General features: G+C 37.5%; 3 protein-coding genes across 4 annotated transcripts in view; 1 reads left to right on the plus strand and 2 right to left on the minus strand.

Annotated features, from left to right (window-relative positions):
• The first annotated feature begins 18,955 nt into the window (after window positions 1-18,955).
• Window positions 18,956-45,594, plus strand: LOC130703048 (N-acetylneuraminate 9-O-acetyltransferase-like). Of its 2 annotated transcripts, XM_059495317.1 has the most exons (4): window positions 18,956-19,088; window positions 23,903-24,051; window positions 31,755-32,070; window positions 45,333-45,594. In XM_059495317.1, exons 1-4 carry the CDS (start codon window positions 19,047-19,049, stop codon window positions 45,339-45,341), a joined length of 516 nt encoding a protein of 171 aa, XP_059351300.1. In that variant the 5' UTR covers window positions 18,956-19,046; the 3' UTR covers window positions 45,342-45,594. The 2 variants fall into 2 exon arrangements, with proteins under 2 accessions (XP_059351300.1, XP_057380652.1); XM_057524669.2 differs by lacking the exons at window positions 18,956-19,088; window positions 23,903-24,051; window positions 31,755-32,070 and adding exons at window positions 43,165-43,342; window positions 43,399-43,609.
• An 11,639-nt stretch (window positions 45,595-57,233) lies between these two features.
• LOC130703049 (beta-1,4-N-acetylgalactosaminyltransferase bre-4-like) lies at window positions 57,234-58,155 on the minus strand. The gene is made up of 3 exons (XM_057524670.2): window positions 57,939-58,155; window positions 57,697-57,886; window positions 57,234-57,612 (listed from the first exon to the last, which is right to left on the minus strand). The coding sequence occupies exons 1-3, from the start codon at window positions 58,150-58,152 to the stop codon at window positions 57,234-57,236; spliced, it is 783 nt and encodes a 260-aa protein (XP_057380653.2). The 5' UTR covers window positions 58,153-58,155.
• A 12,844-nt stretch (window positions 58,156-70,999) lies between these two features.
• Window positions 71,000-72,089, minus strand: part of LOC130703050 (uncharacterized protein K02A2.6-like) — a 4,158-nt gene continuing 3,068 nt past the window's right edge. The window contains exon 1 of the mRNA XM_057524671.1: window positions 71,000-72,089. This exon is cut by the window's right edge and continues 3,068 nt beyond it. Coding sequence (XP_057380654.1) covers window positions 71,000-72,089 — 1,090 coding nt within the window.

A 72,089-nucleotide genomic window follows, 5' to 3' on the forward strand; every position in this document is an offset into this window, starting at 1 on the left:
TTATGTTTCTCTGCTTCCCTTACAAGTTCATCAAATTCTGTTAAAATAATACCATCCGCATTGGTAGGTAGGGGAGGTAGGGCGCAATTGGAACGCGCGGCAATTGCAACAAAAATTCTACCACTCTAAGTATGTAAGAGATTTAGTTTCAAAAATTTGAGCTAACTCGAATTAGGGCTGTACATTTTTAGAAAAAATTGGAGGCTTTAGACTCTAAAAATTTTTGAGTTATCCCAGAAAGCTGTTTTTTGACTGTCCACTTGTAGTTTTTGTCCAGACAATTTTTTCGTTTTCACACATAAAATGATGGAGGAAATCATTAAAAAAGGTCTTGAATCATTCGTCGTTCATTAAGCTATTAATTGACAACATTAGTTTTTTCCTAGCTAAATTTTATCCCCTATAAACATTAAAACTCCGTGATGACCCATGCTAGAGGCAATTGGAACACCTTGTACCAATTGCGACCCTTCCGTATGCGCGTATCCCTTACTGTTTGCTATTGCTATAGCCCATGCTATAGCATAGCCCGTGCTATAGCAAAGTAAATAATGCACATCAACACATATCGTCTGCTGGGTAGCTGACACTTATAGTCTACCACAATGTTTGTGTTTTTATTTACAGCGTTGTTTAAAGAAATTAAATTTTAAAAATTAAATTACCGACATTAACAACAATTATGATATAAGGCTGGACATGCCATATTCGATTATAAAAATTTGATCTTCATACTATTAATCGTTCTTTGGATTACTAACGGTGTTCTGAAGCTAATTCAGAAAACTACCAAAATTCATTAAATCATATTTAGTTACTACAGAAAGTTATAAAATATCTTAAAAAATAAAGACCAAAATTCTTTGTATTACTGTAAAAAAATCATCAAAATACGTATCCCAGATTCTGAGATATCGTCATTTTAGTTTTTTCATAAAACCGGGAACTCTCTTATGGGAAAACCCACGTTTCAATTGCCCAGACGCCCTGTTTCAATTGCCGAGTAGAATTGGCAATTGAAACATCTTGGGGTACCTCCAGTTTTTTATACATAGCAGATGTTCATCTTTGTCGAACCCATCCAAAAAAAATACTGTTATGTAGCTGACATAACTGGCTACAAATCTATATATTTTTTTAGTTTACGTGGACGATTTTTGTAACCGTACGGAACAAAAATATGTTTTGTGTTCCAACCACGCCCTACCTCCCCTACAATGAATTTACTTCTTTCAATTACGCGGTCTACCATTTGCTTGATTGGTAAGTATCCGGATCGCAAAATGTCACGGAATACACGATTGAAATTTTCAAAAGCAAAAGCAGATAGGCATTCAACTCCACAACTGTAATTTTGAGTATCTTCTGGAATGTGAATTGTTTCGTGTGTTGAAAATCTAACAGGAAAATTAAATTTTTTGTGGTGATCTGTTGCATATTTGTTGAAAATAGTGGATGCCATGACAATACCTTCTTGTGGGACAGGGTTTGGATTGTAACCACCAAGCAACATTCCTTTTTGCAAAAGCATTGCGTGATCAAAGAAGTTCTCCTTTAATATTCCAAGAAAAAACGGGAAACAGCAAATAATACAATATTTGTCTTAATTCGTGGTGTTTATATTTTGAAACGCTGCCAGTGAATGACCGAACAAAACGGTCAAAATCTAAGGGTTTGCAAGATTTGAAAATTAAAAGCCCTGAATCGATTCGAACTAATAGCGATGCACTCAACTTTCCCTCATTCGATACGTGAACCATACCTTCAAGAAGGCGCAAAAAACTTCCAGCCAGCAAGGTGTGCATGCTATCAATAACGAAACCAGTTACCATTGGGAAATCAATTTCAAGAAACGGACTAACATCAGCGATGTTTGGAATATGGTCGTCTTCGCAATCACTGTTTACGTGATATGTTAAAAAATCTTCATCATACCGTAATGGGGCATTAACTTTTCTCATCTGAATAGTTACCAAATTGTTTCTTTTTTTTCTCTTTCTTATGTTCTTGCCCTTTCTTCCATTGTTTAACTTTTTCTTCTGATGCTTCAATCTACAGCCCTTTTGAACAAACCTTTCACACGCATAATATCCAAAGTGCCCTTTTATTCGCTTCAAGTACGAGCGCATTGGCCCATCAGTTCGGACACATCGAAGTTCAACTGTAAACTGCCTTCCGGCAGTTTCTTTTTCATTTTGATTGTTGGGATGTAAGCGTTTCAATTCTGAAATAGTTTTTCGAAGAAATAGCCGAATGTTGGGTTTTGTTCTACCGTGATACATGCCAACCACAAACGGTTTAGAATTCAACAAGATTTTCACAACAGCATTAGGGGAACTTGTTTTTGCAACTGAATGTATCATGAAAAAAATCGGGATAAATTGTACTATTTCAGTGTTGTTAGCCAATTTTACTCTATCTATATTGGCGTCTACAACAAAGTGAGGGAGTTGGCAATAGGTTGGAGAAGTTTCATTACCTTCTTTAGCAGTGTGATGAGAAAACTGAATATTATCTTCGTTCGAATACATCTGTTGATCACCAATAGCATTTAGTTTTTCTTTTCGCTGTGAGAACTTATCCACAGCATCCTTCGAGCGTTTATTTAAGTCCATCGTTTCAATCTAAAACGAATATTTTATAACAAAAATTAGTTTTAATATAAATTTAAATCTGTATATGTAAGAAATGTGAAAACCTTTGACTTAATGCACGTTGGTAACATGCTTGGGTCTTTTTTATAAATGGAGAGGAATTGAAGTAGGTCGGAATACCTATGGTATACGCCAAGTGAATCTCCAGCTATACCCGCCTCGATACCCAAATGCACATATTTCCCACCACAATCAGGAACACCTCTGGTTTATACAAGGAAGAATGTTTTTCTGTCTTGTCTAATGATGGTTGATCTTGACGACATGTCATTTGTTGCTGCTGTGATGTAGCATTATTGGAAATCTCGTTATCAGCAACACTTACAAGATGTTCTGCTGACGCGATTGCTGATTCAGCGATGAATTTTGTGTGTGTCGTGTCTCTTTCACTTTCTAGGGGATAATCATCACTTATGCAGTAACTGACAAAATGTTTTGTCATAACCAAAAAAACGTGGCGCAAGGGGCCGGCAAACTTGAATAATTTGCCTCGGGATTGAAATGTTTCAATAGTTTCAGTAGCAAGGCTACGTGCGCCTGTTCGCAACCAGTAGAACACGCCTAATGCTGCAATATTACTTTTAAAGTAATTGAAGCCTTATGACATTTGCTTACAATAGAATGAAAAGTGGCGTATTCATCAACAGACACATCACCAACATTTTCTTCTTCTGATGTATACTCGCCAACAGAAGAAGTATTGTGGTCACTTGCAACATTCATATAATATGGAGTGTCACCCGAAGTACAGCTCTCCTACGACAAGAGAAAGTATGGAAAGAATAAACTACTGGATTTATAATGCAAATATTACCATTGTAACAACAAATAATTCATCATTTTTTCTTACTACTTGTTGTTCTTGTAAATTTGAGTTGAATTTTTGAAGATGATGTATGTCAAAGCTATTTCAATGGCTGCATTTTGGTTTATATATGAATTGCATATCTCATTCGATAGATTACTATTTGACACTAGATGTCCAGATTCATTAACAATTGTAGTAGGACCGGAGTGCACATTATTAACAACAAAATAGCACATTATATGCTTTTTTCTTATTCGTGCCTGTTAACAAAAATATGTTTAATGTATTTATACCTTATGAACTACATTGGTGTTGGGCAAAGCCTGACCGGTAATGTGAGGTATTCCTAAACTACGCAATACAATACGGCACTTGTGATCGTAAACAATATGTGATGCATCCGGAATGCCTTCAGTTTTCCATCGCTTTAGAATAGCAAGTGCATGGTTTTCCACTTTTCTTTTGCGTTTCACAGATACTGAATAATCACTCTTTCTAAGTTTGGATCCACCAGCCACTAAAATTCTATTCACAACGTCAGGTTGTAGCTCTACATTGAATTCATTCATTTTGTTGTTTAAAATTGATTATTTTTTGTATTCTGCTAGTACATTTAATGTTACAAAAAAAGCTTTCATAACCGTTGCCATGATTGTATATGAATACCAATAAACAGAAATTCGAAAAAAATTATATATAAAAAATATTAAATTTCATTTTGCCATATTAACGCCAATATGTGTAGCGTTACTTTTGCTTCTAAAGTCACACCTTATTTGAAAACAAACGATATAATTATAGTAAACACTGAAACAATATCTAATCGATACACAGGTTTTCCACAGAATAGTTTCATAGTTTAGCGAGATGACACTAGGTCATTCCACCATAACATATCAACCTGTTTTCTGAATAGCTGAGAAATGCTGCTGTTGTAATGATTTAAACTTACTTGAGGATTAAGTAACTTGTACAAGTAACTATTAATAAGTTATAACCGAACACCCTGAAATATTAAAAACTGTCTTACATACATGGTAACGCTTGTGAATGTGTGACAATGACACAAAGAACATCTCATGTTATCCATCCTTACATTTTCGTAGCAAGCATTCTAAATTTCAATTAATATTTATCTGTTTTCTAGTGTTACATTTGACATTAGCAGCAATGTCCAGTAAATTACCATCAAGGCCTCCATTACCAACAGGTCGCAAGAGAAAGCCAGGTGAAAGTTCAAATGCCAACGTTGAAAGAAACTCTCATGCAGCATTCCAAGTAACTTTAAGCAAACCATAGTTATCCTATTTCATTTTCTGTATTAATGATTTGTTTTTATAATTGTGTCAAAAGGTTGGACGTTTGCATAGCTTTTGGCTAGGGACTTACCAGCAAATTGGTAAAACGCAGGACCAAAGCGAACAAACCCATTCCACTATTCTAGAGAAGAAAAATTCAAACAATTTTTTGTTCACATTGGTTGCAACTAAAGAGCAAACTGAAGATTTCCAAAAGATCACAGTTAATGGTTCCACCAACTTGGATTTCATTGGATGGAAAATATTTATTGTAGGGGAGACTGGGGGAGCCGGGACAGTGGGTGAAGTGGGACAGCTGGAAGAAAAATAGTAATTATTAATTTAAAATTTCAAAAAAATTATATGTTATAGGTATTTATGTTTTCTATTTAGGGTAAAAGTTTTAAGCGAATGTGCAAAAAAATACAAAAGTTATTTAGAAAATAAAAAAACGGTATTTTTTTCCTTAAATTTTTCGCCGCCATTTAGTGTTTTTCTTCGCAATACTACAAGTAGTTAAAATTTTATACATACAATCATTTTGTATATCCATATCTCTATCGTTTGCAAAAAACAATTTTATTTTAGGACCATTATTTTGGGGCGAAATTGTATTTTTACCAATAGACTTTTTTTGGGGCTCGTTGGGACTGCTGAAATGGAACAGTAGTGGTTGGGGTTAAAGGCGGAGCTACGAAAATAGCGGTACACTAATTAGAAAAAAAATTACTTTTCTAACTAACTTTTCTAAAATAAAGAGTTCATTTTGTAGTATCCTGCTGATTTATTACAATCAGTTTAAATGTATTTTATAAGTATAAACTGAGGCTGTCCCACATCACACACCCTTGTGTCCCAATTCACCCAACTCCACAGGCTCCTCCCTAAAATTTTTCAAAACTTTAAAATTCTGTGGACGGCACATAATTTCATCTAAAAATCTGAAAAAAATCATGGCGGTAAAGGAAGAAGCAGGAAATATATTGGCACAATCAAAAAGAAAATCGAGTAATTTGTGTCGAAGATATGGCCGAAAAACAAAACGTGTCCCAACACACCCCAGTCTCCCCTACCCGGGTAATGACATACTGTTGATGGAAGAAGACCCTGTGAGTGGGATTTAAAGGTGTGTGTGAGACATCAATTCCCTACCAAAGATTGGTTTGAATATGACATTAAGCAAGTAATGTACCCAAACAATAGAACAGATATAACATTTTAGGTTTTTTACATTACAATTTTTATGTTATGTTTAATGATTAGCTCTTGTTTAGGCTTGATGTTTTATTGGAAATAGATTAGTTAACTTATTTCATTTCAATAGTTGTTTACTTGAAGGCGAAATCGGATTTAAAAGCATTGCTCAACGGTATTGCACCAGCAATTGTCAGATCCTGAAAGAGATAGAAGATGAACGAGAAAGGAGCCGATAAAGACGATGGTAACACTACAAGAAGTCTCTCATGCTGAAAAACGATTGAAACCTAATCAAGCTACCAACTCTAGCGAAACGGCCAATTGCGATGATGCAGTTTCGGGATGTAATGCCACTGATCAGGAAATCGAGAAGTTCCCACAGCTGTTGCACAATTCATCTAACATCCAGCAAGCCGTTGGTGATGGTGATCAGTTCATTCCTCCATCATTCATTACTGGTGGTAAGTCAAACATTTACAGCAATCTTTATCTATTACGATTTCATAAATTTATTTAACGAAGGAGATATGTCACAAAAACCCGAAGGTATTTTGTCATTAGATACGGAAGAAAGAATCCGTAACTCTTCATCTTCATCGAATAAAGGTATATATATTTTATTTACTATTATTTAATTTAGCAAAGAAGTATTGATATTCTTTTTAATATTCCTGAAGCTGTTGCGGATGTTTCATTCGCCAATTGAAATGTGAGTGCCCACACGGCACGATGGTCTCGTCAGTACCTCTGCAGAACTGCCTACTTTCCTCCTCAGTCTTCTCCATAACCATCCTAAATTCCTCTTAGAACCTTCTTTTTGGTCGCCTGGTAGCTGACTGACAGGCTCTTCAGTCCCTCTTACATCATCCTCAGCTAGTACCAAGAACCTCCCATGATGAAAAAAAATTGTGTGACATACGTCTTCGATAATACCCAGCGGCTTTATATAAGTTTTATAGGAATTGAATGTAATTAGCACATAAAATGAATATTAAACGACAACAGAATAATGAAAATTGTATATGCAATTTCAAAAACTTTAGCTTTTATTGGAATTGGGGTGGAATAGTGGTGAAATAGGACTGACTTTTAAAATACTTTAGGTCAGTCCTATTTTTCCAATTGGAACGATGAGTATCCAATCCGGTAGGCAATATATTGCGTAAAAGCGTCGGGTTACATGCATTTTCCTTTTTAAAATACCGGTGGTGTTTTCTCATCACTTAAATGGTTCACAAAAACCTTTTTTTCTTCTGCTATTTTAATTAGAATTACAGGAGAACATGAACTATATTGTATTTAATAGAGTTCATTTCACAAAATACTATTAGAGCAAAATCAGAAATATTTATTACTTATATTGCACTTTATGTGGTCATAAAAAACTTTTCCGATTACATAATTTTTTTACTATTTCATACTACTGTCGTTACCTAATTCTAAATTTCTAATTTTTTATTCTAATTTGAAATGGTAAACCCCAAAATTTACATTATCTAACAATTCTACTTGAGCCAAATGTTTCTGTGATACTTTAAAATTCACGAGTCTTACTTTCATGGAGGGATCTCCTAAAGCACTCCTGACCATACCACCAACAATTTCTTGAAGTGAAAATGTTGACATGTTTCTCCACAATTTTCCTGCCTCTTGTGGCCCTCCTGAGTAGGGGAGACCGGACCCATGTTGGACACTGTTCCAAGTTGGACAGTGCCGCGTAAAATAAAGTTATCAAAATAAAAATATAATAATTACATGATATGTTCAAAATAGGTTTTTATACATGGTGTAAAAATTTGATTCCCGTATCTGTATTATTTATTGAATATTTTAACAAAAAATAAAAATACAAAAAAGTTTGTATTTTTCTTCGTTCTTAATCGATGATTTTTTAAAGTGTAATTCTATAATTATACGTTAATAGATATTAGAGGTAAGTAGACCATAGTTTTCTTAATAATATTTCAAAAGAAAAATAATTTTCCTTATTCAACTTCATCATTTATTCTGCGAAAGTTGTTTTTTGGGGCCAATTTGTACAAACGGCAGGGGTGATGTTGGGCACCAAATAGGCGTGCATGAGATGGGCCAAGTCTAAGCGCAAAAATTTAAAATTTTGTAATTTAAGGAAACATTTAGAATATAACATGACTAAGACAAATCAGAGAAAAAAACTTGAAAAATTTCTGTTACCAAATTATCGATTCTGTCTTGGCTCCACCTCCTCCTATGTCTTCCTTATCAGTAAAATGAAATTTTTCAGGTATAATAAAAGTATTTTATTTCACGTCACATCCTATTAAAATTACATTTAAATTGTTCGCTAATTTAGTAGTTAATAGTATGAAAAAAATTAAAATTTTCATCCAACACAATCTACCTCTTTTGACCACGTCCAAAGTGGTACAGGTGTCCGTACAAAGTCACCCCGATTTCGTCGAAACTCACCGCAAAATAAAAACGGTAATAAATTCTAAACAGATTATATTACATCTCTGAAAAAAATTAAGGGGATAGCGGATACGTTATAGATTCAGTTTTAACAAATTTTATTTATTTCGCGTAAGTAGGATGGTACATAATGGGGTAAAACCGAAACTGTCCAAGATGGGTCCGGTCTCCCCTACTTCTCAACGGTATGATTGATGCGCTGGGGAGGCTAAGAGCCTTTTAGGAGGTTCCCAGGAAGGAGATGTGCCGTGTGAGTGTATCGAAAACTAACCTTGATGACGGAAGCAACGTTTCCTGCAGCTCAAGTTTATCTATTCACGAGTCTTCATTATTAAGTCTTGGTAAGCGTTAATGGTTTAATTTCTTTTTGAAAAATCCTAATTTTTTTACCCATGAAATCAATAGAAACAGATGTTCATCAACCAATGAGTTCTTCCCAGAGCAATTAGGCGTTTAATGATTACAATGCAGTTGTCAACTCTCGGAATACATTTAATGACCCTGGAAGTAGTACAGATACAAGGTACTCATACCCACCTACTGATTGCAGCAACTATTTAACGTCCGACGCTTCTCCATCAAACAACAACGGCTCTTCATACAACACTATTCAACCATGTTGCTGTAAGATACAACTTTCTTTATCTCGCTGTAATTCTTTTGTTTATGACCACGAATTACTTTACAAACATTTTTTCAATCTGCAGGTGGTGAAGTTGCTCATCGATTAACTCATTTGGAAACGTTAGTTTAAAATTTTTTTGATATGGTTTCAAGCAATGATAGCAACAATCCTCACAAAGGGAACACAACTGCCAATAACTACCACTGCAGTGTTGTGGAAAAAAAATCAACAGATTCCATGTGAGAGCCTCGATGCTCTACTTACTTTAGAGGACGCTTTCATTGACATTGACATTGTCAGTCAGTGCGGTTCATTACCTTTGCCATAGCATGAACGAACTAAAAATGAGAAACCAAACCCAAAATGGCTTTGTCAGTTTATCATTTTCCAAGCTCGTATCCAAACAACTTTGCGAGGAAATGCAGTGGTAAACGGGGGAAAGAGGAAAGGATCCACGCCCTGGAATAAATGGAATGACTAACATTCTAGCAGTAATTGGAGGTATTTTTTCGTTATTTTCAATCTATTTCAAACTGGCTTATAAACTATTTTTCTCCTTTTAGTGGCCGTCAAAATGAAACTAAAGGAAAAACAACATTCCCCTATTGAGATATCCCATCTTGTCGAGTTGTTACAAATAGCAAGAAAGAAACTGGCATATGAATACCGCCAAGAAAACCAATTAACGGACGAGGATTCCAAATCAACTATTTTCCAAAAAATTGCAGAAGAAAAAGCGGAAGTGGAAAGAAGTGGGACTCCAAAAGATATTCCAGACTGTCTAAAGAAATAAAAAGATAAATACGTCTACTCAAATTTAAAAATCCGTATTAATCATCTTGATGAAGCCATTCAAACATTTCGGATACCATCAATAGGATCAACCACTGCAGCCTAAGTAAACTTTATAAGGTTTGGTTGCTTTTCTTGGTTTCAACCTTTTTCGATAAGCATTTTACAAAAACGTGGAAATTTTTAATAAAATGTCTCCTTGTTTAAACATCATTTAGTGTTTCACTATTTAATACAACTTTTTCTGAAATTTGGTATAGTATCTTATTTTTATACTGATTTGGTTGGTTAGGTTAGGTATAATTACATTGCATACGTAATACGTACGCATTTTCTTTGCCTTTCATAAACCGTATTTAAACGGTACCGTCGTACTGCAATCAAACAGGAAAACACGTTTAAAATGAGTACAAGAAACCCTTTCAGAACTAGTACTAATGTCGTCTTACAAAAACTAGTCTAGAAACCGTTAAATCTGCGTATTTATTAGCAGATAATTAGCGTCGGAAATCTGCGTCTGATTCGCAAACGTAGTCGAAGACTCAGATGAAACGCATCTCCAGCCGGTTTTTACTTGCTAGGAAAAACAAAAAAAAAAGAAACTAAATTAATGCGCCTTCGCCGATTCAGCATTCCTTAGCACATCTGGATCGATCAGTATATCACCATCAAACTTGACCAGCCCAATTTAAAAAAGGTATAGGAATAATAGTAAATTTTCATTAATGATTCCAAGAAAAAAAGTTTGAAATGTTGTTCCAATCGCTTTGTCGTAGTAGCCAGTGGCGACGAATAAGCTGTCGAAACAGCAGACGAAGGGAAACTAACAAATTGAGTCGATAGGCGTATAAACTTAGCCTGTCTTTTTTTGGGTCGGTTTTGATGCCACCAATCAGGTCCGTCATATCTTAAGGGTAACAGAACGATATTAGCCGATTTCTTTGCGCAATTATTCAACAAAACTCACGTTGGATAAGAAACTTGGAACAAGTTGATCAGCACGCAATTCTTCAAGCGTTTGAGTTAAGCTGAATATCTCCGTAACTTTTTCTTCCGCAAACTTTCTCCAGTGCATTCAATTGTTCTTCAAGTTCCATGATTTGTCCATTACGAATTTTTCGCTCTTCTTTTTCATTTTCTAGTTGAAAAACCTTCTTCTTTAAATCGTGGTTCTCCTTTAAGATGTAAAAAAATAATTATTTCAATATATGCCATTTTAGATACAGTATTGTTGCATAGCGATCTGTACCAGTCGGCGCTTAACGCTAATTGCATCATCCGTTTGTAATGATAAGCTGGTAATTTGATCGCCATTACAATTTTCATCTAGAACTCCTGTATTAGACATTTTTTCTGCTTGATTAAAATGCAGTTGGCGACAACTTTGATGAGTTTTATTACTAGGATCATCCTTCCGAGCAGTTGGGCGGACACACAAAAGCACCGTTTTAGTAGAAATACTAGCATGGTTATTGCCAGTATTCGTAGATGTCGTAGGGGAGAGCGGACCCAAACTGGACATATGTAAGATTGGACAGCCGCACTAACTAGGAAGGATATTTAAGAAACTAAATTTTAAAAATACCGCGTTATGTGAAATTTCATTCCACCACTTAGGCATATATTTTAAGAAATATGTTAAAAGTATTCGTTTAGTTATCGCAACAATTAAAAATACAGCTACTTTTTCGCTCGAAAACAACTTCATTAAAAAGCTGTGGTAATAATAAAAAATTAGTTCTTTCCTCTTCACTTCCCCGGTTTATTTTAATTTTTAGTATTAGTAGCTTTAGATTTATAAGCGATTTAAAAAATGACCTTCTGCTTGGAGATGGTGGACAGTTGTGGGAGTAATATCGGACACAAAAGATATTTTTGGGGCGAGGCCTAGGCTGCTTTGTTTCCGAAGAGAATCGTAAACATAGGCTGAAACCTGAGAATCCAAAAGTGTTGTCTGCTATCTCCTTTTGAATGAAAACCGATAAAAAATAAGTACTTGATACTTAACAAGCCCTTCCTATTTTCATTTTTTTCAAGCTACTTTGTCCATTCCACCCACGCCCTCCAACCAATCATTGATGGATTTCGATTAAATTTAGTTAACGATATATTTAAAACATACATAAATAGTTTATTGAAATCCGAACGCCATACTTTTTTTTAAGTTGGTATCTTTAATATCGCAATTTTTAAAGACCATTTCTAATGTGGTACACCGGATGTCCAGCTTTCCTCCCTTAAATTTTTTTTATATATTTTTGTTTTCAAGAAATGTGTTTACGACTAAACTACTAAATCAATTTGAATAAAAAAATTGTGAACATAAATTTAAGCACATTTTACAATATAATACCATTCAAATCGCTAAACTTCTTTTATTTATTATGTGCAATGTTTTCTTGTGCCTTTCTAGGCACCACACACGAGTAAACACATCCAGATTAATAAAAGAACTGGTCAAGGAAGAAGTTGTACGTTAGTGCCCACTGCCTACAACAGTGGTGCCGCGTCCCCAAAACAAGCTTTGGAGTCTCTCAAACTAGCTTCGAAACATTTTGGCCCTTCGAACTGGAGATCACCAGAAAGCTTGGACCATTTCTGTCAGCAGCCCGTAGCTGGTTGTCATTGAATACACTGGGTCTCCGTACTTGTCTTATCCTTCAATCTGTGCCGTCTCTCCTTGCTCTTTCTACGGCGGTCACGTTCAATTCATCGATGAAGCAGAGGAGGGTGGTTTCACATCAAATCACTACCACCGTCAATCCAATCGACAGTCTTATTTGTATCTATGGTTCACAAGGAGCCATCTCAGGTTTGCTTCGAAACATTAACAGTCTTCTGTCAAGAGCAGGTCAACTTCACATAAAGTTGATATCGGTGAAAAATCAGGCCGAAAGTGATCGGCAAGACAGCATGCACCTCAGATTTTTCCAACAAACTGTTGAGGCCGTAGAGAGGGCAGAGGGGCAGTTGGCTGCCAGAGTCAGAGAAAGTCCTTCAAAAGTTGCAGGAGTCGCAACGCGCCGAATCCAATCGGACGCGTTGTCTGATGATGCCCAGCAGGTAGAGGAGCGTAGAGTCGCCAGACAGAGAGTCGAAGTGGCGCAGCGTCAAGCTGAGAAGCTCGTAGTCAGGCTGAATAAGCTTACAGTCGGGCAGAAGTCGCCCGCATCGCCGCTGAAGAAGCACAACAGGCCCTTCAACAGTTGAACGCTGAAGAGGATCGTTTTAGCTCCGTCAGCCAACAAGCTCTTCTTTATACTTCATTCGCGACCAACTGCATTCAACGACAACGTCATCTTAATCCGCCGAGGCAACATGTAGCGCCAGATGACTGGATCGAGCAGTATGCTACCGGAATTTGATGCCCGCCATCAGCGGTAATTCAAGTTCATCAGTGAAGGCGGATCTCGAGCCGTACACTGGAAGGGCTTGAGACTGGTTCGAATGGATCGATCTTTTCCGTGCCCTTGTTCATGATACGGGGAAATCATCAGGCGAAAAGTTAGCTCTCTTCAAACGTCACCTCAGAGGGGATTGATCAGACCTAGTGCATGGACTTGGAGGAGAAGAAGCAGCCTATGTAGAGGCGTTAGTTCGTCTCAAACAGTCTTCTGGACGCCGAGACGTTATGAGAGCCTCACACCTTCAGGCGATCGAACGGTTAGAGCTCAGAAATGACCCGGCTGCCTTCAAATGTTTGGCGGAGAAGATCCAGGCCCATTAATTCGATCTGAGCAGGATTGGAGGAAACTCCGTGCCAGATCTGATACAGAGAATTTGCCCTAGGCTCCAGCTTTCCGACCGACTAGCATAGAACAACGGAAGACGGGAAGGTGTGGAGATGAGAATCCTTAACAGTTTCGGGTCCTGGCTCAGTAGCAGATCGGCGGTATCCCAGAATGCCTATAGCATTGCAGCCGACCTACTTCCTGTCTTTCCTGCGAAGCCCACCAATCGTCCCAAAGCTCGCAGTCACCATCCTCAGCCATTCGAACTTCAGAGAGATTCTCGCCCGCTAAGAACGCCGTCCGTTTTGCTTCAAATGTCAAAGCGATCACAAACTAGAAAATTGTGGTGAATTTAAGTCTTTGGCGGTGGGAGAAAGAATGGCTTTCTGTGCAAAACACCGGTTGTGTTTTGGGTGTTTTGGAACGAAGCAATCCACCTGGTTCTGCCTGAAGAAGGCTTGCAGGCATCCAGAATGCAGCTTTACCACCACAGCCTTCTCCACGACCCAGCAAAAGTAGCTAATAACGCGTCACCAGAGGCATCTAGATTAGCAACGGTGCAAACTAGAAATCCGAAGCAACGAGTAGCAATGGGAATAATGCGGCTTAAGGTTTTGGATTGCCATGGAGACGTAGTATGGGCCAACGTTTTTGTAGACGAGGGCAGCGACTCCACTCTGATGAGAAAGGGGTCCGCCAATATCCTGAAGACTGGTGGTGTTCGTCAGATCCTGACGGTGGATGGTGCGGGAAGTGTGGTGAATCAGTACTCGTCACAACGTATCAAGTTCCCGATCCAGGAACTGAGTCCAAGCTAGTGGGCCTATCAGCAGATGACCGGCAAACTGTCGCCATTCTGGAATCTGCGACGAGAAGACTAGGGCAAGGATATGAAGCTCCTATCACCTGAAAAACAGGAGAACCAAAGCTGGTCTGCAACCGACAGATGGCGCAATAACGTCTCAGACTGCTGAGACGCTTTAGCAGAGATCCCAAATTCGATTCCGACTACCTAGCTGCTTTACTGAAGACGATGCACAAGGGTTACACGTCTATTCTATCCGAAGAGGATGCTGCTTCGATGAAGTATTTTCTGGTTCATCACGGAATGTATAAGGGCCCAAAGCTGCGGGTAGTTTTTGATGCAGCCGCGCCGTTTCACGGAAAGTATCTAAACGACGCAATCCTCAGCGGTCCAGCTCTCCAACCTTCTCCTCCCTCTGTGTTGATCCAGTTTAGGGAAGGCGCGGTGGCATGGGCTTCTGACGTTGAAGCGATGTCTAGTCGGTTCCGACTTAAGGTCTCTTCAAAGGTTCTCAATTCAAACTTTTTTTGTTTATTGTGGCAGGACTTTCAGTCCGCAAAAAGTATTGTGTGTCGGATGGATAGGCTGCCTTTCGGTGCGACATGTTCGCTCTTTATTGCTATCCACACCACTCGTCGATCCGTTATAGATTCGAAGGTGGGACAAGAAGCCGTCGACGCTGTTAATAAAAGGATGTACGTCGACGACTATTTAGGATCCGCCGAATCAGTTGCTGAAGCGGTGAACGAAGCTAAACCTGTTAAAAAGGCTTTGGCTACAGCCGATTTGCACTTCCAAGACTGGATCTCTAACTCAGCTGAGTTTGTCCGAGAGATGCATGACGGTAAATAGCTGACTTTAGAAAGGGCGTCGGATTTTCTATTGACAGACAGTCGGAGTGAAAAGGTGCTTGGAGTCGTGTGGAACGTGCAAGATTACACGTTGGGATTCCGAGTTAGCAATCTGGAGGACAAGGATTATACTCGCGTGAGCATCACAAGTAAAGTTGCGTCCATCTTTGACCACCTAGAGATCGCCACACTATTTATAGTAAAGGCGAAGATACGGCTCAGAGAACTTGGAGTTAGAGGTCTGAAGTGATGTGATCCTGCAGACGAAAATGATCGTGTTTGGTGGGAAGCCTGGTTTCTGTCGATGCGGGAGCTCACCGATGTCTCCCCGTTGTTTGTTCCCCGAGCAATCTGAGATCGAGAATTTTCAACTGCACGTGTTCGGTGACGCTTCAGAAGAGGCGTATGCTACGGTTGTGTACCTCTGCAATACCTATCGTTCCGGCCGGAGCCAGGTCCAAATTGTAAAAGCCAGCAGCAAGCTAGCGCCTACGAAGACGCTGTCTGTGCCGAAGCTAGAGTTGAATGCAGCTCTACTTAGTGCACGGGTTGCCGCGGCCACCCAGAGCTGTCTTCGGTTTCTGATCCAATGAAGATTCTTCTGGACGGACAGTAGTACCGTACGCTACTGGATTCGAGCCACGGTGTCCTTCTACCAGATCTTCGTCTCCAACAGGATCGGACTCTGACAGAAACTGAAGAGTGGCGTTTTATTTCTGGGCGTATTAATCCTGTGGATATAGCTACGAGGTCTGCCATTGGGTAAGAAGAATTTCTTAAATGTTGGCGAGACGGCCCCCGATTTCTCCTTAATTATAAGTCAGATTGGCCTCAGATTTACCATGGATGGCCTCCACCACACTTAGCAGTATCACCTCTAAACAGCCACCGAGCCATTTGACTGGGCAGAATTTTGCTTGGACAAGTCCAATCTTTCTTCTTTTTTAAGGATGGAAGACGACGCCATGATGTTGGTTAAGCGGTGTCAGACGGAATTTTCTTCCAACGAGATTCAGCATCTTTAACGAGGAAGGACACTCCCGCCGTCCTCACATCTTTTGGCCCTGGAGTCCATTTCTTGGAGATGATGTCTTGCTGAGGTTGGATTGAGTTGAGAATAAAAATAATTCCAGAAGTTAACTTACTGAACGGTAAGACACGTCATGTAGCGTAGTTTGCAGCAGAATGCCTGAGAAATACACGACAATAGGGAAAATGATAATAAGAAAGAAGAATTGGCGCAGAGAAAGAAGATTCTGAAATTGCAACAGACGTTGCCAGAATTGATAAATACGGAATGACATTTTTGCGCCGTAACAGCAAATATTCCGCAGCATATGCATTCTTTTTGCTTATGTGTTTTCAAGATGTTCATATCGTTTTGGACTGACAAGAAACATTAGGTGAAAAAATGGTATACAGGCCATTACCTCGCCATTTTCAACTACAGATAAATGGAAAACAACCACTTCTTTTGACAAAATAGAAATATTACATACCGAGTAACGCAATGTAGCCTTTCTGCGTGAGCTTTACAATCAAAGCTTTCCCTGTCCCTTTAGAAGAAGATACGACCGTAATCAGTGCAGCCAATGTTTGTGGAATTTTCCACCTATTAGGGATTGCAAATGTCTTGCAGGCGGCTTTGCCCTGCTTTGAGGGATCAGTGTGAATTAATTATTTTTTTTAAATTGCATGATGCAAACTTCATATTTTCTACAAATATAAAAATAATTAGATTTCCACTTTGGCATGTGTAAATTTCAAAGACGATGGGACGAGGTGAAGGGGTTGGGAGAAAAGGGGTAGAATTAGCAGAAAATACTTATTTTATTGTTCTGAATTATATCGAACGATTATATTTTATATCGATTATATTTTAAATGGAACTGAATTTGTTTGTTAATATTTTAGGTTATATTTACACAAGAAATAAAAAGTTTTAACGTTTTTTTAAGAAATTTAACTTAATTATTTTTAAGGGGGCTTTTTGGATGACATGGCCCTTTACGTGGTCTACAAGGCCAACAAAAACAAGCTTGAAAAAAAGGAGATTTTAAGCTTACACTTCATTTTGGGTTAAATATACCGGTATGTAAACAAACTTCATACGTACCTGATGGGTGAGAAGTGAGACTGCGATCGTAAGGGTTTTCGTTTCTAGTTTACTCTACCATAAAATATTCAGTAACGATTTTTAGAACTTAATTTGTTTAGTACTGTAGTTAGACAATATTAACTACACCACTTAAGTGTGAAATTCAATAAAAAATCTTCTTTGATATAACCTACAAAACTATAATTTGTAGTTTGATCAAATAATTGCAATATAAATATAAATGCAATATCAAATAACCCAAAATAAACAGAGCATAATTTTTTTTAATACCTTAATAAAAGACCGTCAAATATGAATAAAACAGTACATAGTATAGAACACCGTGACAAAAAAATTGATGTGCAGAAAAAAAGTTAAGTAAATATAGGCAGAAGGCAAGAATGTAGGGAAAAAAGGAATCAATAAGGTATCTCAAGGTCTACCATAGCTGATATCATGCGCCAACATACAATAGGTGAGAGTGGGGTGAGCCGGGACAGTGGGTGAAGTGGGACAGCTGGAAGAAAAATACTACATATTGATTTAAAATTTCATAAAAATTATATAGTATTTGTATACATCTTCCCTATTAAGGTTAAAAATAAAACGAATACGTAAAAAAATACAGAAGTTATTTAGAAAATAAAAAAAATGGCATTTTTTTCGTTAAACTTTTCGCCGCTATTTAGTGTTTTTCTAGGCAATAAGACAAGTAGTTAATATTGTATATATACAAGCATTTTGTTTATCCATTTCTCTATCGTTAGCAAAAAAATTTCTTTTAGGACATTATTTTGTGGCGATACTGTATTTTTGCCCAAAGCCTTTTTTGGGGGGTGGTTGGGACAGCAGTGGGTGGGGTTGAAGGCGGAGCTCCAAAATGCGGGAAAACGAAAAAAATATAGTACTATACTAATTAGTAAAAAAAAACTAACCTGTTACTAAATTTATTGTTGTAAACACATTTTCTTTAACGTATTTAACGTTACTTACGTCACCTAAGATTTTTTTTCACAGATCTTAGCAACCAATAATCGATTTTAGTTATCGATATCCTAAGCCCGGCCCCTTCATTTTTTCACTATCTGTGTATAAGGCATTTCTTATGCTATAATGAAAATTATTCCTTTACATCTGAATAACAATTAAAACTTTTCTCAAATAAAGAGTTTATTTAGTAGTACCCTACTTATTTATTACAATTTTGTAAATGTATTTTATAATTATAAGCTGAGGCTGTCCCACATCACGCAGCCTGATGTTCCAATTCACCCAACACCACAGGCTCCTCCCTCAAATTTTTCTAAACTTTAAAAATATGTAGAAGGTCCATAATTTCTTCTGAAAATCTGGAAAAAAATATGGAGGTAAATGAAGAAGCTGGAAATATATTAACACAATTAAAAAGAAAATCGAGTATTCATGTCGAAATTATCGCCACAAAACAAAACGTGTCCCAATTCACCCCATTCTCCCTAAAAAGGCGAGCTTTTTAGCTACACGTAAAAAAAACTTTCAGCCGCGACTGTCTCAGCTCTCTCTCCCGTGATTCAACCTCTTTCCTCTAACAATTGAACCGTTGATATTTGGATATGAAAATACCAAATATAAAAGGCTACTATACATTCTAAGCGTGGATTTGGGTACCACTTGACCTATTGCGATTTTGGTACTATAATATCAACTGTGGTTTCAGGTTTCAGTGCTTAGGAGCTTTGCTTGCTTTTGCGCAAAATATGCACGTCTCAACAGGGCATTCGAATTCTATTTTGCTTCCCGTAAGTAAAAAAAAATTATTTTAACCATTTTTTCATTATTATTCTGATTAATTTTTATGTTTATCGTATTAGTTATGTGACGCCTGATTTCAGTGATCGATCGAATCATACTAAATTTAAATTTCTTTCATACGGAATAAAAATCACGATTCCAGCAGAATTAAAAATCAGATTTACTTTAACCCTTTTGTTTCTAAAATCAAAATCAAGTATCAAATCAGGTTCAAAAATCAAAATCAAAGACAAATCCTGATTTTGCGCACCTTCGTCACGGTTGACGAAGTATTTCTCCGATTAGCTTTTTTCTGAACGGGGAACGCGATTGGAGCCAATCGGGGCTGATTTCTACGACCGAACGATTTTCGTTTTTGAAAATCACTGGTTGAAATTGATTCCAATCGCTTTGGTTATTATAGAAGTTTCACACAGCACAGTGCTCAGAATCTTTTCCCGTCGTATACGCAGTTTTCCACCGGAAAAGTAACGTTTACACAGAACCCTTACCGAAAGCAAGGTAATCATTTGATTTAAAATTGAATTAAAATTGTTGGGTGGTGTACTAGCATGTAAAATAACACATAATATTTCTCAAGAATTAATTAGAAAATGGGACATAGAAGCGGGTGGGCCCAGTTGGAACGCTAGGCTATTGAAACAAAAATTCTACCACTCGAAGTATCACAGAGATTTAGTTTTAAAAATTTGAGATATCACGAAATAGGGATGTTTATTTTTAGAAAAAATTTAAGGTCTTAGACTCAAAAAGTTTTCGAGTTATTCCAAAAAGGTTTTTTTTAAGCAACGTTATGTTACTTAAACTAATTAATTAGTAAAAATCCATTATTTTCATTAATAACAATTAGGATATATATCTTAACACACAATGTATGCTATTATAAAAGTTTAGCCTTCATACTAGCAACCGTTTTCCTATTTTAGTGACTTATTATGAAGCTAATTTAGAAAATTACCAAAATTCATAAAATAATATTTAGTTGCAACAGGAAGATCTAAAATATCTTTAAAAATGTAGAATAAGTTTTTTATATTGCAGTAAAATTTCATCGAAATACGTATCTCATATTCTGAGATATCGTCATTTTAGTTTCATCTTAAAAACGGGAGCTTCATTATGGGAAAACCCACGTTTCAACTGCTCAGACGACCTGTTGCAATTGCCCAAAAGGATTGGCAAATGAAACATTTGAAGGACCTCCAGTTTTTCACCCATAACAGCTGTTCAACTGTGCCGAACCCACCCCCTCCCCCCCCCCCAAAAAAAAAAAATTGTTACGTAGCTTAGATAACAGGCTACAAATCTATATATTTTTTTTACTTAGTTGGACAATTTTTCTATTTGTAGGGAACAAAAATTAGTTTTTTGTTCTAACCATCCCCTCTCTCCTCTACTTGTTTCCCTGGGACTTGCAGAGCTGGCATTATAAAAACTCCATCACCACCTCTTGCTGGGTTATCAACAAGAAAAACTTGTTGGTGGAGGGTTTAATGCCAATCCCGTTATTCCTAGGACAAAAAAGCATCTCTCATCTTCTGATTAGTTTTTGAGAAGGATTATAAGTTATTGCACCACCATAATTGTTAAACTCAATTTTAAATTAATTTATTACCTTACTCTCGGCATGGGTTCTGTGTTGACGTTCACCGTTAAGATGGGGGGGGGACTTCCGCATATGACTGGAAAATATTATGCAAAACTGCAGTGTGCAGTGAGAAGCCTCAAAAGAAAAAAAATGTTTAAGCTCATTGAAAAGCTTATGCAAATGATGATTCAAATAAAGTTGTATTCGGCTGATCACTGCTGATTTTACTTTGAAGACGTCAGCGGTTTTGATAGAAATAGGTGCTGCTCTTTCCCAATAAAAATGGTTGCATTTCTTCCGTGAAGTTTGGTAGCTGATTTACACTTACTAAAAATTGTATGGGATTTAAAAAAAAATAAAAGATTCAAACTCTAGTTAAAAGCAAAACCTTTATTTTTATTTGTTTAGAATTTTAAGTAGACCAATTATGAAAATAAAAATCAAAGCTTGGTTTTTTGCATTAATTTAAGTATTTTACGGTGGCAACCTTTTACTTACATTATCAGAGGAAGACGTACTGTCTAAAAAGTGATATATTTAAAAACCGGTAAACAAAATTTGTCTAGCGCGTTTTCTTTACATATTGCCAAAAAATAGCCGTCAATTTATTTGCGAATGGGTTAGTAGCTCATTCACCTAAATAATCTCTCCGAGGACCACTGTTATTGTTTTTCGGAGAAAGTAAGAAAAAAAAGCGTGTACACCCTTGGGCCTCAATTTTTCCCAAACCACAGAAACTCTCGTTATGCGGCCGCCCATTATTTTAAAAAATTTAATTCGCTATTTAAAAAATTACCAATCTTTGCGGTGTTTATAGCTCTAAAATTTTGTAGCCCATTGAGTTACTCGCTAGGGCTACGAAAATGTTTGATTAGGTGCAAAAAAATTTGTAGCTTATGCTACAAAGTTTCCTAAATACTGATTCAACATTAAATTTTAGGAATTTCAACATATGAAGAAATTCCGAATAATTTTTAAAATTAGAAAGTTAGACGAACCAAGCCTAGAATTTTTCAGGGTATTGTTTTTGTTTAGCCAATTGTATCCCAAACATCCGAATAAATGCATAAGATAAGCTTTATAATACCTACTTGTATGTATTACGTTATAATTTAAATTCTAAGAAATTTATCGAATCTCCTTTTCACATATTCATTTTCATTAATACTTTTTTAATTATACTAATTTAAATCAATTGAGAATTATGTATTTCACCAAATAAAGTTGCATGAATCATCGATGCCAAATCTTTTGAAAAATTTCTAAATATTTTTTTACCATCCAACGCTATTGAATCTATATTATGAATAGATATTTACGGTATAAATTAATCCAATGTGGCACAGCGACAAGGCACTTAAATATCGTTCGTAGTATCTGCAGTTCGAGCGCTATCGCTTTTAACTTTATAATTTTTTAAAACTCTAATACGTTTTGGGATGTGAACCTCCAAATTTTGGTAAATAAAAATCCTTTTAATTCTGTGCAACTTCGCACTGAGTTTAGGGGGCTTAAACGTATTATCTGTTAGAACACTATGAGGGTTTTTCACTCCAAAAATCGTTCTTATTTGTAATAGTGATCATGATTGCTTTTGTTCTTACTTCTATTCAATGACTTTCAAAGCCACTGCAATCAAATTTTAGGTTTCTGTAAGTATTAAGTTAACAGAATAAACAAAAATTTGTGAACTATTTAATATGTAGGTTTAAAAAATTAGTTTGGAATCTGCAAATAAATTCTTTTGCATCAAAAATTTTTTCCAAAACGCTTTGCATGCAAAAAATAAAAAATGGGCCTTCCAACTTGAGTTTAGTTTACTTACTTATAAGTTGAAAAATACAAGAAGCATTAATTATGATGAACTGGATTGGCACTATGAGATTTGTGAGAATGCAAGTTGAAGTAAAAAAAAATTTGTTTTTTTGCTTAGAACCACACTTACGCCACGGTTATGTTTTTACACATGAAATGAAATATTTCAAATTCTTTACAAATTTCCAGAAAAATATTCTATCAGACACTGTGTACCATCAATTTCAGTAAAACTTCAAGGTTTATTACAGAACAATAATAGTGGCACAGTTGAATTGATCTTAAGAAATGGCACTAAGGATTTAGGGTTCACCTTTGCAAATATATGTGAAAAAATAAGCATATTAACGTTTATGTGAAAATACTTTTTAATTTGAATGTAAGCGGCCTTACAAAATCAACACTGCAAAAAATTATAAGCGTGGCTCTAATACCAATACATTTCCTACATTAACTAACTACTATTCAGTTTCAACTACATACAGTATACCATAACATACCATGAAATAAGAAATAAGAAATTTTATTTTAGATTTAGATAATATTCCGTGAAAAAGGCATATTTTTCAAAAATAGATACTCTCGAAAAATGTCTAGAAAAATAATACAATTGTCTACTTTAATCTAGATATCTTTGTAGATTTATTAGCTCCGAAAATATGGACGACCTTTTTTAGCGGGACTTTTATTCAACCCATACAAAAAAATTTCTGAAGAGTTTAACCTTATATAACAACTGTTAGTCACAGAAATATGAAGCTTGTAACATTTATAGGAAAAAGAATATAAGTTGTTAAATAAAAAGAAATTTCGACGGAAATTTGTGTTTTCTAGAACATCATATCAGTGAACCATAACTTTTTAATATGATTAAATTTACAGATACTGTTGCTTAGTATGTTTTCAAGAATGAATTAAAAAATTATTAAAAGAATTTTTTTTTATTTAAAAGATAAGAAAAATTTCTAAGACGAGTTCTATTTTACAAAAGGGTTTTGATTCTAGCTTTCATTTTTTAGTTTTATCTTTCTAGCCCCAGCATGGTGTGGAATTAAAGTTTATTGGTAAAACTAATAAAGTAAACGGGTCTAAAGATCAAGTGTGCATAACACATTTTATTTTGGGGATAGGCAGTGTTTTGAAAACGTTTTATGTTCTCTTTCCTAATTTTTTTTCTCAAAATAAAAAATTGCATTGCTATTAATAAAATATTTTTGAAGTATTATTGATAATTCAAGGGCTACATTTTTTAAAATTTGCTGTGGTTTAATCGGCATCATTGTTCACTACCCAAAAAACCAGAAACACAAACGGCAATGATACAAGCTTATATTTGTTTTCTAGTTCATACTATAAAAGTGATATAGTTTTAAAGTGCTGATTTCTTTAATTTTGTAGGTTGCACAACATTTTGGCAATGGAAAAACCTTTGGAAAAACCCAACGTTTGACGGTGAATTTAATTAGTATTTTCCAGTTTTGCTGCTTTTCATTGCTACTCTTTGGTGGACATAGTGAAACACTTCAAGATAACGTGACCAGAGTAATGTAAGACCATGCATTTTTCAAGAAACGGCCAAAGTCTTTCTTTCATTATTCTTCCTTAAAAAATTTACATAAAAAAAATTCACTTGTTTAGAATAACTCTGCAAAAAATAAGTAAAGAAAAAGGCAGATAAATTGTCGAAAAGAAAGGGTTGTTGGTTCATTTATCATAATAAAGTCCGATGGCCATTCCCATTGCACTCAGAAAAAAAATTGTGACAGCCTTATCAGGCTACCACTCTTTACTTCTTTATAAATTTCTTATTACGCACGTTTTCTCCTATTTCTATCTCGTGACATTCAAGGCTAAGGCAGTTGTGTTTTCATTCAGAAGATATACTTCTGTTAACCTTCATCAATCAATTTACACGGAACACTGATGGTCGGCAATTGAATTAAACAGATAAAATCAAATACTTATAATTCTACTGAAATTTCTTCGAAAATATTCAGACATATCAGGCACCATGTAGGCCACTCCTATGAATACTTAGAGAATGATAGGCTACTTCGCAATGAAAGCAGCACGATAGTAAGATATGCGAATATGAATTTAAAGACTCGTGGTTCGACTACTACCGCGTGGAAAGTTTAACATTTTAAAAAACTGGGCTCAGCTTGGGGTGTCTCATTTCCGAAAATTTTTTGAAGTGGGCCATCTACTTTTGTTGCCTCGTTTCACATATAATAACAGATTAACTAATTTTTTTTTTCATTCTTTATTTTTGTTTTTTTGGGTTGCCAGATTTTTAAAAATAGCTGTAAATGCATTTTTTCAAGCATTAAAATTAATTGCGCCTCAGATATTTAATTTAAAATTATGTACTTTGCAAGAATGATAGCTTTCTATATGATGAACAACTAGCCTAAATTTGAATCTTATCATAAAAGTTTTTAAGGGTGCCAGTAATTCACAGAATCTGGATTGCTTTATCCTTACACAAAAGGGGCGCGAAGATATTGGAATTCGTCTGCCCCATGGCTTGTGATTCCAAACAACTCTGAGTTTCTTAACTCTGTGATTTTTCTCCTTGTATTGAAATGTAGCCTTGAAGACGTAACTGTGTAATTATTTCATTTGAAGTTAATTGCTTAGCAAGACTTAATCAGTTGCCATTGTGGAGAAGACTTCTTGAAAGATGCTTTTGCCTTTGTCGTTTAGTAGCGTTATTTGCTACGTCGAGCCTACTTATGCGCAAGTTATCAAGCCATTTCGATCCGTGCAACAGCCTATGTTGGATGGTCTGCCCTCGGCTGCGACTTCAGATTGGCGGCTCTTCTTGATTTTTCTGTCTGATGATGCCATTCGTTCTGTCAAACCTGCTGTTCTCTTGTTTTGAGCTCTTCCACTCAGGCGTCGAATTCTATCAACCCCGAGTGTTGTGGCCCCATCTTCCACGCCTGTTTTGCCCAACTCATTTTCATTTCTAGTGAGAGTTTCTTGACTATTAGTTCAACGGTGGTGCCGTAGTCCAGCTTATCTGCCTCTACCATCGCTTGTGGTGTGGCAACTTTTTCCTGTAATCTGAAAGAAAACTCGTACAGGGCCTGGTCACCTGGACTGCAAGTTGGCAAGGAAGACAATTCTTGAACGTGGTAGTTGACCAGTACGTACGTGTTTCCATAGCGTTGTCGTGGCTCAGCCAATGCGGCTGCATAAGTGTAAGGAAATAGCAATAGATACGACATTCTTCTTTTGACATTTGACCCTAATACGTCATTGAGGACTAATAGTTGCTAGTTGTCGGGCATTGCCGCTTGCTGGACAAAGCTCTAGTACGCTGTTACAAAACTGGGCCATTTCTTAGGGCTCCCGTTAAACGCGTTGGCTCTCATTTTTGCTCACGTACCAGTCCAGCCAAACTCCACTATTTATCAGGGGCGCTGATTGGTTTGCATATATGGATGACCATGCAAATACTGTCGTTCTACTGTAGTCTGTCGTGGATGTTTGATTCCTTGGGAGGCTAAGATGGTGGTGTGCTGAAACCGCTCCCTCTCTCTAGCATCTGCTATTTCTGCCATTCCTGGTAGATGTTTCATAGTCTCATCTCCGCTAAAAGCAATGTGTCTTCCATTTTTCTCTTTTCTTCAATGTTTAAATGTCTTAACTTCTCCTCCTCATTGCGCCGCTCCACCCATTGTCATTCCAAATCCATTCGCTTCTTTTTCGCCTCTTTCTCCTCGGTACCTCCTTTCCTTTCTTGAGCGTTTTCCCTTTTCCTGCAATTCTCGATTGGTCTGCCAATTCCGTAGCTTCCATGCAGCTTAGTGTCCTTTCATTTAGTTGCTTTTCTCACTCACGGCTGTTTTGAGTGCTCGACCTTCGCATATGCCATGTGCAGCTGTAAGTATCCTTCACTGAATTCAACCACGTGATCACAATGGCCCTCCACCTGCTTGCTTTCTGGTCCCAATTTCATAGTTTCTCGGATGCCCTGCAAAGTCTGCTTTTGCCACTTCTCCGCACTGTCTCCTACACTCTGAGTGACCTATAGCTCAATGGCACCCCACTACGGCCATCACGGTTCGCTCCGTTTGTGGGGTTGTCGCTCATCATTTTGATCTGTCATTTTGAGCCAAACGCGAGTTTCCTTTGAGACCGTATGACTGAGTTCGTCTTAAGCACAATGCAACTTTTCTGAGATTGTCCTAATATCACTTTCGTTCAAGATTAATCGCTTAATATCGTCGTATACAACAAATTTCGCCTGCCTTGTTTCAATTTGTTACATTCGTCCTAAGAAAAAGATTAAATAGGTTGTCCGTTCGATTTGTTGAAATTATCCCTCTACTTACAACAGAATTTTTTTTGATCATATGGTTAGTAAAGGAATTGCAGCCTGTTTTGCCTTGGTTAAGGCCTTTCCTTTTATCACTACGTACCTAAATATTACGTGCAGGCCTACTGCCTTCACCTGGATATTTATATCCGTTGCTATTTTATTCTTTCCTGTAATATCAGTAGCTTGTCTCGTGTTGACTCTCTGTCCTGCCCCTTGATTTCGTCTGCTCTTATTACTCCTTCTCGCCTTGCAAGGCCACTTCTAGCTCCTTCCCACCATAATTTTATTTTAACATAATTGATTATATTTTTTTTTTATTTGTTGATGTATATTTCATTTTTTCGTTATTTTGAAATATTTGGATTAAATGAACGATTAGTTATGAAAAAGATACACATTATTGTGTACAATTAGTATCTAATTATTAAATTTAGAAGAAAACTAATTACGTAGCCTACTGGTAGGCCTATGGGGTAAATGTAAACTAACTTTAGTTTTCAACGAGAAATTTAAGATTTCAATTCCACTAAGGCTCTTTTTTTTTGTTTTTAGTCGTTGTTAGACAAGTCTACCAATTTAAACGATAGCCAGATGGTAGACGGTCCACTTTACTTTCACTTTTGAAAAAAATAAGTTTTTCCGTCAAAATGGTTGCGACTAAGTCAAAGTAACATGCTTCGTTTTGTTGCTAATCGGTAGCAAAAGTAGGGAAAAAGTAGCCATAAAAGATGAAGAGTGTAGGGGAGAGCGGACCCAGACTGGACAAGTACCGGTCTGGACAACCGCAATAACTAGGAAGCGTATTTATGAAATGAAATTTTAAAAAATAGTGTGTGATATGAAATTCCATTCCACACACAGGCATAACTTTAAAAAAATGTACTAAAACTATTTGTGTAGTTGTCGCAAAAATTAAAAATACAGCTATTTTTTTCATCTTTTTTGGTTCTACATTTTTTCATATCGCTCGAAACCGACCTAATTGAAAACAACTGTCGTAATAATAAAAAAGTTAGTTCTTCCCTTTTGAATTCCCCGGTTAATTTTTTTATTTTTAGGATTGGTCGTTTAAGATTTATAAGCGATTTAAAAAATGAACTTCTGTTGGGAGATACTGGACATAGTTTTGGGGGTGATATCGGACGCAAACGATATTTGGGGACGGGGCTAGGTTGTTTAGTTACGGACGAGAATCGTAAACAAAGGCTTGAGAGTCTAGACTTGAGAGTTCAAAAGTGTTGTCCAGGGTTGGAAGCGGTTCTTTTAAAAAGTAACGCTACCGCGGTAGCGGTACTTCAATTTTCGCAGAAAGTACCGCGGTAATTTTTTTTCAAGTAACGCACGGTAACGGTAAAAAATTTTTTTGCAAAATACTATCAAACTCCAGGAAAATCACTTCTGTATTGATGTGATTTCATTATAACGAACTGCTGGCCCTTAAAACCAGTCAGCAATATTGCAGAGCCATTTTGCTTTATTTAGGTTTGCTTTGAGCCTTATCTTTTTCTTTCGAAGGAAACACTTATCGCTCTTCTCACAGTATCCTTTTGTTTTGACTCCAAGACGAGTGCATAGCATGCACAAGAAAAATCTAAATTTCGGTCTCTTAATGTAATTAAGCCCTAAAATTCGTAGGTTGCCACTCTACGATAGTTTTGTTTGAGTTTCTTTTAATGTTGCTGCAGTTCCTTGTGTTTTCAGTAAAGAACTACTTCGTTTCACTTTGAAATTCGTTTCACTTGTTAATGTCAGTTTCTTTGCATAGAAAATTGAAATTTTCAAAATTTTCTTTGTTATGTTTAATTGAAAGGTGTTTTGTGATGTTGTCTCTTAAGCTTATTAATCGACTAACATTTAGATTTCCTAAAAATCACATGATACAAGATCATATTACTTGCCTGAACAAGGAAAAGAAATGTTGTTGGAAAAAGTGTTGGTGTCATAATGAATTCTAGGCTTACAATTTTTACTGTTACACTGAGGAAACTAGGAGACTTTGGAAACATGAATAAAAAACGTTTTGAAATATTTTCGTGAAATGCAGTCTGCTAAAAACAGGAAAAGATTAATAGTCGCATCGCTAGATGGCGTAAAAGTACCGTTACCGATTTTTGGTATTTTTACTAGTGGTAACGGTAGCGGTAACCATTGGAAAAAAATACCGCGGTACTATCGCGGTATTTTTTTTAACGCGGTAATCCAACCCTGGTGTTGTCTGCCATCTCCGTTTGATAATGGCAATCGATAATAAATAAATACTTGATACTTAACAAGCCCCTCCTATTTCCATTTTTTTCAAGCTACTTTGTCCATTCCACCCCCCACTCCCAATCAATCATTGCCGGATTTCGATAAAATAAAATTTAGTTTAGGATTTTTTTAACACATACATAAATAGTTTAATGAAACCCGAACGTCATACTATTTTTTCAAAGCATGTATCTTCAGTATCTCAAGTTTTAAAAATCATATCTAATGTGGTACACCGGATGTCCAGTTTTCTCCGCTTAATTTTTTTTCCTTCAATTTTTTTCATGTTCAAAAAATGTATTTACGACTAAACTACTAAACACATTTGAATGAAAAAAATTGTAAACATACATTTAAGTACACTTTACAATATCATGCCTTTCAAAGCGCTAAATTTGATTTATTTTCAGATATAAAGACAAAATACGATTTATGTCCAATTTGGGTCCGCTCTCCCTTACATACATTATGCAAAAATTTTATTATCTTTGAATGAGAAGTAAAAAAAATTGCAAATTCTTGTTCATTCATGGCTTAAATCTTAATTCAGCATTAATCACTTTGTTACCACGATGTGGCGTACGGTGACAACCTTATTGCCTCGTGGTTAGAAAAATAAATAGACAATAAGTTTTTTTTCTTCAGTCAATCGGGGGACTGAAAGTCAATTTCAATGTAAAAGCAAGTCAGAATGTAGTTTAATTGCTGATTTTTTTTTGTTTGCACGTTAAAACAAGTAGGGTTTCGTAAGCGTATGTCGCATGGTGGTAAAAAACTGAATGTTGTAAAGATGAAAAATGAAGTATGGTTGAAGGGCGTGGGAGGTCAAAAACAAAAAATCAATAAATAAGGTAGCTAAAACCTCTACCATATAGTAAATGATGTGTAGAAACATCATATCGTATATCCTAAATAAATGCTGCGCTGTTTATCATTGCTGTGGCAGATGGTGTACCAGCTCTATCATGTAGAAAAGGACATTGTTTCGAAGAATTTTCAAATTTTAAAAATTAAAAATTTGTGGCTTACCAAAAAAATAGTTCTTAATTGGTGTCACTTTTCAGTTTTCACCCAGACATTTCTTTGATTGTCACCATGAAATACTAAAATTTTATTCGAAAAGAGTATCTGTGATTCAACGTCAATTTTTCTACGAATTCGCAGTAGGCTATTATTTTTTCTAGCTGTTTTGTAATACCAAAAAAATAATACAATTCGGTGAAGAACCATGATATGGGCAGTTGGGGCAAATTGGAACACCTTGTTTACCCTTCATAGTTTTCGCTTTCTTTTCATGTAATCTGCCAAACGTGTTGTATATTGTGTGCAGCAAAAGATAGAGGCTTACACTGTTAAAACAGTTACCAATCTTTGGAGTATTTGACCCCGAAAATTTTGTAACCTATCGAATTAGGCTAGTTGTAAGGGCTACGAAAATTTCCAAGTACATGCAAAAAACTTATGTTTTATGCTACAAATACCGATTATATATTAGATTTTAGGGGCTTAAACAACGGAATAAGCTCCAGAACATTAATTGGACAAATATTTTCTGGATTCGAAAAGTTGTAAGAACCACTCTTTTTGGGAATTAATTTGCATGTAACATGGCACAGTGGTAGGATACTGGAATAACAATTCAAGATTATGGAATTCGAGTTCTGTCGCAGACATATTTTTTTTGGAATTCCTTTCCGTTATGGTGAATGAAACACCAAACGTAGGTTAATAAAACTTATTTATTTGTTGTGCGATTCGGCACCAATTTTGGGATGCTTTAACCTAGTTGATCACACTATTATGGGTTTTTCACACCAAAAAATGGTTGAGACTTTTAAACAAAGAAACAATGGTTTGAAAATCGGCTTTCTGCAGTAATGTTTTGGATTTTCTTTGCGACGTTCGTACAAATTATTAATTAATAAAAGAAAATATCATTAATCAAATATCATGTATGGATCAACGTGTTAGACTTCGTTCAAAAAAAATTATCTTCATATCTTTAGCAGGTGTGCAATTTAATGAATACAACACGCAGCTTTTTAATTTAAACATAATTTAACGATATGGCATACACTTTCGGAATTGCATTTGTAAAATTTATGACTTGCTATGTTCTCGAATACAAAATGATAGAAAGCGGATTTTTGTTTGAACCTTTGAAAAGCGATTAGAAAATCGATGAGCGTAATAGTTGCCAAGGCACCATGGAGAAAAGAATAGAGGTGTTTTCCTGCTACTTCATGAGACTTAGTGTTAATATTTTTCTGGGTAAAATGTTTCGGGCCTAAAAAAATTTCAGTAATGTCTTAATAAAAGAAGACAATTATCTCCTTATCTGTACATCTCTTCTTGAAGAAAAGGTTCTATAAGCAATATTTCTTCTAAAGATAGTAAAAAAATAGTCTTTTTGTTCTTATCTTCTCCTGGCACAAAAGTATTGACGAATTCCAGCACCCAATTGAAAATGTGTTCACCAAATATTACTTGGTTTTGGCACCCTCGAATATCACAATTTAAGTAAATTTATTAGTTCAAAAGCTTATGTTATTAAATATAATATCGCTGTGATCTCCATTTAAGTTCGAAAAACCTGGACTTTTAGTTTGAAAGTTGTAAAAAGAGTGTTTATCTGAAATAAAACAACTGATTTTGTGGTATTATTTACAGATCGTCAAAAAAGCACCTCCCGCTCTGCGTAGACAATCTACTAGAGCAACAAGAATGGAACTATTCAAAATGGGAAAAATTCTTCTCAAATACTCCTCCTTCGTGTTCAAAAATCTACCGGCAGAGTGCATGCAAGCTGCTGCAGTACAACGCAGAACACACAGTACTTTGTCTAGATGCCATCAATAACCAGCACTGCTATCGAGATTATTGTAGAATAAAAAAAAAAAACACATATAGAAGTGTTTCAAACGAGCTACACTTTGTTTTTATGGGAGATTCAAGAATTCGACAGCAGTTTTTCAATTTTTTAAAGGTAAGAAAACCACAACTTTCTAATGTAGAGGAGGGTGGGCGTAAATGGAAAACTAGGCAATTGAAACAAAAATTTGATCAGTCGAAGTATGAGAGGGATTTAGTTCAAAAAATTTGAGATAACAGGAATTAGGGTCATTTATTTTTTAAAAATATTTTAGGCTTTCCTGCAAGTGGCTAAAAAAATTGGATGTACACAATAAAATTTTTATGGTTATTATTTCAGGGTATTATAATACCCTGTGTGTTTATGTGTTTGTTTCGCTATAAGTGTTACAAGTTTCCAAATTCACAAATTATTTTTCCTGTTGTTGTTCAGGAGTTTATTCCGGTATTTCAATTCATAAAGTTTAGTAGTGAATCGGTATTCGTAGCATAAACCATAATTTTTTTTGGCATCTACGTTCAAATTTTCGTTGCCCTTTCGAGTAATTCGATGGTTTACAAAATTTTCGGTGCCAAAACCCGAAAAATGGTTATTCGTTTTAACAGTGATGGATTTGCTGATCGGCAATACAGCTTCTCCAGTCTGCTGATTTCAATTACCCTGAACCTATTTTTCTCTGAAAAACGAGAGGACGTATATGAAGTCTGGCTGATCGACCGTTTGGCTTGGTTTTGGGGTATTCTTTTTTCAGTGTCGTCAAGTTCTGTGAAAATTCTTAATACTATTACCAGCTCTTATTTTTGGCTGAGATTTTACGTAAATTCGTCTTTTGATGAAATCATTTCTGGTGTTGAATAGCTTAAATTTCGGCTTACATTGCAGGCATAAACATGACCGCCCTCACAATAGCATCTTGTACTTCAGCAATTGTAGAAAAAACAATAGGGGGTAAAAGAGCGGAATAAGGGTAAAAGAGCGAATTTGGACAGCGTTTGGGCTGACAGTCTTTCTTATGGGGAATGTGTTTAAAGCCGTTAATTTAATTCGTTAGACATTTATGCTAACTCGGGACAGTATTATTTTTCAAAACTGATTCATTCAGTCGATTAAGTTTTTAATTCTGAATCAAATAGCTTAAGACACCGAGGGGTGCAACAGGAAAATATTGCGAAATTTATGTTTTCGATAACCAACCAAACTCACCCCAAACATAAAATATTGATTTTTTAAATTCTACACTTCTCTCTTTAAGTAGCCAATAGGTCATAGCTTCGTCGGTAAAGAACAAAAAAATAAATGTGATGGGAATTTTCGAGAAAAAAGCATTGAAATTCTCGCAAACGTGTCGTATTGTCCGAAATACACTTTCGGTTCGGTTAACAAAACAAAAATCGTTTTCAACTTACACTATCCTAACCAATATCGCCGTAATAATGTTCCTAGGCTGTTTCTTAACAATGCGGCTAAATTTGTTCCTACTGCAGACATACAATATTCATCTAATTGGTGGCTGATTTTACTCTACTTTTCCATAAGCTCCCATGACACTAAATCTGGGCAGCAGACTATATAGATATGGATAAGTTGTACACGAAAATCTATAACATATTAATAGCACAGCCATAAAGCTTTGGCCTGCAAATTCGAGAGTCGGTGGTTGAAACTTATATAGTGACGTAATATTTATGGTTTCAGCTTAGGCTACTTTTTGAACCATATGGATTTCTTACTTTTTGCAACAAAGATTCTGAATTCCTTTTATCTTCCAAAGCTAACATTTTTCCAAATAATACTGTCATCGCTGGGTTCGCCTAAATTCTGTTTATTCGTCACCTTAGTCAACTTACAACATACGTATAACCTGTGATTGCAATTTCCACGTTTTTTTACATAAGCTCCCGTGACGCTAATTTGAGACAGCAGGGCCATAAACTAAATAACATGGTAGGCTTTGTTCAACAGTGGCCTATACGTACGGTGTTGGAGTACCTACTAAGTCAAAAGTTATTGGTTCAATACCATTTGGGTATCATGTCTGTTACCTTTTCTTTATTATTTATTTTTTATCACATTTTGTGGGATTTCGTACAATCACCAAAGACACCTTACATAAATGCAATATCAACCAATACTGGTATCAAGAGATTCGTTTAAGTTTGCTCTACATGGCTGTTGAATTTGCCATGAAAATCATGTGATAATATTTAGCTAACCGGTGATTGCAATCCTAATGATTTTTACATAAGCTACCGTGATGCAAATCTGGGGCAGCAGACTACATACTAAATGACATGTTATGCTTTTCCACCAAAATGTGTTAACAATGGCATAGTCGTAAGACGTTGGATTGCCAGCACGTAGGAGGATGTTTTTATACCGTAAAAGCAATACAGTAAAAGTCCAATTTCCTCATTTTGAATTTTTCCATATTTGGTGAGATATTTTTAAACCACTAAAGACACCTTAAACTAACGCAATATCGACAAATATTGCGATCAATAGATTCATGTTTTCTCTACATGGCTGTTGAATATTTTATTAAAATCATGTGATAATATTCAGCTAATTGGTGATTGCCATTTTTATGATTTTTATATGAGCTCCCGTGACGCTAATTTGGGACAGCACACTACATATGAATGACGTTCTATTCTTTTCTATTAGCCAGTCGTAAGATGTTTTATTGTTAACTTGAAGGTCGATGGTTCAATACCAATATTTTACACGAAATCCTTATTTGTAAATTATTCTGGACATTTTAGCACATTTTGTGAGATGATGGTTGAATCGCTAGTCAACTTAACTAACACAATATCAACAAATACGGAGATCAATAGATTTGTTTAAGTTTCCTCTACATGGCTGTTGAATATTTCATAAAAATTATGTGATATTATGTGAAATTATTCAGGTAATCGGTGATTAAAATTTTTATGGCGAGTTATACCATTTATAAGCGTTAAAGAGGACCATGGCTCTGTCCTAAAAATTGGAATGCAAAGCAAAGGTTTGATGCATCGATAATATTCGGGGACAAGTTTTAGTCATTTTTTTCATTCCTGGTTTATTAACGCATTTCGTGCTATATTTTTGAATCGCAAGCTGGTAGGAAAAACTGCTGAAAAAGGAAAAATTAATTTAGCAATTTTTTCTTCGTCAGCATATGTTTACTGCTATATGGTAGTTTCCTAGCATTTTGCAAAATAGGTATTTAGTTTTAAACGCTGTATGGCTTGAACTATAGTCCCCGTAATCTCGAGGTTAGTGCTTTAACTCTAAGCTCAATAACTGTTACAGTTAAAACTTCTATTTATAAATAATATTTGAATGAAACCCCAAAATGCGGGCAGAAACTTTTTTACTTTTCTGAGATTTTATTAGACATGTAGGCGAACATCTCCCAAACTACATAAATTCTCTGAATGAATTAATAAAACACAAAATTAATCTACAGTTTCTGAAGATTAAACCTCAGACTCTCTTTTCACTAGCCCCTAATTCGCCTATTAGATGTCCTAATAGAACCTCTTTATTCGAAATTAGCAGGGGCCGGGCCTGTGTCCGAATTCAGTCTTTTACTCTATATTGGCTGACAGGACTATCAGGTTCTCTTTCAACAAATTCCACAATTCCTATACTTGAATGTCCTCTTCTTCAATCAATTTTACTTCTTTTTTAAAAACAAGACGGAATGAGTAGCAAATATTAAACTACAATGAGGTTTAGCAAAGGACGAAACGATCAGCCTTAATGTAAAGGAGTTTTTGACCTGCATATCTATTACGTATTACAGTTTTAAGCCATATTAGTTCAGTGTAACTATCAAAATTACGTAGGAAAACCACAAATTCTTGCCTAATTAGATAATTGTTCGAGGTCGCTAACTAGCGACTGATGGACAATTGAGATTGTCGTACAAGTGGCGAGACCTGGATCTATAAGGTGTTGACCTTGTATTACCCAGCTGATTTTTCAAAGTACAAAAAAAAAACAAAAGAAGAAGTCACCTCAGGCCATTAGGACAAACGCCCCTTCAGACCTATGAGGCTTTCAAAATAAGGAAGGAATAAACACAATCCATGTAATCAACTTGCAGGAATTCGGTCTAAATTGGTTGACCAGTCTGATGCCTAAGTGGACGATGGCTGGTTTCTGCCACTTCCACCATTTCCTCTCCGGAAACTATAAATGAAAAGAGAGAGAGAAAAAGCATTAGAGAGCTGGTTGGGACGGTGGGTGGGAAATTACTATAGATCCAGGTCTCGCCACTTGTACGACAATCTCAATTGTCCATCAGTCGCTAGTTAGCGACCTCGAACAATTATCTAATTGTCGTTCAAGTGGCTCGACCTGGATCTATAAGGTGACTTCAAAGCACAAACCCTGGACCGAGAGCCTAACAGATTCCCTGCCAGCATTCGCTACCGATGCGTCCGCAGCCGGGCGACGGTAAAAACGCGTGAACGTCGATTCCGAATTCCAGCACCCAGCGGATAAAATAACATCCGTTGGTACTCCCAAACCAACCGCGTTAGACGCGGAAGCACCCCTCGTCGAATGGGCGGAATAGACAGCCGTGTCCACCCCCGCCTCAGACAAAACCGACTTTATCCACCGCGCTACCGTTGAGGCGCCTATTGAACAGTGAGGAGGACGTAGCGCCAACAGCAGCAAGTTCGATTTCTTTCCTACGCGAAACCCTTCAGACGCTGAAATGTAGTCCTTTAGCGTCTCAACTGGACAAGCCAGCGTAACGGGTTGCAATCTCCTTAACGAGAGGACTTGTAGCGGGGAAGCTCGTTGCGACTTTCTTGGTTTGGTTAAGGCGAACCTTACTTGATTATCTTCGATTGCGATAGAATCCTTGACGATGCTAGCCAGCTCAGACACTCTGCATAGAGTTGAGAGGGCTAATAGGACGGCCAATTTCTTCGACAAACCTGAAAACGACAGCTCGCTGTTAGGCCCTAAAGATATTAAGTAGTTTACCACGAGATTTACATCCCAAAATCCTGTATACTTTGGGCTCGGGGGTTTCCGGTTATACGCTCCCTTCATGAGCTTCACCACGAGAGGGTGTTTGCCGATGTCGACGTCGTCGATCCTGCCCAACGTCGAAGATAGCATCGAACGGGCGACATTTATCGTCCTATACGCTTTCCCTTCGTCTACCAACGATGATAAGAATTGTAATACCTTAGCTAGAGGTGGAGACACGGGATCAACGTCTTCTCGAACACACCAACTGTGCCAACTTTTCCATGCCGACTGGTAAGTAGCTGATGTGGTCCTACGGGCTCCCCCCAAGAGAAGCTCGACCACGCCGTCCGAAAGTCCGCTGCCTTCAAGTCGTCCCCTGACAATCTCCAGGCGATTAGCAGCAGTGACTCCGACAGCGGGTGTAGCTGGCCCATCGGTCCCCACAGCAGCTTCTCTTTCGGAAGAATCACCGCCGGCTCGCAAGCCAGTTCCAATAGCGACGGGAACCATGGTTGGGCTGGCCAATGTGGAGTCACTAATGTCAGCTCCGCCCGCTCCTTCATTATCTTCATCAGACACCTCTGAATCAGACAAAACGGCGGGAATGCGTATGCGTCTATACCGGCCCAGCCGATGGTGAACGCGTCTACCGTCAGTGCGCCCGGCTGACGGCCCCAGCTGACAAACTGTCCTAGCTGGCTGTTCCAAGCCGAAGCGAACAGGTCTACCCTTAGGCTCCAGCGAGCTCTCAGGTTGTTGAACAATTTCGGGTTGAGTTTCCAATCGCTCGAGTCCAGAGGCGCTCTTGATAGCCGATCTGCAATTACATTTTGCGCACCGGGAAGATACACAGCGTTAATAGTGATCGCGCGCGGCTCACACCACGCCACGATCTGCGCACTTATTCGACATAAGCCCTCAGACCTCGAGCCGCCTGACTTGTTCACATAGTGAACCGCCGTGATGTTGTCCATCATCAACCGCACCGATACCCGTGAAGCTAGTTCTGTAAAGGATTTCAGAGCATAAAGGGCCGCCATCAGCTCTAGCTCGTTGATGTGGCGGTATCGGTCATGCTCTGTCCATGGCCCTTTCGCTGTGGCGTCGTTCAAGACTGCGCCCCACCCTGAGCGGGACGCGTCTGAAAAAATGATTAAGTCGGGCTCTAGAGTCGAAAGCGGTCTACCGTTGGATCTTTCCACATTGGACGCCCACCAATCTAGATCAGAAATCGATTCTTCGTCCAATCTAATTTCTGCCGCTAAATCCCCCTTGAATCGTGCCGATTCCTTCAAAAACTGTCTTTGGACACACCTGTAGTGGCCCTGGGCAAAGGGAATCGCTTGTATTGCCCAGGCTAGATTACCCAAAATCTTCGCCAGCTCTCTCAAAGAGACGGAGCTAGCGGCGCTAGCCTTGCGACACATCTCAACAATCTGACGCACCTTTTTGGGTAGGAGGGAGAGAGCTAATTTGTTTGAGTCCACCACGAGGCCTAAAAATTCTCGCACCTGCTCGGCCGTGCTTAGCGATTTTTCCCAATTGACCAAAAACCCACATTTCTGTAGCAATTCTACCGCCAAAACAAAATCGCGCTCCGCCCCCTCCTTGGACTGATTCAATATAAGAAAATCATCTAAATAAACTACAATCCTAATTCCTTTTCTCCTCAAAAAAGCCGCCACCGGTTTCAAAATTTTAGTGAATGTCCAAGGGGCAGACGAAAGCCCGAAGCAAAGGCAAGAAAACTGGAAAAGCGACCCTTCCCACATAAATTGCAAAAACTTTTTGTGGTCTGGGTGGATGGGAACGGTAAGGTACGCGTCTTGGAGATCGATCTTCGTAAAAAAGTCTCCCTTCCTTATCAATCCTTTCATCACACTTACGCCTTCCATTTTAAAATGAAACTGTTGCACAAATTTATTAAGGTTTTTTAAATTAATAATCGGTCTATAACCGCCCGAGCTTTTAGGAATAACAAAAATACCGCTCACAAAGCCCATGTAATCTAACGGGATCCTTTCCACGGCTCCTTTTGCCAAAAGGGATGTTACCTCCGCCTCACAGGTTGCCCTCGTTTCTGGACTGAAACGCATATTAACACCGGTGGTAGACTGAGACGGTAAATTGATAAAGGGAATCTTTACTCCTAAAGAAACCGAATCCAGAATCCACCTATCGGCTGTAAGCGATAGCCAAAAGGAAGCGAAATCTCGCACCCTCCCACCAACAACGTTACCTGATATCGGCGGCGACACAGTAGTTGATAAAGTATATACAACCGGAGAAACTAACCTGGAACCGCGGTTGTACGAGCTGGGTTTCGAGCCTCGTTTGTTGAAGCTGCCTTGCAAGTTAAATCCGGATCCTGATCTCCCGCTCCTCGAGCCACGTTTGAAACCGCTGGTTCTGCTGGGCCTATAGGACGAAGCGGGATTCGACCGCCTTCCCCCAGGTTGACCTAGAGATTTAAGTTTTTGGTCATCCGAAGCGTCTCTAACCATACTCCTGAGGAAAGTACGGCCGAAAAGAAGTGCACATTCTTTTGGTTTAAATCGACCCGATTCGGATAGCAAGGATTCGAACCGGGGGTCAGTCTGGCGCAGCACATTTTCTCTCCTCTGGGCCGTGATATTGTGGAAGGCATGGCCCCATAACTGCAGAGCTGATTCTGCTGCGCTGACAAGAAGCGGGTCGATAGCGGCTGCATCAGAAGTGGCGCTTCCCCACAAATACAGCAGCGGTTTGGCAATATCTAAAATTTTATACTGAGAGGCCACGAGGGCCTTCTCTTTAGCCTCCGCCTTGCTAGCTTCCCCTCCTCTTACTTCCTTGAGTCTACGTGCCATCGAAGGGTCCAGCTTCGGGACCTGCAAGTCGAAGGAACTTTTTTCAAAGCAAGGCACGAAATTCTCTCGTAGCTGCCTGGACTCCGCCGGTTTTAGAGTTGAAGTCATCCAGCTTCGAAGCTCCTTGGAACGAGCTTTGTCGAGCTGAAAGCCCTTCGGGAGAAGGGGTTCTTGCTCCTGAGCACGGGAAAGGTTTCCGGCACTTCCTACTTCCAAATCCGACTCGATCCTCTCAGGCGGGGCTGTCACTTTGCGTTGGTTGCGAGAGCGATCGACCGAGCGGCTGCTACTGCGGGCGTGATCGGATGAGGGACTCCGGTTTCGGTAACGATTGCGACGGTGCGTCAAGCCAGCTGAGATCTCTCGACCACGTACGATCGATCGGCTACGCGAGCGACTGCGACTCTCGCTTCGGTCTCGGCGTCTTCCCCGACGGTCCAACTCTCGTTCCACGTCCCTCTTTCCTTTCTCGGCCCGTGGGTAACCGCGCAAGCTGCGATGACGGTAGCTTGCTGCCCTCGAGTCGGAATCGGATCTTGAAATACTCGACGAAATACTAGAAGAAGACGACATGTTGTCACTTTGAAAGCTGAAAAAGGTCTGAAGGGGCGTTTGTCCTAATGGCCTGAGGTGACTTCTTCTTTTTTTTTTTTTTTTTGTACTTTGAAAAATCAGCTGGGTAATACAAGGTCAACACCTTATAGATCCAGGTCGAGCCACTTGAACGACAATTCTTGTTTCCCAATACAGTTCTTCTCTCTTAATCCGATTCTATTAAGATCATAAATGCCCTCATTTGAATTTATTTTAATTTGAATTGAATTGAATTTTAATTTGAATATGATGAGCACGATAGTCATGCATTTTACATAATGATGTATACTTTATTTTCTGTATTTTTTTTCCTTAAAAATGTGGGATGCACGAATACTTTTTCGAGTTGACACCCCACGCTTATATGTTAAGTAGTGTTAGCAGCACGCTGTAAGAAAAAGTACATTAAATATGGGAACTTAAAATTATATAAATTAAATTTCCCCAATTACATAATTATAGAATTAACTTTAAAACAAAATCTTTGAATAATTAATTACAAATTTTTTTAAACTTTTCATAAATTGTTATTTTTATTTTACAAGCCTAATTTTTGTTTTAAACTTCTAGTAATCAATTTACGTTGAGTTCATCAAATTAAATAGCCGTATTTATTCGGATATTTGGGATGTGAGCCCAAATGTGAGCCCAAAATCAACTGTGTTGTTCGCTTGTGTTCTTATCAAACTCGTTTCGCTATTCTTCTATTTTTTTCTTTTGTTTGGTTTCGTTTCGTTATTCCTTTGGTTAACTAAAAGAATCACATTTTTTGTATTTTTTTTATCATTTTTGTATGGTTTTTTCAGATTGCTAGATAGTTTTTCCTTGATAAAACTAATGAATAGTGTGGAGGGTTTGAATGTATTGATAATAGGGGAGGTAGACTACAATTGGAATGCTAGGCAATTGAAACAAAAATTATACCACTCGAAGTATGATAGGGATTTTGTTCAAAAAATTTGAGATAATAGGAATTAGGATTGGTTATTTTTAGAAAAAATTAGAAGCTTTAGACTCTAAAAGTTTTCGAGTTATCCCCAAAAAAATTTTTTTACGGCCCATTTGTAGTTTTTGCCTAGACGACTTTTTCTGTTTAACCCCTTAAACGATAGACGAAATTATAAAAAAAGGTCTTAAATCATTCCTAATTCATTTTTCTATAAGCTGATCACATTATTTTTTTCCTAGCTCGTTTCTATATCCTATAAACATTAAAACTCCGTAAAGACCCCTGCTAGGGGCAATTGGAACACCGTTTTCCAATGCGATTTCCGTATGCGAGTCCCCCTTACTGTAGTCTGGCAACGGTGTTATAGCCCTATGCAGCGTATTAGCCGAAACTACCTAAATTCATCAAATAATTTTTAGTTACTACAGAAAGTTATAAAGTATCTCAAAAAATAAAGATTAAAATTGTTTGTATTACTGTAAAAATTTCATCAAAATACGTATCCCAGATGCTGAGACATCGTCATTTTGGTTTCTTCATAAAAATGGGAGCTTCCTTAAGGGAAAACCCACGTTTCAATTGCCCAGAGGATTGGCAATTGGAACATCTTGAGGCACCTACAATTTTTTGCCCATAAGAGAGGTTTACCTGTGCCGAACCCCCTCAAAAAAATTATTTTTATGTAGCTGAGATAATTGGCTACAAATCTATATATTTTTTTTAGCTTAGTTGGACGATTTTTGTAATCGTGGGGAACAAAAATGAGTTTTTTGTTCCAACCATGCCCTACCTCCCCTATGTATATATTTCCAGTATAACGACCGGCTAACTACTTGAAACTATTGGCGCGATAGTTAAAAGAAGCTCCAAAAAACAAATTGTTCGTGTGTCGTGGCAGCAGTTTTCGGTACTTAGAAGTTCGCAAGTAAAACTTGGGCGATCCCCAGCTGAAAACCAACTTTAAACGAGAAAAAGGGAACAAAAATTCAGAAAATAATTTTTATTAATTTGCAAATCAGCTTATTATTTTTTAAATCAAACAACAAAGGGGTATTTCATGATTCTTTTGTGGTTTCGTTTCCGCAGTAAGAACAACCCAAAAAATTTTGAAATCCAAAAATCATATATAAACTAATTGACATGTAGTTAAAACTACCTACAGTATTTAGGTAATGTTGTATAAAATAAGAAGTGTTACCAAATATTCTTTTTTTCCTAAAACTGGAATTGCATAATAATTAAAATTGGTAATCATTTTCTACAGCGCACAGTCATTCCCACTGTCGCAAGGTAAATATCGTTTTTTGTTTTTGAACTACGACTAATATTTTACCTGCGGAAGTAGCCTAACTGCTGAATCTTAAATATGTAAAGAATTACAGGAAAAAAATTCTGGGGGCCTCTAAGGCCAGCAATTACCAGGCTAAACTAGATATAAAACAATGTGATCGAAGTTTGTGATCGTAGTTTGTGACCTTTTTTTTAACCCGATGTTAAACCCGGCTACAAAAAACAACGGTATTCTATCATCGATACAAATAACATGAGGTCGAGAGCCAAGATTCACTCGACAACGCGATTTCTTTTTAACATTATTAATGGTGTCTGTTTTGTCAACATTGTTAATGGCTGTTTACTCATTTGATTTTTGTGCAATGCCGCCAAAAAAAAAGATTGTTGTGTAGCTTCGCTAATTTGCTATTGCTACACAATCGAGTATTGCTTGTTTGAATGTGATCAATACTTTACTCGCGGGACAAGAAATATGTTTAGCATTTCAGTTGTCTCCAACCTCTCCTACGTTCCAATTATTTTCAGTTGATTCCCGATTATGATATGAAGACGAAACCAGACCCAATGCCAGACATGATCCATGAGGATGTGAATTTCATCAGTGACATCCTCGGAATACGGGTGTCGTTTTATTGGCGTCCTCTCATCACAGATAACGTAACAGATACTTTGAGACTATGGGCTTCGCCGCAAACTAGACGTCCATTCATGATTGTCCTAAGTATGTAGCTCAACAGCCCAAATGTTTTGTAAATGACCTATATGATTTTTTTAAAGGTATGGAGTTACATCACATGTTGAAAAATAACGGCGGCGACTATCTGCTATACTTAAGCAAATTAAAGGAACTCAGCTCAATCTTAGGTCAATTTGGTAATAGTAGCCAGATCATATGGTTGCACCAATATCCGACAATTGATCCGAAACATGACGAAATATTTTCCGACAAAATCTACCATTACAATAAGGATATTCGACAAATATTGAAGTAAAAACATAGCTCCGCTTGACATATTCGAAATGCATCAAAAGTAACAAAATGATTGTATAGAAGCAGTAGCATATTTTCGTTTTATTTAGTAGTAGAATTTATGGTTAGACAGATTTTTTTATAGCCTGCAAGACAAAATCACGAGGGTAGGGGAAGGACGCAACTGAAAAAGGGTTTCCCAAAACGGAAGCTGCTTTAATCGACGAATAATACACGTGATAGCATATGAGTTTTGCTGAAATATTGTAAACAAAGCGGTAAAGAAAATCGTGTCCATCAGTAATTTGGCCCCACCTCTCCGTTGCCGATCACCTTATTCCACACCAGACATTGCCAGATTGTTCCTGCAAATTCCAACCCTTTGATCAGAGTCATAGAAACCGGGTTGCTCCACGCTGTGTTGTAAATGCCACAAGTCACCGGTTTGCGGTGACTTGTAGCCAAATTCTGGCAGTTAAATAGCGAACCTACCGGTTTTGGTGGAGTACTACACGGTCCCAACCAATGAGCTATGTCCTGCCAAAATTTCGACAGCCAATCATAGCAGACCCGCCAAACGAGGGGGAAGTTGAAATGGAATCAGTAGCCGTAGAACACCCCTCCAGCAGTTTGTACTTAGAGTAGTCGGATGGCCAAGTCAAGCGTATCTTTCAATTTAAAATACGCCAAATTTACTTAATAACGGCCTGTCAGCGCGCAATACCTCCTGGGCCTAAAAATAAATTGCCAGAGGGGCGTAATACCCCAAACCGTCTTTCAAGCATGGCCTACTATAATAACGGCCTGTCAGCGCGCAATACTTCTTGCGCAAAAAACTAAATTGTCAGAGAGGCGTAATAGATGTAATACTAATATAAAATGACGTAATATATTATTAATACAGAATTGAAATGAGTGGAAAAACAGTGGAAAGTAGAACCTAGCGCAGCGCGTGGCTAGCATACGTTAGGATAAGAAAATACAGCGACTATATTCGAACTCGGGTCTCCCGCATTGCATTCGGGGGTGCTATCCACTAGACCTTTCTGCAGGTATTTTGTTTACTTCAGGATGTGAGGATATCTCTAGATCTAGTCAACAGATGGCTCTTTAACGCTGCCAGCTCCGCCCACAAAATCGGTGAAATTTTAGCCAAAAGTCACCGCAGACCCTTGTGGCATTTACAGCACAGCGTGGAGCCACCAGGTTTCTATGACTCTGCTTTGATCGGCAAACTGAACTCTTTTTTGTGGCTTTCCTTCCCAAAAAGGCGCAAAGAAAACAGTTAACAAATTTTGTCTATCGCGTATTCTTTACATACTGTTCATAAAATAAAACACATTTATAAAGAAAAGGGCTAGTAATTTATTCACACACTATCCTCCCAAGGTTACTGCCCTTGGTCTCCAAAGGTACCATCCTCACTCCCTCCTTAAAAAAAAGCCAAAAACAAAACACCGTGGTCATAGAATAGAACTAAGAAAACGGGAGCGTGATTTTCATAGTATTAGGTTTGCGAAAAAGTGAGATAAGAGGGGTTTTTTTTTTTTAAATTATTTTTCTCGGGGCGCAATAGCAGTGATCTTCGGATAATTTATAAATAGAAATGAAGTATTAGTCCTTTTTCTTCACAAAGTGTTTAGCATTTTCTTGACAAAATATGAAGAAAACACTTCAACTAATTTTGTTTACTGTTTACTTTACACATTGCTTTAAACAGATAATTTATGTTTCCTTTTAGGGTATATAGCGGTATTCGCATATGGGATTCAAGCAACCAATTCGCCGTAGAATACATTCGTGGGTGTGCTGTTCATTCGCAACGTGAAACTGTCGGAGACTTCTCACTTCAGTACACTACCTGTAAAGATTTTATACATACTGGTTATACAGCTCTATCTTTGGCGACTCAACTTCTGTATAATGATTTTTGTAACATAAAATTGTACGGTAGCATAAGAAGTTCTATTTAAATACTTGATAATAAAACGGTGTAGGTAGTACATGATTTCAAGGAGTGTTTTTTAGTATTTCAATGATTTATTTTATCAGAAATGACACTTTTTTTTCGCTGTATTTGTTTGTAGCTTTTGTAGCTTTTGTAGATTTCTTAAAGAAAAGGTTTTTTTTTATACTTTCTACCCGCACACGTCAGGCAGATATTCCTCCAATCATTCTCTTCCGGTGAAAACTCCATCTTTAGAACCTACCACCCAAGCCTAGCAGTGACGAAAACGCAGACCAATCACATCGCCTTACTAAATTGCTGTTTAACCCTAATATCCCTTACCCCAACCGCAATTATGTTTCGTCTGCCTCAAACCCCACGTTTCTAACACTACCGACCACACGTTCATTTCTTGCCTCGTGAACTTGTGTCCTCTGATCCAAGAATAATCGCTCTACTGATCTCCTGTACTTCTACTCCTAGGTATCTCTATTAACAATTGACGTGTACTACGATTACGGTGTTCTAAGCCATATTTCTTGTCCATAGTTAAAGTTCTTGTCACGTTGCCGAGACGAAGGATCCATGTTTCATTCCTTTCCAAGTTATGGTTATATTAATACTTATGTTAGTAGGTTCTCGCCCAAGACTTCGACTTATATCAGACTGTATGTGTGCATGAGTTGTCATTTGGCCTGTCAGCCCGTCAGCCTATCAGGTACTCTAAGTGATACTTCAATTGTCACACAGTTACTAAACCCATTCGCCTAGGCACTATTCAAACACACAATACAATCCCTCTCCACCATTGAGTTTTCTATTTATGGTAGATTCGACAGCAGTTTAAGAAACTGCCCCATACTTGTTTCTTTCGAGGAAACATTTGTTCCTTCGAACCGGAGCATCACTTGAATCTAGTGATTGCTCCTACAACATTCTAGCTATCATCTTCTACTCGACCAAAGCCCTTTGTCCTGAAATCCCCAGCTCTAGAGCTATAGTACGAAACCATACAGTTGCCGCCTTGTCATCTTTTTAGAAACTTGGGCATCCATTACCTGTACTCCTCTAGAACCGACGACACAATGATCGATAACGAACAAAGCGCCCAGGAGGAAATAGGAGCCACTGGAGGCGTTCCGGCCCGAAAAGAGGTTGCATTGTGGAATAGAAGAGGAACTCAGCTGCGCAAACAGATAACGGTCACTCGCCGCCATATCAATTCACTGATATTTAATCAAGGCTCACGGGGAGCCATTAAAGGACTAAAGGAACATCTGAGAAACATGAATCAAGACTACCGTCAAGTACACACGACTCTTATGGGTAACAACCCAGATACTATCGAGAATGACAAGCAATAGGCTATTCACCTGCGCTACGTACAGCAATCTGGCGAAACGTACGAAGTGAAACGTAGGAAAGCTATTTAACCTCCAGGCTGGACGACCCAGCTCCTGAAATTCAAGAAGACCCTAGGCAACCGTATCCCGCAGTCGGAATCGGACGACAAGAAAGAAAACCGTTCAGAACTATTGATAATTTAGCCGTACCTTGGAGGTGATCTGAAGATGTCTAAAATCTACAAGAAGGACTCCCAGGTTCCCAAGTCGCAGTGGGTGCAATAAGCAGAGCCTTGACGTTATTCGTCAGACAGCCAACGACCAATTACTACCAGTCGAACACTTGTTACCGATCCAGAAGATGTCATTCGGAAAAGGATAGTCAATTTTCCATGGGCGAATGATAGGAGAGAGCCCCGGACGATTGGATAGACCAATTCAGCAACGGCCGGTTGCCACCAGAGTCCAGTCAACATCACTTCCGTTCGTCAGTCTTAGCGGAGTTGGAAGCCTATCACGGAAGGGCACTGGATTGGTTCGCATGGATTGACGCATTCAAGGCCCTAGCACACGACACTCCGAGGTCCCCAGGAGAAAAGATTGCCTTATTGAAAAAATACCTTCGAGGCGACTGCCTAGACGTAATATACGGACTCGGAGGTGGGGAGTCAGCCTACATAGCGGCGCTAGTAAGACTGAAGTAGGCCTGCGGGAGCCGCGACGTTAAGAGCAGCACATATACAAGCAATCGACCGGTTAGAACTGAAATCGGATCCAAGAACGCTCAAAAAATATGCTGAGAAAATTGGCACCCACCTCTTCGACCTCACCCGAATTGGAGAAGTTTCAGCAGCTGATGTCATCGAAAGGGTTTGTCAGAGACTATCTCTACATGATCGGTTGGCTTGGAACGAAGAAAAATGGGGAGACCTAGAGCACAGAATAGTCAACTATTTCGGAAGATGGCTTTGCAATAGAGCCTCACCGCCGACACGGCGCATCTCCTTCCTGGGAACCTCCTAAAAGGCTCTTAGCCTCCCCAGCGCATCAATCATACCGTTGAGAAGTACTGAGGAAGGCCACAAGAGGCTGGAAAATTGTGTAGGAACATGCCAATATTGTCAATTCAAGAAATTGTTGGTGATATGCTCAGGAGTGCTTTAGGAGATCCCTCCATGAAGGTAGGACTCGCGCGTTTTAAAGTATCACAAAAACATTTGGCTGTGTCAAAGAAATATATAAAATCAAGTAAAATTGTTAGATAATGTAAATTTTGGGGTTTACCATTGTTTATTCAATAAATTATTAAGGCGGCTGTTTTTCACACGAATGGTGAAGACAATGTGTGGGTTGCAAAAATTAATCGCTAACGTTAATAAACTAACAAAGGCAACCAAAAGAAATCATTAAATACGCAAACAATAAAACTCTTCAGTAGGATAGAGGTCAAGCACTACAATAAGTGAAATAAGAGACTGATTTCATTCATACCACCTACAAAATGCCTATGGACTAGCGTATTGCACCTCCTCCGTAACTGGACATGTAATTTCATGGTATTTAATAAATAATGAATGAAATACTATTAGAGAACAATCTGAATATGTAAGATAGTAGTAGTATACTATATAACGATAGTAGTGTGAAATAGTAAAACATTAGTGCAATTGAAAAAGTTTGTTATGACCACATAAAGTGCAATATTAGTAATAAATATTTCTGATTTTGCTCTAATAGTATTTTGTTAAATGAACTCTATTAAATACAATATTGGTCATGTTCTCCTGTAATTTTTAAAATAGCATAAGAAAAAAAGGTTTTGTGAACCATTTAAGTAATGAGTAAACACCATCGGTATTTTAAAAAGGAAAATGGATGTAAGCCGACGCTTTTACGCAATATATTGCCTACCGGATTGGAGGCTCATCGTCCCAATTGGAACAATAAAAAAAATGGAATTGGAGGCTCATCGTCCCAAATTGGAACAATTAAAAAAAATGGGATTATCTCTAAATCGAAAAAGGACTAATGCCTTGGAAAAAAAGGACTGTCCTAAGATATTTAAAAAGTCAGTCCTATTTCTCCCAGTCCTATTTCGGTTCAGTTCTATTTCACCGCCAATCCAAATAAAAGATAAAGTTTTTGAAATTGAATATACAATTTCAAATATTCTGTTGTCGTTTAATATTCATTTTATGTTTTAATTACATTCAAATGCTATAAAATTTATATAAAGCCGCTGGGTATATAGAATACGTATGTCACACAATTTTTTTTCATCATGGGAGGTTCTTGGTACTAGCTGAGGATGATGTAAGAGTGACTGAAGAGCCTGTCAGGCAGCTACCAGGCGACCAAAAAGAAGGTTCTAAGAGGTATTTAGGACGGTTATGGAGAAGACTGAAGAGGACAGTAGGAAGTTCTGCAGAGGTACTGAGGAGCCCGTCGTGCCGTGTGGGTCCAAAAAGACGAACACTAGGCCCGATCGAGCAACGCTCTCTCCAGTTACGAAACCACCCGTCAGCGCTTTAAAATCCAAAATCCCTAGCCTTAGCTTCGTGTAATGCCCGAGCTTGAATGTGACCACGTGAAAGACAGCGGGGTTTGCATCTGGAAGTCGGATTGCGCATTGCATTAAACCAATTCAAAACAGCATCGTCCAATTCCGGATATCGAGATTCATTTGCCAACCGTTGATTTGACGACACTTTGTTCGCTGAAAAATCTATTACGTTTTCTTTGTCCACATTTATCCGATGAATTTGAGATTTCGAAACACCAAACAAAGAAGCAATATACATTTTCGCTTTTTCCCCTCAATAAGTTCAATTTCTTTTATTTTGTCTCCCAAAGATAGACACTCTCTTTGTTTTTTTTTTACTAGAACGAACATGTCATACAACAGGCTTTCCCATTTCCACAACAATCACAGAAAAAAGTAGCACAATAACTAATTTATTTCTATTGTTTTCCGTCCGAATTACTTTGGAGCCAATTATTTTATGTTGGGTAATTGAACCACTTTACGCCATTGCCTAAAATTACTAAAACCCATTAAAGTAATATTTGTTTGCATGTTTTAAAGTGCATCCCATTGATTTCCGCAACCAAAACATAAATCTAGTTTAAAATCCGGTCAACGGCGGTGCAGAAACACTACAAGAAAAAATCGGTTCGATAACCGAGCCAGCTCTATACATAGCATCGAGCAACTCGATACTTAATTAAGGGTCTTTCAGTAGGGAAAAGCTACTGAAAAAATTAAGTATCTTAAAATGACACTTAATTGTGAAAAAAATGCCTAAAATTTGCCTTCCCCTACTGAAACCAAATTTCTAACCTTTCCCTTCTTTTGAAAGTATGGCAATTTTTTTAAGGTACTACATACAGCTTTTTAAGGTTACAAAAGTTGGTTTAAGTGCTTAAAATATTTAAGTATCTTGCAAAGCAGATAATAATACAACGACATCAGGAACAATATCATATTACGATATTATAACAACAGTTAACATGGCATTCCCTGTTATTGCCATATGCTGTAAATTTTTTTATCGAACATAAAGACGTGCAAATACAAGATGAAAAAAGAAAAAACTAATTCTTGTATTTTATTTACGTGGCAATGCTTAAAAATTCTAGTATTTGGGGAAAAATTCCATTACTGTTCAAAAGGGATGGAAAAATTTTGTCTATTCCGAAAATCAAGTGAACACATGTGTCACTAATCAAGTAGATTAGGACCAGTTCGGGTATCTATCAAAACTCGTGAATTGAATTATTTTGACTGCCGCTGAACACTGATCGACATGCTTACCTCTCCGATTAATACAGTCCGACATATCTACCCCTTCGAATAATACAGTGCGACATACCTACCTCTTTGATTAATACAGTTCGACATACCTACCCTTTCGATTAATGTAGTCCGGCATTCCTACTTCTTCGCTGGAAGTTGATCGATACACCTACCCCCTTCTGTTTATACACCCTGACACACCTACCCCTTCGGTTAAAACAGTCCGACACTCCTACGCCTTCGTATTAAATATCCGACTTACCCATTCGTATAAAAGAGCCCGACGTACCTACCCCTTTGTTACAGGGCTTTTAAAAATGTATTTAGACTGGCTTCAGTGTATCTCTGATAAGCAGCATCCATTTTTAATCATCTTTTTGCTCGTAAGAACACAAAATGAGGAAACAAGATGATTCCGTTTATCCTACTGTTTCCATTATTTATCAGCTTTAACATTTTTATAATACTATGAAGTAGATTACAAAATATTCAATGAAGAATTTTCCTGTCTAGTTTCTATTCTGATTTCCGTCTACATACTGTAATTTATTGCTTGGAAACATTAAATATTAATGACCTAATTTTTCTGTTTCTATACGTACCATATACCCTGTTTCCATAAATAAATAAGTCTAAAATTCTAAGCGGAACTGGGAATACTGATAGAAACGATTGTTTTATTTTGTATATTATGTGAATTTTACTTAGTAATAGCCTATAGAAGGCGGAAGAGGCAAAGAAGGTAGATGAGGTGATAGGGACTCCTCCTGTTGTCGAATGTTTGTTTCCCTTTCCTGGCATTGCGAAGACTTCTTTTATTCCTTTCTGAATCTGTTGTCGAAATGTCTTCTCGTCACTCTCTAAAGCCGATTTGCATCACGCCTTTCTTCTTGGTGTTACCTGAGCGACAAATTATTTTAAACAACAAACAACAACAAACAAATTTTTGAAAAAATCTATAAGGATTGGCAAATAGGTTTGCAATGTAATCTAAAGACGAAACCCATACCGAAGCCTTTCCTAACACGGGCAGGATGTTTTCCCATTTTTCCCTATATGGATCGTACCCTAATTGTATGAAATTTGTTAAATCCTTGCATTTGAGGGCCACAAATAGAATTTGCTTTCAAACCATGAAATGAGTACTGTTGCAACCCATGGGTCGTCTTCGCCTTCCAATATAAGAAAATTCCCCCCCAAAAACAAGCGTTTTGATTTTGGACTGGTAAAATTAAACTACCATTCTTAATTATACCACATCTTATAACTACTGTACATACGTTTTTTAATTAGTTACAATTTTCGAAAATTTATATTTATAAGAAGAACTACTTGAATCGAAAGAAAATAGAAAACCCGGTAAAGTTCCGGCTCCGTAGTGCGCCGCGGGGCCACCGGAACCACTGATCCCAGGGATTATCTCCTAAGCACTCCGCTAGTCACGGTAAGCTTTGTTTTAGTCGGCTTGACTGTGTGACCATTATCCTGATCAACCCGAACGTCCATCTACCACCCCCGGCGCCAGGGAACAGCAAACGGCCATCCAGACCACTCAGAGTTTTTCATGACTGCATTCCGTCCAACTATGTTTCCATGATCGCAAAGGAAAAACTTCAGCACTTTAATTCAAGGTACCGAGTACCCGACCCGGTGATTGAACCCTAGGTTGGTTTGTCGAAGAGTATCGTAATCAAGTTTGCTACCTAGTAGCCTACTCTTCGATGGAAATCAATTACAAAGTTCCCAGCCTGTACGATGGCGCATGCTAATGTGTTTTTAAGTGGTCCACACAATTTGTTTCTGCTTAATCGCCTATTAGGTGTATTTCCTTACGGTCTGGCACCAATGTAAGTATTGGCACATTCTGCTAGTGTTATTAAGTGTTCCACACAATTTGTTTCGATTTGGTCGCTTATTAAGCCCACAACGTTGATTTTACCCAATTTATTTGCGGGATCCTATACCCTATTATTGCCGAATGCAAATCATTGTGCGTAGCACACTCCATCGGGTAGTGCGTAAACTGACAACATATCGTGCTAATGTTCGAATTTGAATGCAAGGCTTTATGTGAATTTCAAAAAATATATCATTTGGCATAAGAATCGATAACCTTTTGTGATATATCGGTATCGTAATATTCAAGGCAAACACCGATAATCGACATCACTCAAAACTACAATTGTTTCTCGAGGCATCGCATATTTATATTATCGTGTGAACTTTTAGTACCATAAATTCAAATACCAGCATGGGTAAACATTAAAAAAAACCGTTATGGAAAAAATGTATAAGTAAAAATAAGAATAAAGTATTTGATGTATAATTGAAGTATAAGAAAATTATGAAAGAAACCGTAGTCAAGTTCACGTATATGAAATTTGTCAGCGCTTTTTATTGGTTAGTGGGTGCTCAAAGAAGGTCTGATTACTGAAACATGGCACCAAAGCGCCCTTAAGTCACGTGACGTAGCAAGTAAGTAGCGTCTGCTTTGAACAACAATGGGTCCAGAAGCTCGAGACAGAATTCAGATGTATTACAATATATTAGATGAAAGAGAACTATATTTTCACGAACTGCTTGTATAAGAAGCAAAAAGTTTTAAAGCAGAAATCAAGGATCAACGTAATAAATACCTTACACATCATGCTTGCTTAAATAAAAAAGTATACTTATTCCAAATATCTTAATCATCTGCTGCTTAATTTCAAATTAACAATGGTTGGATTATAGTGTGGATGAGTAGGTTCCTGAATACTAAGTTAAAGTACAATGAACAAGCCCTGTGAGCAATAGGAACTTATAAATGTGCATGAAGCTGCATTATAGTACAACAATTCCTTACAATTCTCATTCTGTTAATTAATTTTGTTTAATCATTGATTAAAAGGAAAGAAACGAATAAAAGGTTTGTCTACTCTTGTTGGCTAACCTTCAGGACACAGACCAGAACGATCCAAATGTGAAGGCAAGCTGTCTCATGCCAATACATCAGGCAAGGGAACAGACACAATCTCCCATAACATCGTGTCATGGTAAGTCCTATAATAACAATTAGTAATGATGGTAGTTATCAAAGATTCATCTGTTGACACTGAAGCCGTACTAAAATAGCAACAAATGTTATCCCCAGTTTTACTGTTTGAAATTGTAGGCCAGTAATATCAAATAGGATTAAACATTCAACAATAGAATAGATGTGTGTCACCCATAATTCTAACTTGTATTACTAAAGCAAATTTTACTATCCATTTCAACTTGCAGAAAAACCATCTAAAAGACACTGCTGCTTACACTGCTGCACATAATCTTTGTGGTGTGTGCCTAATCAACATCATAGATAATTCTTTTATTTCGTGTGGGCACACCTTATGTGCAACATGTGTAGAGTGTGTCGGCCCTTTTTGCTGCTTTTGCCGGGCGCCCATTCAACAAATTTTAAGAATTTTTTGTTCAATAAATTCTCACAGTTGATATGAAAACAACTTGTACTTGTTGCTGAATAATAAAATTTGAACAACGTTTCATAAGTAAAAATGTTCATGTTGACTCTTACGAATAAACTAATTTTCACAAAGAATATCTTTGATGAATTAGTAAATATCACAATCAGTAAAATAATATTTTAAAGCTAAAATGTATAAACATTTCGTAAGAAAAAATTTTACAGTTGTAATAAGTATCATAGATAATATGATAAAATAAGTGAAGGAATGATAATAAAAAGTAAAAAGTTTCAGATGTAATGCAAACTGGTAAACAACAGAAGACAATACAGCGTAATTGTTGGTAGGAAGGTATAGGTGTAGAAGAAAGGGTTGGTCTTTCGGCTCGTTTTTCGGAGGGTTGTATAAGTTAGAATTGTGAGTTATTATTTGTAGTATTACATGTAGGGTAGTCGCGGCAACACAATTATTGTCGTTCTGCGACAGAAAAACATATCCAACGTTTCTCCCATAAGCCGGCTATCATTTCTCCTGCCCACAATTCCCAAACGAACCAAAAGGCATAAGTAGTTTCGTTCGTCATTTCAAGGTAACGAATAATAGTATGGAGACGGTAACCTGAATAGGAATTCTAGGAACTTTCTTCATTGAATACTTTTCATCTGTCTTTGTAGCCCCCTTCATAGCATCATAATATTGTTAAAGCTGATCAAATAATACAAGCAGTAGGGTATTTTACATGGAAGTTATATCATCTTGTTTCATTAACTAATCTGCTTACAGAACAAAAGATGATTAAAAACGGGTGCTGATTATCAAAGCTAGAGTTAAGCCAGTCTAGATAAATAAAAATAAACATAGTCTGTAACAAATGGGTAGGTGTGTCGGGCTAAATTGAACGCAGGTTTTGGTAAGTCGGATTTTTAAACACGAAAGGGTAGGTTTGTCGGGCTCAGCTAAACGAGGGGGTAGGTGTGTCGATCAGCTTTCAACAAAGGGTTAGGTATGCCGGTCTGTATTAATAGCTGGGGTAGGTGTGTCGTCCGGAAACGGTTTCTAACGAAGAGGTAGGTATGTCGGACTGTTTTAATTGAAGGGGTTGGTGTTTTGTTCAATTTCCATCGAAGTGGTAGGTATGTCGGACTGTGTTAATCGAAGGGGTCCATCAGTTTTAAACGAACGGGTAGGTATGTCTGTCTTAATAAAACAAAAGGGTATATACGACGGCTGTAATTGTAGTATATTTATAACGGGGTAAATGTGACGGAAGCGTTTTTTTATTTTTTATTGGGTACGTATGTCGGGGTAGCTTTGAAGGGAGATGTTTTTCCATTTTCTGCAGGGGTACGTATATCGGGGTAGGTTTGTCGTTTTTTGGGGTACGTCTGTCGAAACCTCTAGGTACTTGTGACGGAGGGTAGCACTGTCCTCATGCCAAGTAATAGACTAGACATCAGGTGTGTATGATTCCACTACTCCTCGTCTGGATCAGGAATAGAGAGGTGGGAAGCCGCTTCTTACTATTCAATACGCCGCATCCGCCACAACATGTGAGTTAAAAGGTGTTGTCTATTTCAAAGACTTTGGGACCAACAAAATAGAGTGCTTGTGTTGCCGTCGCTTAACAAAACAATCGGGGATAGGCAATATGTTACTTGAAAGAAGTGCCTTCAAATGGTGGGAGATAGAAAAATTTACCAAAATTTTCTTGATGGTAACCAACATACAACTGTGCTCGGCCTTTAATCTTTATTTTTAAAAGTGATCTCTTATTAGGTTTTAATTAGGAAACTGTCAAGTTATAGAACACCTAATGGTAATCTCATGGCCAGGTTGAAGAAGTCTGACTCAGTAACACAGGGTAAACAAGATACAGTTTTCTCCGTTACTATAGTTTTAAACTAATACACCAATAATTTATCTTTTCTAGGCAACTCAAGTGATGACCAGGACTATTTTTCCAACCACTTAATGTTACTATCCTTTCCATCGTTGGAAATAGTAATGGCATGTACACTAGTTAGCGTAATAATTCTTCTTCAAAATTTTTTTACAATAGATTTAAGCAGGTATGAGTAGCAATGCAATCCCTTTTATAGCGGAACCCGATAATGCTGATGCAAAGAAGTAGATCAAGGTAAGTTCTATGAATGACATTGTTATGGAAACAAATTCATATTTTATTGTCATCTAGCAGGATTCTCTTCCTTTATAGAGGACAACCATGGTGTAGTTGTTGTTGTCCAAGAACAGGCAGCTGATATTGGTTTGGTGGAACTCATTTTAGCAAATAATAATGTTAATTGCTTTAGAGTTCTTAGTCTCAGGTCTCAGCCAACTACGTCATCAACATGAAATATCCCTCTACGTTCACCAAATGCTGTAAGTGTCATTGAGAAGTTTTGTTTCACATTAGTTTTTGTTAACCATGTCCATGAAATTTTTGATTTTTCAAACAACACAGATTTCAAAGGAATATATTATTTTATTTATTCTACCCATATATAATCCGGTAGTGAGTAAAAATTTTAAGTATCCCTCTAAAAATTAAGTCGTTTAGTTGCCTACTGAATTATCCAGTAGGCAGGGTAGTATAGTTAAAACTTAAGTATCTTATTTCAATTAAGTGCGGAAATAAAATCCAGTACGCTGGCCTTTTTTAAGTATTAAAAATGAAGTATTCAGTCGCCGCTGTGTACACTTCATTTTTCACCACTTAAGGCCCACATTTTTGCCCACAACGTGGTGTATGATTTCCAGGTACACTTAATCCCACTAAACCCCAATTTTTTAGTGTACCCATAGGCTTATCACTTCCCTTATTTGTGGGGTACCTTACTAAATAAATGGGGACTAAATAAGCGAATTCTCACTTATTAGTGGGCTAACAATTTTTACTGTGTACATCTTAACAGGAGTTTTGAGTGGAATTTTTAACGTTTAAATTACGGTAAATAAAGTGGAATAACGACAACAAAAAAATGAAAACCAATTTGCTTATTTAACGTTAAACAGTCTAGTTCGTTAACTATTGTTTATTAACTGTAAAACCTGAAAGCTGTAGGTAGGCAAACGTAGTAGGGCATGTTTTTCAATTCCTTCTATTGTATTATTCATTTGGCTGATTTTTTTTCAAGTCAACAAGAAGATGAGTGTAGAGTGGTGTTAATTGTTTTTTTACTAACACATATTTAAGGTCACTCAGACCATCATATGTTTGTCGGTCACCCCCTTCTTTATACAACCAGTCCCGATCCGGATTGGGATTTGACCAGGCATGGTCCAGCATTTTATAGCGGGCAATATGAACAAGCGATGGCTCACTTTCAAACAATCTTGTTACCATAAGATTATGGCGTAATAAGCGACGGTATAAGTCATCATCTTCACTGCCCCAGCCCCAAAATAAATTGGAGAAGCCATTAACAAGCTGAAAGTTGGTTGTTAAAAAAGCGTTAACGCCTCCAAAATAACTGTTTGGGGCCGGCCTTAAGTTTAAAACCAGAAAAATCTTTATTATTGCTCTCCGATAGTACAAAACTACGAAATAAATGTAAAATTTTTTCTCATACTTGTAATCGTAAATGTCCATTAAAAATGCCATTTGTCTTGGTTTTCCATCTTCTGGACATCTGTAAGTATTTCTGTCATCTTCGGGAAGTAGATCAACGTCATGAAAAATAATACACTTAAAAGAATCTAGTTTGGTGGCCTCTTTATATCCAATATTCATTAGCATTCCTCGGTTGAATGGCAAATCATCTGAATTTTGATTAAATTATACTTCCATTCAAATAAATAAGTTTTTTCATACCAAATTGTTCTATGACAAAAACTGTGTATGTAAGTTGCTGACGTCGTAGAAACGGATGCATGTATCGCAGAAATATTTTTAAATGATGATGCCTTTGTCGGTATGGTACTATTATGGCTACTTTTTCTCGTGAATGACAGTTTGTGGGTTCGTATCTCCCACCAATTTTAAGTCCTGGCTCTTCGTTATCGTTGTTTAATAATTCAGATAACATCGATGAAATGTTTAACCAGCCAACTGTTTGAAGTAAAATGGAAATAAAATTGTGGTGTATTTCCACACAGCAACGACTGGATACTTAATTAAGGGTCTTTCAGTAGGGAAAAGCTGCTGAAAAAATTAAGTATCTTAAAATGATGCTTAATTTTGAAAAAAACTTAAAATTTGCCTTCCCTTACTGAAATCAAATTTCTAACCTTTCCCTTCTTTTTAAAGTATGGATTTTTTTTAAGCACTACATACAGCTTTTTAAAGTTACAAAAATTGGTTTAAGTGCATAAAATATTTAAGTATCTTGCAAAGCAGATAATAATACAACGACATCAGGAACAATATCGTATTACGATATTATAGCAACAGTTAACATGGCAACCCCTGTTATTGCCATATGCTGTAAAGATTTTAATCTAAGAAAAAGACGTACACGTAACACGTACGAACAAATACAAGATGAAAAAAGTGAAAAACTAATTTTTTGTATTTTTGTTATGTGGCAACGCTAAAAAATTCCAGTGTTTGAGGAAAAATTCCATTACTGTTCAAAAGTGATGGAAAATTTTTGTTTATTTCGAAAATCATGTGAACACATGTTAGAAAAGTGGTTGTCTATTTCAAAGACATTGTGACCAACATAATAAAGTGCTTGTGTTGCCGACACTTAACGACACAAGCAGGGATAGGCAATATGTTACTTGAAAAAGTGTTCTTCAAATGGTGGGAGATGGTGAAATTTACCTAAATTTCCTTGATGGTAACCAACATACAACTGTGCCCGGCCTTAAAATCTTTCTTTTTAAAGCTGATCTCTAAATAGGTTTTTAATTCGGAAACTGCCAAGTTATAGTACACCTAATGGAAATCTCATGGCCGGGTTGAAGAAGTCTGACGCAGTAGCAGGGTAAAATAGATAAAGTTTTTTCCGTTACTATAGTTTTAAACTAATACAACAATAATTAATCTTTTCTAGGAAACTCAAGTGATGACCAGGACTATTTTTCCAACAACTAAATGTAACTATATCCTTTCCACCATTGGTAATAGTAGTTGCACTTACACTAGTTAGCGTAATAATTTTTCTTCAAAACTTTTACAATAGATTCAAGCAGGTATTAGTAGCAATACAATCCCTTTTATAGGGGAAAACGATAATGCTGATGCAAAGAAATCGATCAAGGTAAGTTCTATGAATGACGTTGTTAAGATTACCAATTCATATTTGGTTGTCATCTACACAGCAGCAACAAGATACTTAATTAAGGGTCTTACAGTAGGGAAAAGCTACTGAAAAAATTAAGTATATTAAGATGACACTTAATTTTGAAAAAAGATACTTAAAATTTGCCTTACCCTACTGAAAGCAAATGTCTAACCTTTTGTTTGTTTTTTAAGTATGGTAAATTTTTTTAAAGTACTGCTTGCAGCTTTTTAAGTGTTCAAAAATTGATTTAAGTGCTTAAAATATTTAAGTATCTTGCAAAGCAGATAATAATACAACCACATGAGGAACAATATCATATTACGATATTATAACAACAGTTAACATGGCATTCCCTATCATTCCCAAATGCTGTTAAGGTTTTTAAAAGATCAAGACGTACAAATACAAAATGGAAAAAGGAAAAAACTAATCCTTGTATTTTTGTTACGCGGCAACGCTTAAAAATTCTAGCGTTTGGGGAAAAATTTCAACACTGAGTTAAAAGTGGTTGTCTATTTCAAAGACATCGCGACCAACAAAAAAAAATGCTTAATGGTAACCAACATAAAACAAAGTAGGGGAGGTAGGGCGCAATTTGAACGCACGGCAATTGAAACGAAAATTCTACCACTTCAAGTATGTAAGAGATTTAGTTTTAAAAATTTGAGCTAACGCGAATTAGGGTTGTACATTTTTAGAAAAAATTGGAGGCTTTAGACTCTAAAAGTTTTTGAGTTATCCCAGAAAGTTATTTTTCGACTGTCCATTTGTAGTTTTTGCCCAGACAATTTTTTCGTTTTCACACCTAAAACGATGGAGGAAATCATTAAAAAAGGTCTTGAATCATTCATCGTTCATTAAGCTATAAACTGATAACATTAATTTTTTCCTAGCTAAATTTTAAAAAATTTTAAATCGGAGCGGAAAATATTTTTTAGAGCCTATAGCGGCTGCTGCTGCCGCCGTAGCGACCTTGAATATTTTCCGCTCCGATTTAAAAAGTAGATAAGTAGGAAAATCGGCAACTATGCGGGATGGGAAGATAGCGCAAATTTCCTTGGAATAAAAATTTGCCGTTTTTAACTCAAAATTAGAGTGATTCTGCATATGGCATGATATGCAAAATCCCATATTAGATTATAATTTAAATGATGCTTTTTTTTAAGCCCAAAAACGCCCTCGTAGCCCCATTTATCGTCGCGTACATGAGAGCCAAAGTAGCCCCATTTACTACTGGCCCTCTCGTCTGTCCGGAAACTTTTGCCAGCTATTTTAAAAGGCCTTTCCCGTGAAAGAAAAATTCACAAAAAAAAATCATGTATAAAACTAATCTTAAGGAAAAATTTCATTTTCAGAATCATCTATGTCCGATGATTAGTATATTTTTAAGAGTTTAAAGAAAAACCGGTTTTTCCATAAGCCGCTCTCGGCTGTCCGGAAACTTTCGGCAGGTACTGTATATAACTCCGAAAGTGGATAATAATTTTAAGCACTCATCCAAAAATTTTGTAGAATAGTTGCCTACTGAATTATTCAGTAGGCGGGGAGGTATAGGTAAAACTTAAGTATCCTATTTCAATTAAGTGCGGAACTAAAATCCAGTATGCTGGCCTTAATTGGAAAGCATAACTTTTCCGAAATTATGTAGATCTCTTATGTAGCTATGTTTTTATAAAATCGAATTAATTTATATTAATATTTTTATATGCAAATTCAAAGCTTAATGGCTAAAGTAGCGTTTCAAATTTACGTCCTTGAAGTCGTCCATTATTGCCGCCCGTCGATATTGCCTGAGGCTACTTGACCAAAATTGGCCAATAGCAAAAAAGTGTAATGTCACCCCAGCAGACGAAATTTAAATGTCAAAGCCGGTGTGTAAGCGATTTAGCGCAAGAAAAAAAAGCGCTTTGGTTAGAAGGGGCTTCGTAAAACCTTTGGCTTAAGCTAACTGTTTGGCTCAATGCAAGAGCCAAACGGTTGGCCTAGGAGACGGAGACCAAGTTGAGATAAATTGCCAAATAAAGCCTTTAACATTTCCTAACTTAATAAATATCGTTTGCTGGTAGGCTTGTACATATCGTCTGCATTTTGTTATTAATTTTTTTACAACCATAAAAAATGTTTACCTGTGCCGAACCCTCGCAAAAAAAATTGTTTTCTCTAGCTGAGATAACTGGCTACAAATCTACATATTGTTTAGCTTTGTTGGCCAATTTTTGTATTCGTGAGGAACAAAAATAAATTTTTCGTTCCAACTGCCCCCTCTCTGCTCGTGGAATTAAGGACTTTTCAATTGTAGAAAAATGTACAAGTTTTAGAATTTAAAAGTTTTGGAGATACTGTATATCGAAATTTTTTTTAATATCCTTGAGTTTTTTTTGTAGAACATGTTTTGTTTCACTCCTAAGGAGCTTTGTTAAATTGATGTAAGATTAGCCATAAATGATTCAGAATTCATTTTCCTACATTATATATATATTCGTCGACTTTGGCCATAAAGCTTGGATGTCAGTTATTGAAGATTTTTTAAGCATTTTCATTTTCAGTTTTTAGCTGATACACCACAAGACAGCACAGCAGTTAAAGAAAAACGCCAAAAGAAGGCTTGAGTAGCTGAAATTTAGCCTGGGAAAGTACCTCACTTTAGAATTCGAAATGTCTTAATTAAAATAATTGCAAAATAAAAAAAAAATCTCATGTTTTCACACCTTTTCAAATATATTGGTAGTCTACTGCAAAAGCTAGCCTAGGATTGGTCTTTAGTTCAATACAAATTCACTGTCTGTCCCTGCGAGCATTAAGGAGAATTTTGAAAACCAAGATTTATGGCCAAAAGCAATGTTTGAAATGTAGGGTTCGGCCCGCCTTCAATGGCTAGGTATTTAGGCCGAATCGGTAGGCCTTCTTGGTTGAAACATTGGATCCGGTGCGTAACGGTTTTCGGTGACTTTGTGCGCATTACCTACCTAAGAATCCCGTGGATAACGCAATATCGCAACTGATTCCATTACCCGGTTCGCATCATTTTTTTCCCCGGCTAGCTTCTCCCTAAATAACTAATAGCCTACATACATTACAACATATTACCAATTTTGTTTATTATATTAAATGTATAGGATAGCGGGTTGAACTGAGATGCGAGACAATTGAAACAACAAATCCAGCTCTCGACGTATGAGAAATAGAGTTTTGAAAATCATTAGAACAATAAGAATGAGCGCCGTTGTTGTTTGGGAAAGTTGCTGACCGAAAAAGTTTTCGAGATATTTAAAATTTAAACTTTGAGGTCCACATTATTCTTCTTTAACTTTGATTTTTCAGTTTTACGCACTAAATGCTAAAACAATTTTTGATGACTAGTAATACCTGAGCTTAGGCCTATTGTTTCACAGTAAAGTGACGGTGCTATTGGTTAATACTATAGTTCATTGGCGCTTATGGAAAAACCCATATTACAAACCCCCAATATCCGTGTTTTAATTACCACGATATTTTTGCGTTTTCAAAAGTTTAGGTGTTTCATAAGGTTAATCAATTTACGGCTATTAATTTTTGTGTAACTCCATCAAAAATAATTGTGTAACTTAGATAATTTGGTACATAACTGTATATTTTTTGGCTGAAATTATTTTAGGTGGACTAAAAATAAACCAAGTGTTCCAATTTACCCGACTCTGTCCTAATTTCGTTTTTTAAAGAACTTTCCCTAGAGTTACACTTGAGTTAAAAAATGTTGATATTAATTATTCAATAAATAGATGTACAAAGTATTTAGAAAAGTTAAGGGCGTTGATTTTCAGGAAGATGGCAACATTTTTCTGCAATATCTGTTCTGACTGCCGAGATGTCACTATTTTGGCTTACTGTAGCTTCCTAATGAAAAACACGATATCGCAACTTTCCCGATGCCGTGTTCCATTTGCCTAGAAATTCTGGCAATCGAAACACTTGAAGCGATTTTATTTTATTTTTTCAATTTAAGTTCATTTGTTTTTAGATAACTATACTTTAAAATGGTATTCAGCAGCTGAAATAAAACGCTACAGCCCTAAATAGTTTTTAGAAAAAATTTTTTAGTTTTACTTTTACAGGTAAAAAAAAATCTAAAAACTGTATTAATGCACTCCTTCCTTCTCCACTATACGAATACTTTAAGCAGTTCTTTTAGAACATTAAGTAAGACAAAACGCACGCTGGTTTTTTAAAATATGAAAATCTTAATATTCAATCGTTGTGCATACTTCTTGATTCGTTTCTATTGCTTACGTAAAAATAATAAAACAAAATAATGGTTTAAAAACACGTGTTTGAATAAAAATTTACTGTAGAAGTGAGATATCTAGGGGAAAGGAGGCCTTGAATTTTTAAAAGTTACTAAAAAGTGTTAAAGCGTCACGGATAACTTGCGCCTTAGATAGGGAAAATTGCACTGTAATTATAATTAGTTCTATGTAAATTTCTTACGGAAACAGTTTTGTTGCTTACTGATAACTAATTAAGCTAATTGATTTTTATACCATGCCGATAAAATTAAAACACGAAAAAATCTTGAAAATTGAAAGCTTTTCAAGTACGAAATTTTTTCGACTCATAAATTTTTATATAAACAAAATACGTTTCTGAAAATTTGAGGGGCAACAGAACTACTTTTGATGTTTTCAGTTAGTAGTCACTCTAAAATCAAAAACAGAGACTTAGCAATCATTTCCAGTTTCGATGTAGTGAATACATTTAGCTTGTATTGTGCTTCAATCACATGCTCGCACTCTACTCTATTCATACGTTGATCACTGCATTCAGTTTTTCAACATTTTAAAATTAACTCCTTTGTCTTCCTCTTTTCCTTCGCAAGACATGGTTTTTCGCGTTGCCAACAAAGTGACTCTCGTGGTGCCTTACTTAATGTTGGTCTGAGAATGGTTGATGTTCTTACTTCTTTATCTTCACGGACAGAGGCATGAATTTCTCTTTGTTTTTTATCCGCTTTTGTCGACTTGGGCTGGGAAATCGAATACTTAGTGCTTTGCCTTTCCCCAGCTCTATTTCCCTGATAGTACCTCTGTCGGCAATGAGGAAAACCATTTTTTGTGATGAAAAAGCTCGCTCGTCACCAACCAAAAAAATTCCCACTAATACATTGTGTTGGTTTAATTGAAATTACTTGTAGGAGGAAATGCTTAGATAGTGTTCCATCGAACAGTTTAGAAATCGTATTTAAATAAAATGCATTACATAAAAAAATGATTTTTTAAATAACATGGTAATTCCTATAAATTAATAGTAATTCCCAGTTTTTGCAGGACTGAATTTTATTGCTATTCCCGAAAAAGGAGATTTGCCAATCTGTCCTCGGGTCAACTAGTCTCAATCACTGCTGCAAGTAATTACTGCATAAAATGTAATCGTAAAATTGTGTAATAAATATTGATACAGATAACTAATTTAACCGAAAAATCGCAAAAATTCCCAAAAATAGGCAAGTCTAAGGGGGGAAGAAAAGAACTGTACCATTTCTTACCCAATAAAGGTGACCTAGTAGGACAATCATTTTTTGACTGCATTCGAATTTTGAGAGATAATTCGTTACGTAAATCCGTTGACTCTACACGCTTAGCATAGATCACGCCATTCACCCAATTAAGCCTACGATGTGATATCGTTTCATTGGGCCCCTGTGATCCATTAAAGCTGGCATTTGATGATTGGACGCTTAAAAAAGGCTCATCTTTCAAACTTGAAATAACTTGATTGTCAAACGTATAGAAAAATATTAAGGACACAAAACAACTGACGAGCGATGAAAAAATAAAAACATAAGTAATGGCAAATATTTTGTTCCGGATAAGCCATTGTCCGATTAACCTGGTGGTCATGGCTACACTACGTTTGAATGCTTTCGAAACATAAAGCTTAAAAGCGAGAATTCGTCTTTGGAGGTGGCCTTAGAACCTTAGCTTTGATATACTAAAAATTTTGTTTGCTGAGAGCAAACGTTCCGTTGCAAATTGACTCTTTCAAATTTCGTCAAAAAAAGTAAATAGGTCCTACGTCCAATCACTTTTCAGCAGTTTCACACATAGTTTCCATCTTGAATAGCGAACTTTGACATCTTTTTGGGGTAATACACACCCCTGCTAATTCAGGTACACATTGAAAGGAAACTTACGAAAAAAACAAAGCATGTTTTTGTCTCTATTCCCGCAAACCTTCCATCATTTTCAAGCATTGATGTTAGGTTTATTACCGAAAGTAAACCCGATAAATATTCATGTAGAGAATATTAGTGTGCCATATTAATAAGTGAATTGAAATGTGTAGCCCAGTGTTCCTCTGATTGGTATTGCAGTATGTATATTAGTGCCTCACTTTTTTTATGCCTATTAGGAATTCAATGTAAAGTCGTGAATTACCTTGCTCGTACACGGACAAGAATAGAAATGCTGTTACATTATAGGACAGTTCATCGAGGCAATCATATATTTGATGTATTTTGTTTGACTGGTTGTGATAGAAGATATCGATGGGCTAACGAAACAATTGAAGTCTCCATATCCAAGTTTCTTTGAACAAAATATTGAAGCAATAGACCTAACACCTGATTAGTCGGAAGAAGTAGATGCAAGTTACGAAAAGAAATGCATGATCTAAATTCTCCCCAAAAAGTAAATGCTTCAGAAGCCACAAAACTAGTACATTGCACTTACTTAATCTTCTATATGCGTGAACTCAAAAATAAATTTTATTTTCTTTACAATGACTGTATTATATCTACTTCGTATGTCTGAGGAAAGAAAATTTAACAAGTAGATTTGCTGTCTGTGATAGAAGCAACAAAAGATTTTGTTTAAAAAAATTATTCCTGTTCTGTTCAAAATAATCTCCTCACTGAGTGATGGCAACTGAACTCACGTCAAGAGTAGGGGAGGTAGGCCACAATTGGAACGCTAGGCAATTGAAACAAAAATTATACCACTCGAAGTAGGATAGGGATTTTGTTCAAAATATTTGAGATAATAGAAATTGGGGTTTGATATTTTTAGAAAAATTTTGAAGCTTTAACTGTAAAAGTTTTCGAGTTATCCCAAAAAATTTTTTTTGACAGCTCATTTCTAGTTTTTGTCTAGACAACTTTTTCATTTTAACCCCTTAAACGATAGACGCAATTATAAAAAAAGGTCTTAAATCATTCTTAATTCATGCTTCTATAAACTGATTACATAATTTTTTTCCTAGCTCGTTTTTATATCCTATAAACATTAAAACTCCGTATAGACCCATGCTAAGGAAAATTGGAACACCGTTTTCTAATTGTGATTTCCGTATGCGCGCCCCTCTTACTGTAGTCTGGCAACGGTGTTATATCCCTATGAAACGTTTTAGCTGTAATTCAGGAAACTACCGAAATTCATTCAATAATCTTTAGTTACTACATAAAGTTATAAAATATCTCAAAAAATAAAGATTATAATTGTATGTATTACTGTAAAAATTTCATCGAAATAGGTACCCCAGAAGCTGAGATAACGTGACTTAGTTTCTTTCTAAAAATGGGAGCTTCCTTATGGGAAGACCCACGTTTCAATTGCCAGACGCCCTGTTTCAATTGCCCAGAAGGATTGACAAGTAAAACAACTTGAAGTACCTCCAGTTTTTTCCCATAACATGTGTTCACCTGTGTCGAACCCCCCCCCAAAAAAAAAAAAAAAATTTATTGTTATGTACCTAAGATAATTGGCTACAAATCTATCTATTTTTTTAGCTTTGTTCGACGATTTTTGTATTCGTATCGAACAAAAAATAAGTTTTTTATTCCAACCATCCTCACTCTCCCCTACTCTTTGAAAAGCGTAAAAATATTTACTAAATTAGCAAGAGTAGTGCAGTGTGGGTGATTTCTAACAAATAGGGAAGATACGGAAAAAACAATCCTCAAAATCACTAAAGAGCAACAATCATATAAATGAATCTTATTATTTAGTGAACTAAATACTATAAGCTAAGTGACAGGAATGATTGTTGAGGTAAAAAAAATTATATGCAATTATTAAAGAAGTCATGAGTAACCATACAATGAGTATCAACTACAATTAAAAAAAAACAGGTCATCATATATTTCCTTAAATTATAGGTACATAGAGTCTAACTATTTACACTTATATCGACTGATTTTGCTGTTGGTAATTGTTAATTGTTCGAGAAAGCGCGGAGCGCTTTCAATGAACAATTGTGATTGCATCATAATTGGTGAAAACTATACAACTGTGTTGACCTTCTTTATTTTAGCTACTTCAATGCAGACTTCGCAAATTATTTTTCTTTATTTTAAGAGGGTTGGGGAGGTAGACGGACATGACAGGTGGCGACACCTCAACTCGTTTACCCTCAGATCTTGTTTAGATGACGTTATCCGCATTCTCCATTGCTAGCGCAAATTGTTTTCACGAAAACCTGAGCCTCCCCCATTGGCGCTGCCACGGAAAGGTTGATGAAATCTAAAATAACAAGATGATGCAATTAGTGAAGACTAGGGCGGGTGGGTTAAGCTAGGGAAATGCAGACAGTTGTATGGTCTTCACTAATTATTATGCAATCACAATTGTTCATCGAAATCGAACAATTTACAACTGTATGCAAATTGTCCTGGGACTTAAAAGCACCTAATCGATAACGACTGAGCCTAAGACTCTTTCAGCCAATGAAGGCTCCGGTATTTCCCGCCTATAAAATCTCGTAAAGGTACTCTCTGACGCCCAATTTGAGGCCTTCAAAATCGATTCAACGGGAACGCCGATGGTTGCCGCCTTAGATGCCACCGCCACGTGCGTTGAATGCGCTGAAAAGGTGTTTGTATCCACACCGGCTTCCTCGAGCTATTTCTTTACCCAACGGCCAACCGCTGATCTAGACACACCATTGTAAGGTTTCTTGGTGGTGATTAAGAGGGTAAAATGATTTAAAGAGAGGGATTCCGTCATTCCCAGATATTGGTTTAGGCAATTTACCGGGTCAATCTCGAGCTCGGTTAGTCTTCGGAGCTCAAAAGACTGTAACGGGGCCTTTTTTGTGTTTTCCTTGGTTTGGACAGTGAAGGAAACGGCCCCGGCTAAAAACGTGATCGAAGATTTATCTATAGAGGCTAACTCCGATACCCTTAGCATTGTTGCCAGAGCCAGCAAGGGGACTAACTTGCAAGAGAGGTCAATTAACGTTGTAGATTCTTTATAATGGTTCTTGAGGTGATCCAAAACCAAGGTAACATCCCAGGTAACAGAGTACCTGGGCTTGGCTGGTCTCAAATGAAAAATACCTGCCATTAACTTCTTTCTTAAAGGGTGAGCACCAATTGGGTGGCCATCGATGTTCTCAAAGGTACTTGACAACATCGAACGGTAGATACTTAAGGTGCTGTACGCCTTACCGCTATGAAATTCGTCCGTTAAGAAGGAAAGAGTTGTGCTTATAGAGACTAACAGTGGATGCGAGTCCCTTCTATGGTGCCAATAATACCAAGCGTTCCAGGCGCTCTGATATGCAGCGCGTGTGGCGGGACGCTTGCTGGCCAGCAGTAATGTGACCACTTGCTCCGGAAGATTTTGCTCTGAGAACCGTTCCCTGATAACTTCGAAACGGTCAGTCGGAATAACTGGTTGTTGCACAACTGGTGCGGAACATTGAGGCACGATTTCAATAGGGTTGAATCGCATGGCTTGGCAAGGGCAATCGCAAATGGGTTGGCTGAATCGCGTGAACCACATCGCACACTAACTCCAACCGTAACGGGAACCACGGCTGGCTGGGCCAGAAGGGGCACACTGACACCAACGAGGCTGCCCCTGCTCTCAGCTTGGAAAGGCAATCCTTGACTAGATAAAACGGGGGAAATGCAAATCCCTCTATATATTTCCATTTCGTAGATAGGGCGTTGGATGCCAGAGCTCCCGGCTGAGGAAACCAACTGACAAACAGAGGCAACTGAGCGTTCCATGCCTTTGCGAATAAATCCACCTTGGCCGGCCATATCCTCATTATCGCCCTGAACATTGATGGGACCAACCTCCAATCTCCTGACTCCTGGCCGCTCCTGGATTGTTGATCTGCAATCACATTAAGAGTTCCGGCCACATGAACAGCTTGGATGAAAATATCCCTGTCTTCGCACCAGGAGGCCATCTCTAACGCTAAAGAGCCCAACAAATGTGAATGGGAACCCCCCAGCTTATTGATATAAGAGACCGCGGTCGTATTATCTAACTTAAGAAGAACTGTGCCCTTGAATGGAGCTTTAACAAAGCATTTAAGCGCGTTGAAAGCCGCCAATAGTTCTAAGTAATTTATGTGCTTCGGGGCTTGGTCAGCCGTCCAAGGGCCTTTCGCGCATATAGAGTTTCACACCGCGCCCCATCCCGATAGGGAAAGATAAAGGCTTGCCTTTTGACCCTGTCAAATTAGCCACCCACCATTTGAGATCGCTTACCACCTCGGCCGAGAGAGAGACGTTGCACTGCTGGTTACCGTTTGCCTTCCTTGATTTTGAAATATAAATCCTTTGAATTCTACGATAGTGTGCTTGCGCGAAGGGCACGGCTGGGATAGCCCAGGACAACTTTCCCATAATCGACGCGAGGTCCCTATGCGACACCTTGTCTTTTGAAGAGCCATACTGCAAAGAGAAATGATCGCTTGTCTTTTCTCTAACGGAAGATACAAGATAATGACTTTGAATCCATCAGAAGACTAAGGAATTCTAAAGATTGCGCTGGTGTCAATATCGACTTCTCGACATTCCGATTAAACCCGATTTGTGGAAAGTATCTGAAGTAAGGGCTATTTCCCTCTCTAATCTCGAACAGGAAGAGTTCAAAAGCAAAATGTCGTCCAAATAAATATTCACCCGGATACCTTTTGCTCTAAAAAATGCCACAATCGGTTTGAGAAGCTTTGAAAACGCCCAAGGGGCTGACGCTAGGCCAATAGGTAAACAGGTAAATTGCCAAATTTGCCCCTCCCAGATAAACCGAAGGAAATTCTGATCCTTCGGATGAATGAGAACTGTTAGATACGCATCTTTCAGGTCCATCTTAGCCAACCAGACATTTGGCCGAAGCAAATGTCTGAGGTAATTTACACCTTCCATCTTAAAATGCTGGTGAACTACATATTCATTTAGTTTTTTAAGGTTAATTACCGGACGAAAGCTCCCTGCTTTCTTGGGGAATAGGTGCTGATAAAACCCTTATCCAGCACCACTTTAATTGCCCTCTTTGCCGCCAAGGATGTTACCTCTTTTTGACAGAGCTCAACTTGGTGTTCTCCAAACAATGGGTGTTATGTCTTTGCTTCCGTTTTGCTTTATTGTTTCCGTAATTACTCAAGGAATAGAACGCGGTTAAGTCGTCTTATTCGGTGTAATATCCAGGATCAACTGAGGATGAACACCCCCAAGACCCAGTGACCTTCGTTGGGTCATCAACGTTACCTCTACGATACACTATGACCTAACTCGGTCATTAGCCTGAGGCTAGGGTTACAACACTCCTTCCTTCCTCATGGAGCAATTAGGGTAAGCATGACATGATAATGAATGATCGTTCCAATTATAACTGCGTCAATGGCAACAAAATTTCAACATAAAAAAAAAACACAATTAAGGGGAAGGAACTCCCAACTGCTTGTAATGGAATCTGCCAGATGAGTATCCTTTGTTTGGCCTGCTTGAAGTCCGGATCACCGACGGCTCTGCAACGGAATGACCTGCCGCACCTGAACTAAGTGGCTGCCTTGCTACCGGAATTTCTTCAGCTACGGCTGGATGGGAAGGAAAACTTTCAGTGTTGTCGCCAACTTCATCTTGACCTCGTTCTGGTTGATGATCACTCTCCAGCTGCTTCGGTAGATATTGTGGACTAACCAATAATGGAAGTGGGGGGTGGTAACGCTCCACACTGGTAGATTGGGACGGCTGTTGGTCACTTGGAATCTCGGCTAATGTTGCTTCCGCTCGTGCCATCAGTTGATCTACATGACGCTTTGTCTCGACGCCATCTTCTGGGCGAACCAAGTAGGAAACTGGGGAGAGAACTTTTGTCACAACCCCCTTGACCCATTTTAACAATGGATTATTGTACATTCTTAACCATACTGGTGAGCCGGCTAAAAAATTTCTCGTTTCTTCGGCCGATTGCGGGGGCAATTGTCTGGAAAACTTCTTGTCCACGGCTGGGCGTAGCTTATCCAGTTGAGTGACAATTCTTCGTCCATACAGCAACTCTGCTGGTGAAATGCCTGTGGTGGTATGTGGTGTTGTGCGATAAGTTGAAAGAAACGTCGACAAATTCTCATCGATAGTAGACGACGTCGTCTCTAAAATTTTCAACTTTATCTTCAGCTCCCGTACAAAACGTTCGGCTTCGCCATTAGACGATGGATGATAGGGTGGCGTCAATATATGGCTAACGCCGAGGCCTTGCAAAAAAATTTCTAAGTCGTTGGAAGTAAATTGGGTGCCATTATCGGACACTATCTCGTCTGGTAAGCCATGGCGTGCAAAAATGTTACGCAAAACAGCTATTACTGCAGCTGTCGTCGTCTGACCGATGTTGAGTACGCCTACTTCCGGCCATTTGGAATGAGCATCCACCACGATAAAAAACATTTTGCCGATAAATGGACCGGCGAAATCGATGTGAATGCGGGACCATGGTTTAGCGGGCCAAATCCAGCGATGAACCGGAACA

This window comes from Daphnia carinata, chromosome 5, assembly GCF_022539665.2.
Source record: "Daphnia carinata strain CSIRO-1 chromosome 5, CSIRO_AGI_Dcar_HiC_V3, whole genome shotgun sequence".
NCBI lineage: Eukaryota > Metazoa > Arthropoda > Branchiopoda > Diplostraca > Daphniidae > Daphnia > Daphnia carinata.

What these genes read in the sequence shown, in the direction of transcription:
- LOC130703048 (XM_057524669.2), top strand. Translation starts at nt 43,165, where the DNA reads ATGAAGACGAAACCAGACCCAATGCCAGACATGATCCATGAGGATGTG. An exon ending in TCCATTCATGATTGTCCTAA is followed by an intron (nt 43,343 to 43,398) that starts GTATGTAGCTCA and finishes ATTTTTTTAAAG; the next exon opens with GTATGGAGTTACATCACATG. An exon ending in GATATTCGACAAATATTGAA is followed by an intron (nt 43,610 to 45,332) that starts GTAAAAACATAG and finishes GTTTCCTTTTAG; the next exon opens with GGTATATAGCGGTATTCGCA.
- LOC130703049 (XM_057524670.2), bottom strand. Translation starts at nt 58,152, where the DNA reads ATGTTATCTGAATTATTAAACAACGATAACGAAGAGCCAGGACTTAAA. An exon ending in TTTTGTCATAGAACAATTTG is followed by an intron (nt 57,887 to 57,938) that starts GTATGAAAAAAC and finishes ATCAAAATTCAG; the next exon opens with ATGATTTGCCATTCAACCGA. An exon ending in ATGGACATTTACGATTACAA is followed by an intron (nt 57,613 to 57,696) that starts GTATGAGAAAAA and finishes TTTAAACTTAAG; the next exon opens with GCCGGCCCCAAACAGTTATT.